General features: G+C 42.6%; 1 protein-coding gene and 3 long non-coding RNA genes across 12 annotated transcripts; all 4 read left to right on the top strand.

Annotated features, from left to right (window-relative positions):
* The first annotated feature begins 10,122 nt into the window (after positions 1-10,122).
* LOC127757085 (uncharacterized) lies at positions 10,123-15,580 on the top strand. 8 transcript variants are annotated; one of them, XR_008013354.1, is made up of 5 exons: positions 10,123-10,854; positions 10,924-11,212; positions 11,295-13,589; positions 13,746-13,819; positions 14,745-15,580. It is a non-coding gene; the product is annotated as an uncharacterized LOC127757085 (long non-coding RNA). The 8 variants fall into 8 exon arrangements; XR_008013350.1 differs by having other exon boundaries at positions 11,295-14,916; positions 15,022-15,580; XR_008013349.1 differs by having other exon boundaries at positions 11,295-13,819.
* Positions 15,581-25,074: 9,494 nt separating this feature from the next.
* Positions 25,075-26,086, top strand: LOC127757203 (uncharacterized). Its single transcript, XR_008013387.1, has 3 exons — positions 25,075-25,307; positions 25,860-25,958; positions 26,044-26,086. It is a non-coding gene; the product is annotated as an uncharacterized LOC127757203 (long non-coding RNA).
* Positions 26,087-26,814: 728 nt separating this feature from the next.
* On the top strand, positions 26,815-31,629 carry LOC127757202 (uncharacterized). 2 transcript variants are annotated; one of them, XR_008013385.1, is made up of 4 exons: positions 26,815-27,564; positions 27,669-28,394; positions 29,619-29,691; positions 31,241-31,629. It is a non-coding gene; the product is annotated as an uncharacterized LOC127757202 (long non-coding RNA). The 2 variants fall into 2 exon arrangements; XR_008013386.1 differs by having other exon boundaries at positions 27,696-28,394.
* A 12,723-nt stretch (positions 31,630-44,352) lies between these two features.
* LOC127757981 (uncharacterized) lies at positions 44,353-46,109 on the top strand. The gene is made up of 4 exons (XM_052283578.1): positions 44,353-44,482; positions 44,667-44,861; positions 45,212-45,388; positions 45,565-46,109. The coding sequence occupies exons 1-4, from the start codon at positions 44,477-44,479 to the stop codon at positions 45,619-45,621; spliced, it is 435 nt and encodes a 144-aa protein (XP_052139538.1). The 5' UTR covers positions 44,353-44,476; the 3' UTR covers positions 45,622-46,109.
* Positions 46,110-72,089: the final 25,980 nt, after the last annotated feature.

The raw sequence follows: 72,089 nt of genomic DNA on the forward strand, positions 1-72,089 counted from the left end.
AGACCCAATCTTGTCCGAGTAGACCCCTTCCATCTGTGGATTTTGCTTCTATCTCGTGATAGATTTCCTTAACGTATATAGGGACTATCCGTATACGTGCGGGTATACCATATCAGTATACAACGTATATCCAAGGATAAAGGGTATACCTAATCCGTAACCCTGACACTATTTTATAGCATTAAAATAGAAACTCAAAGGTTTGTTAAGACTGTAGCCACTGTCAACATAAGCAAAATATTGGCAAGCCAAAATTTTGGTAGTGTGGGATGTGCGATTTGATTCCAAAATTTGGCAAAGATTGATATAATTCTATTTTTAGCCAATTTATGTACAAGCCAATGAATCATATGAGTACTTTGTCATTATAATATTTTTTTTTGGTATGGATTAGTTATTGGAATAAGTTCACTTTGACTATCTTAACTGGTGGTCGAACCTGATTTATATTCCTAAACCACAATACCAGATATCTCGACCCTCAAACTATTAAAACCCGGTGCAATTTGACACTTTCAGCGGTTTCACTGACGTGGTGACTATGTGGAGGTATTGATATAGTCTTCGTCCTACGTGGCGCTTCTATGGCATTAGAATTAAAAAAAATGTGTGGGACACATTTGTGTTGAACACGTGGCATGTAGGGAAGCAAAGTCTTTTGAATCTAGGAATGACTTAAGTCCTGTGCAATTTACTTCCGAGAGGGGGAGGAGGAAGAACTAAAGGAGAAAATAAGGACTGACATGAGGGTCCTACAAATATTTCTTCTGTGAATGACAAATGAACCTCACATATATTTTTTTAATTCAAATACCAAATAAGCGTCACATCAATTGTAGGATCGAAACACCAGAACTAAGCCCACCAGAGGGAGGGGTGAATGGTTGGTATGCCCAAAAAGCCAAACTTTTGCGGAATTAAAAGTTACTCTCAAATTCGATGGATCACGATCTGACCGAAGTAGATGTGCCGGTCTGACCGCCTAAGAAACGTCGGTCTGACCGGAGTTGATCGCCCGGTCCAACCGCCTAAAGATTGGCTCTGCCTCCCGTTGCCGTCGCCGGTCTGACCGTAGATCTACCGCCAGTCTAACCGCCGCCTTGCCGCCGGTCTGACCGCCGGTATGTCGCCGAACTCGATGAAACACAAATCGAAGAACTCTCAAAGTAGATGACAACTTTATTGCTTCTCTGTGTTTACAAAGTGCAACAACAGCACTCCTTACAGAAATCTCGATTTAACTCGAAACCCTAACTAAACTATTAACTCAATACTCTCAAAAGCGATACCAGGAAGCCTCACGCTCCCTCTCTATTTATACATGAGGTAGGCAGCCTAAAGCCACAAACCAAGCTCATACTAGAAGTCCTAATCCATCTAGGAAACCTTCTCATACAAGAAACAAACTTTACATAACCAATCATACCAAATTTGGACTCCTTCCAAATTCGACTCTGCATCCCATACGCACACAATACCTCCGTCGTATGCCATGTGGAATCTTCACCAACCACGTGCATTAAACTCTAGCCTAAGTATCCCGCATGATATCTGACCATCACGGACATCGCCTTATCCCCAAGTCGACGCCCGATCCATCACTAACAATACTCTTCCGAGGCATCAAGTCACCTACACATGAATCAAATAAAGAAACCATATTTCGAGACCAAGCTATCTCCAACTTGACTCATTGTTAGCAAACAACAGTATTACATACCTATAGTATCCATCTAGAAGTCAAAAACATGAAACAATCACGGATATCCAATGAAACAACCCGAAACCAAAACCAACACAGAGTCGGCCGGTCAGACCGCGGGCTGGCCGGTCTGACCGCACGCATATCGCCGGTTTGACCGGCAACCACTGCCCGGTCTGACCGAACCCGAATCACAACAATACATGTAGATCACCTATAAAAACCAATCATCTCCAAAACCACTTTGCCAATAATCTCCAAATAACAAAACCGATAATCACCGATGCCAATTGTTCATCACAAAATAAGGAATCAAAAACACTTTGATTTTACAATCTCCCCCTTGATGAACACATTGGCAAACCCATCAAAAATGTTTTGGTGTTTGGAAAAATAAAAACAAAAGTGGTAAAAAGCACACTTTGTACAAATGTACACATCGTGCTCAAAATCCAAAAGAAAACTTCTCTCACTTCTGAAAAGAAAGAAATTCCCCCTTGAACCAAAAACATGCTCTCTTCTCTTTTCAAAACTTCTCAAAAAAAAACTCTTCTCTCGTCTCCCCCTTTTGACAATGATTTCATCAAGCATAGGAATTATGTTCATTAATATTCAAGAGCTTAGCATACATATAGCACATCAAGTCATGTGTTGCAATAAAAAGAAGATGAACCCATCTATAATATAGCAAGCATGCATTAAAGTATAATCATGAACCAAAGATATTACACTTAAGTTCAAATCAACAATCAAATTTCATGATTTCATACGATTTATAATGCAACATCTTTACAAGTACATAGGTTGAAAAATAAACACTATACATATATACCTATTGCAACTATCACTCTTTCTCAAGTAAGCTTTAGCACAAAACAACCAAGAGAATTTTTTAACTTTTATTTGAGCCATTTTGCTTATATTTTTCTCTCAATTAATTCGGGTACATCCTTGTCGTCAAGACTGTTTCCAAGACTCTTGCACAATGAGCAATTACAAAGTTATTTGAGGAATAACAATTCAATAAAGCAAATATATAAAGCATTTCTAAATCAAACCATATGCTAGCATCAATATTGCATATTTCCTTAATTCAAGTATAGAATTTAAGTGTCATGCATCATTTCACTTAAAAGTAATATCTAAGTCTCATAAGAAGAATAAAATACATACAAGCTATGCTAGAGACAACTAAACCTTATTAGTATTGCTAGCATGCACAAGAAAATACCACATGTATGGAACAAAGCTCTCTTTTTCAATTTCTCTTATTGTCAAAATTTTGCTTGATAAAACCATGAGGTACAAAAACTCCCCCTCAAACCATGCCAAAAGGATGAATAATACCCAATTCTCCACGAATAAAAGCAAAGCGATTAGAATCCAATGGTTTGGTGAAAATATCAACAAGTTGCAACTTTGTATCCAAAAACGTCAATTCAACATCTCCCTTCTCAACATGATCCCTTGAAAAGTGAAAACGAATATCAATGTGCTTTGTGCGTGAGTATTGAACAGGATTCTTAGCAATATTTATAGCACTAGTATTATCACAAAAGAGAGGTACTTTCTCAAAAGTAAGACCATACTCTTTCAAAGTGGATATAAGCTAAAGAATCTGTGAACAACAACTAGCAGCAGCAACATATTTAGATTCAGCACTTGATTGAGCAACACTAGACTGTTTCTTATAAGACCATGCAATCAATGATGTACCAAGAAAATGACATGTTCCACTAGTACTTTTCCTATCAATTTTACAACCAGCAAAATCAGCATCGGAATATCCACTCAAGCATATAGAAGATGAAGTAGAATACCAAATTCCAAACTCAAGTGTATGATTCAAATACCTCATTATTCACTTGACTGCTTGACGATGTGAAGCACGAGGAGAAGCTTGAAAGCGTGCACACAAACACACAGCAAATTGTATGTCTGGCCTAGAAACAGTTAGATACAACAAAGATCCAATCATACTTCTATACTCCTTTTGATCAATAGTTTCACCCTCTTCATCAAGATCCAACACCTGTAGAACCAATTGGTGTTGAAATTGGCTTGCAATTCTCTATCTTGAACCGCCTCAAAAGATCCTTCGTGTACTTCGTTTGATGCACAAATGTACCTTGAGGTGTTTGCTTAATTTGCAATCCCAAAAAGTACGATAACTCACCCATCATGCTCATCTCAAATTCCATACGCATAGTCTCAGCAAACTCTACAACCAAAGCGTGAGTTAAACAACCAAAGATGATATCATCCACATAAATCTGAACGAACAGTTGATTATTACCATGCTTAAGAACAAAAAGTGTTTTGTCAATCTTTCCCATTGTAAAACCTTTCGCAAGCAAAAAGTTCTTAAGCCTATCATACCATGCTCTAGGTGCTTGTTTCAAGCCATACAAAGCTTTATACAATTTAAAAACATGGTTGGGAAAATCAGGATTTTCAAAACCTGGTGGTTGTTTGACATAAACTTCCTCCTGTATAAAACCATTTAGAAAAGCATTTTTCTCATCCATTTGATACAATTTAAAACCTTTTGAAGCAGCAAAAGTCAACAAAAGTCTAATTGCCTCAATTCTAGCAACAGGAGCAAAAGTTTCATCAAAATTCAAACCCTCCACCTGGGTAAAACCTTGAGCAACAAGTCTAGCTTTATTTCTCACAATCAAACCATCCTCATTTTGTTTATTTTTGAAAACCCACTTGGTTCCAATAATATTATGTCCAGAAGGTGGTTCAACTAAAGTCTAAACTTTGTTTCTCTCAAAATTTTCAAGTTCTTCATGCATGGCATTAATCCACGATTCATCAATTAATGCATGAGTAACATATTTGGGTTCAAAAGTAGCAACAAATGCATAATTTGAACAAACATCATGACTCGTTACCTTAGACCTTGTAGTCCGCTCACCTAAATTACCAATGATTTGTTCCGGCGGATGTCATCGTTGATTGTGTAAAGGAGCAGCGGTTTTTGAAGTTGTTTCACGTTCTGTACCCTCACTGGTCAAAGTTGTAACCTCTGGAGGACCATCACGATTAGCATCAACAGAACCAGAAGCCGACGAACCTAGCCGGTCTGACCGCACCTCCTGTGTAGGTCTGACCGCCAGTGGCGGTCTGACCGACCTGGCGCCTAGTCTGACCGCCGAGCCGACCTCGTCGTCGTCGTCATCGCTCTCGTCTTCAAAAATACAACCATCCTCCCCCTGAACCTGTGACAATGTACCTGCAATTTCTAGTCTAGTACCTGGACTAGCCTCCTCAAAAGTAACTTCGCAAGTTTCAACAATTTTGTTAGTTTCCAAAACAAGTACACGATAGCCATGAGGGTGTGCGGGGTAACTAAAAAACATTCCATCGGTAGAGCGTGCCTCAAACTTATCCAAATTTCCATATTTCAAGACAAAGCATTTGCAACCAAAAACACGCAAATGTGAAACTTTGGGTTGATGTCCAAATCGAAGCTCATAAGAAGTTTTTCCAATTTTTGACCTCAAGAAAACCCGATTTGAAATATAACATGCAGTGTTAACCGCCTCAGCCCAAAATTTTCTTGGAGCGTGATACTCATCCAACATCGTTCTAGCCATCTCAACCAAAGACCGATTCTTCCTTTCAACAACACCGTATTATTGGGGAACACGAGGAGAAGAAAATTCATGTTCAAGACCTTTTTCGTTGCAAAATTGTTCAAATGAAGCATTTTTAAACTCACCACCATTATCACTTCGATTTCTTTTCAAAGAACCAGGAAATTCAAGATTCAATCGAAGATACAAACTACGAAAGTGTTGAAAAGCCTCATCCTTATCTGCCATAAAGAAAACCCAAGAATATCGAGAAAAATTGTCAACAATAACCAACACATACCACTTTCCTCCAACAGATTGCACTCTAGCTGGACTAACAGTGTTCATGTGTAATAGTTGTCCCGGTGCATCTGTCATCATAGAAACAATAGGAGCATGTGAAGAAGCAACCATCTTAGCATGACGACACGGTGTACAAACCAAATCAAGATCTTTCTTAAGTTTAGGCAAACCACGAACAAGATCCAATCCACTTAACCTCATGAGATGATCAAAACCAACATGTCTAAGTCTACGATGCCAAAACATCACATCCTTATCAAACTTAGCAACCAAACATGTTATCGCAGGTGAAACAGGATTTTCAAAATCAGCTTTAAACACTCTTCCATAGCGAGAAATATTCAACACAGAATCACCACAAGAATCAAATACTTTACTTCCAGTTTTCTTAAAGTGAACCTCAAAATTTTCATCAACAATTTGTGAAACTAAAAGCAAATTATACTTTAAATCCTCCACCAAAGTTACGTTTTTCAATTCAAATTTGTCATTTACCTTGACCAAACCTGTAGCGAGAACAACACTAGTAGAAGCATCACCAAAGATAATCAATTCAGTCTTGGATGCTTGTTTGAGGGAGGAGAACCAATTTTTATCACCGATCATGTGCCGCGAACAACCGGAATCCACGATCCACACGTTCTCCTTCATCGCGACCAAAGCCTCATTGTCTTCACACTCTGAATCCGATTCACCACGTGCCATGAAGCAAACACCGAAGATGTTCTTTCCCTTATCTTCATCTTCACTTTCTCCATCTACATCGCTTAGAGGCTCAAAAGCAGCATAGACTTGATCAAATGCCTTCTTGAGAGTCTCCTTGATCTTCTTCCCCTTGAATGTGCTCTTTGGCTTGTTCTCCTTGGTCTTCTCATCGCCATTATCTTCCTTTTTGCCTTTCCCAAGCTTAGGACAATGCGAACGAAGGTGATCAAGAGCACCACATTCAAAGCAACGATTTGGTCCACTTCTTTTCCTGTACCTAACATTATTTATAGCTTGAGAAAGCTTGTCAGTCAGCAAAACCAAGTCCTCCTCCTCAAACTGTTCGAGTTGCTCATCGGACATGGCATTAAACAATGCAAGAATAGAAGACTTCGATGAAGAAGCACCACCATCCAAAGAAGTCGAAGAAGAAACCAAAGCACTAGACTTAAAATCAACTTTACGAGCAAGAATATTCATCTCATGAGTTTTAAGTTTTGTGTAAAGCGAATCCAAAGTTAAAGTAGACATATCAACATACTCCTGAATCGATGTAACTTTCATCTCCCAAATAGACATGTCAAGACCATTCAAAAAGTGACGAGAAACCTTTGATTGTATGTAATTAACATCATAAGAAGAATCAACAAATCTAATATCACTCAAAATTTTGTTAAACCTAGAAAGATAGTCATCCAAAGCTTCTCTAGGTTTCATATCAAATTTTATGTACTCCTTTTTGAAAAGATCCCAACGAAGTTCTTTAATGTTATTAGTTCCTTGATGAAAATTTCTCAAAGCAATCCAAATCACATGGGCAGTTTTAAGATGAGAAACACGATAAAAATCCGAACGAGAAATTCCACTCAAAAGAATATTGCGAGCTTTGCAATTATTTTCAAATTCAGTTTTTAAAACAGCGGTATTGATTTCATCAGGAATCACATAAGGATTAGAAACTTACCTCCAAATATCAAGATCCTCAGCCTGGATATAAGATTACATCTTACTACACCAATAAGGAAAATTCGTTCCATTGAAAACATGGGGATTAGTTGTAAACTTATTAGCCATGGCAAAAACTCTAGATCGGTTAAAATCCAAAGAAGAAAACAAGGCTCTGATACCACTTGTAGGATCGAAACACCAGAACTAAGCCAACCAGAGTGGGGTGAATGGTCGGTATGCCCAAAAACCCAAATTTTTGCGGAATTAAAAATTACTCTCAAATTCGACGGATCACGGTCTGACCGAAGAAGATGTGTCGGTCTGACCGCCTGAGAAACGTCGGTCTGACCAGAGTTGATCGCCCAGTCCAACCGCCTAAAGATCGGCTCTGCCTCCTGTTGCCGTCGCCGGTCTGACCGCCGCCTTGCCGCCGGTCTGACCGCCGGTATGTTGCCGGTTAGACCGCCAAACCCGATGAAACCCAAATCAAAGAACTCTCAAAGTGGATGACAACTTTATTGCTTCTCTCTGTGTTTACAAAGTGCAACAACAGCACTCCTTACAAAAATCTCGACTAAACTCGAAACCCTAACTAAACTATCAACTCAATACTCTCAAAAGCGATACCGGGAAGCCTCACGCCCAATCTCTATTTATACATGAGGTAGACAGCCTAAAGCCACAAACCAAACTCATACTAGAAGTCCTAATCCATCTAGGAAACCTTCTCGTACAAGAAACAAACTTTACATAACCAATCATATCAAATTTGGACTCCTTCCAAATTCGACTCCGCATCTTATACGCACACAATACCTCTATAGTATGCCATATGGAATCTTCACTAACCACGTGCATTGAACTCTAGCCTAAGTATCCCGCATGATATCTGACCTTTATTCTTCAGATCCTTTAACCATGATCCATGTTTTTTTTCATTATCTCAGTGAGAGCCCATAGATGTTTTATTTGAACCAATTAAAATGTGTGGGAAATAGTATTAGATATTGTTCTATAATTGCATAACAACTGATGCATATAGAAATTAAATGTTACAAAAAAAATTACTTTTTGACCATGTAAAAGTTACTTTCAAGTGACATGAAAGTTACTCTAGGAAATTGATAAAATTATTTCTAAAGCTAGAAACTTTGCATTTTGTGATTGGTTTTCATTAGTTTTCATTCATTCCTTCTACAGTGAAAACAAAGCAAAAAAATTTTTTGATAATGCATGAAAAAAATGAAAAAGGAATAAAAAATCAGTACTTGAAATAGTCTTACAGAAAGTTACTTTTTGACCATGTAAAAGTTATACTTTCTTGTAACATGTAAGTTACTTTTGAAATATGTTAAAATTACCTCTCAAGTCTAGAAAAAAAATCATCTTATACTTGATTGTCCCCATGAAGAAGAGAAACGCTTGTCCCTATGAAAAGTAAATTGAAAAAAAAAATTGTAGTTTTCTGGAAAACAAATGCTTGTCCCCATGAAAAAGACTAATGTATGTGCTAACAAGTGGAGACCACGAAAAAGAATAGCTGACGCCACCATGGTCATTTCCCTGGTTTTCATGCAGGTTCGATGGCAATGTCCATCTTTGACGTGGCAGTTAACACATGACCATGACCAGTTCATCAGTTAATCTGATCAAACAAAATGGATTTAATTACTATTCTACAAACATCACTTCAGTTAAATGAAAAACCAAAATTTATCAACTTCATACCAGACTTCACCGGAACAAGTGGGAGAGGTTCAGACCCACATCGATCACTGCATATGCAAAGTCAGCAAACTCAGGCATAAACTGGGGCCTGTAAGCCTTTATATATTGGACCCTGACGGCCTGACCCAGTCCCTACTTGTTGATTGAATTCGAACTTGACCCAATAAACCAACGAGATGCTAATATAGGAGCAGCCTAATAAATGTTAGTCTATATCATGTACAACAATCTGTTACTCCTGCTTAGTTTAGAAGAAGCCATTTGATCCATAAAGCTACATGTTCAGCTAGGTGTGTCTATCAGCATGACAAAAACTTCGGAAGTTGGAACCTTGCTTGAACTACAAAAATAGTTCTGAAAAAAGATCATGTGTGATGGGTAATGCTACCCATTTTTTATGAAATCTCACAACCTGCAACGAAACAAATCCTTACTATTTACACCCAAAAGTTAACTACCACTTAAACCTAAATTTACTTCTACAGTAAGCAAAATTATGTGGTTAAGTACATCCATTCCATTCCGCCTACAAATTAAACATCCACTCTAAAACCAGTGACCTATAAGCAAATCCACATTTTAACCACTGACCTATAATCACATCCGTTCCCCCCTAACCCAAACAAACCTTCAGTCCATGGTGCTTGTATAAAACAACTACAAGCAATAAAATCATTTTGGACACTAAAATCAGAAAAATTCATGGACCAAAATTTGACCATGGAGTTCCTCAAACTAATTCTGTGCATGCAGGAAGAAAACACATTAGAAACTATCAAGTGTGGCGCATGGGGTGAGTTCTGGGCGTATCCACGTAGGATTACTACAGTGTTTTTTTGGCGTGTTTTTATTAACAGCCGCAGAAGGGGCGCCCTCTCGCGTGGTCCACGTAGGCTAGCAATAGTGCGGGGCGGTGGAATTTTTCAAAAAAAAACCCTCCAGTTTGTGCGTAATTCGGTCTATGTCCCTCACCAACAGTACCTATGAGACAATATTTTATGTTTAAGACCTTATAAAAGGTGGATATTCTATGATAAGGAGGGAAAAATCGCGCTCTAGGACTACGTTCTAAAATGTGGAAGAATAAGGGCTTTTTCGAATAAATACGCGCACTCATCCACTCCCAGTCCCCCACTCTCCCCCCAACCCTAGCCGCCACTACCCGCGTGCCCTCCCCGCTCCCGTCTCGCCCTCCCCTCCCTCTCCCTCTCCCGCCGCCGCCGCCGAGCGCCACCTCCGCCTCCCCCTCGCGCCGCCGCCTCCACCTCCGTTGCCGTCGCGTCGCCGCCGTCTCCGCCTCTACCTCCCCCTCGCGCCGCCAGCTCCGCCTCTGCCTCCTCTTCCTTCCCCTCTGCCTCGCGTGGCCGTCGCCGAGTGCGCCACCTCTGGCTCACGCCGCCGCTGCCGTCGTCGCTGTAGAGGAGGCGGATCCGACCTCCATGTGTTTGGGGGACGCGGATCTGACTGACGCAACGTCGTCATCCGCTGTCGTCGCCATCGCCGAGCGTCACCGCTGCATCCTCCGCCACACCTCCGTCCTTCACCGCCAAAGACCGCTATGAGCGGTCGACCTGGGGTGGAGGCGTGGAGCCGGCCGCCATCGCCGCAACTTCATGGCATAGGGGACGGTTGTCCGTCGATTTGAGGAGTGAGAGGCGGCAACAGCAATAAAGAGGGGAGAGGCCTGCAGGCGGCTGTATGGTGGAGAAGCGCCGCCGCAGCCCGCATCCCCTCCTCTCGCCCCTCCCTCTCCCACCCGGGCGATTCGCAAGCCGCCGCTGCCACCGCTCTCGACCGCCATCGCTGCCGTCTCATGGGCTCCAGGAACCGCCGGCGGGGGTGATCTTGACCTCGACCTCAGCCTTGGCTGCTTCAATGGTTGCAGTGAGCTTTCTTCTCATCCCCTTATGTGTGCTTCTTCTTTTGCAATATCTCTCATTCGTGATCCAACAGTGGGGATAAGTGGAGCTCCGTCCTGGAAGGGTGGAGGCGGGAGATGCTCTGACCATCGGCGGCTGGCATCAGCATCAGATCCAGGCTGCGGTGGCGCAGATCGAACGTAGAGGCGTGATCTGATGACGGTGGTGGAGTTGCAACCAAGGTCGATGGGGATGTCGAGGGCGTTGCTGATGAAGAAGCACCCCAGTTAATGATATGGCTTGCTTCTCTGGCTCGAGGGCGTTGCGGATGAAGAAGCCCCATGCTCTGGCTCAGGCTCCGCTACGGGGTTACCATACCGTAGGTACATGAGCTCCTACAGTTTGTGGTTCTCCTCCTTCCATTATTTTCTTTGCCATTTGCTACAACAGTTTCCGGTTCCACAGATTATATTGTCAAGATGCACAGGACATAATGAATAAGTTCAGCACGCCGCAGACACGTCGTGGTCAATTCCTCATCGGAAGTATTGCTTGGTGCTTGTGTATTTTTTCCGCATAGAAATAAGATGGGATGGATTTTTTTTCTCCACAGATTATTTTATATGTTTCTAAGAATAGGAATATGAAGTGGAAAATATGGCATGTGTTCTGTATGCTAATAATCTAATAGAGTGGATCAGGTTGGTTCGAGTTTGTTTGCAAGGCAAACCAACATTACCTATATAGATGGCACCGTGATAATCATGGAATTGTTTCTTCTCCTTTTTACATGATCCTGTAAATGAAAGGAAGGTACTACTGATTTATTGGATGATCTTTCGTGACTTGCGGCTAAAATGATGGTGTAGTTTTAATCTCTGTATTCCTGTTTCATATCATAGAAAAAAAGAACTAATGTGGTTAAAAGGTGAGATATTGTATTTTTGTTGAATGTTTATAATCTCTAATAGGTCTATTTTTCTGGTTTTGAGGCTTGTGGGCCTAATATACCTTGAGACAGTGGCCCATGGCTGATAACCGGAAATGAGTCATGACTTACTGCTGGGACTTATCGAAGATCCTGTTTTGAGCTAAATATGATTTCATTTCAGGTGGAAGTTCTGTGATTCTAAAGGAATCAGCATCTGCCTTCTAGAGGTGAAAAATGTATAGTCCTAATTACTAAGGCATTGTTTGATGTCTGCCCTTCTAGAGGTGGAATGTACAATCCTGGTTGCTAGGGCATAGGATGATGTTTCTTTTATTTGGCTTGTCCTGTGTTTATCTGGTTAAATGTCAAGAAATGTGCCATGTGCTATTGTCTCCCATGAAACATTGAAAGAAGAAGGGTTTATAAGGCGGCCCTATACATTAGGTCTTTAGATGTAGTATCCTTTCTTTGACAAGCTCTGATGGCCTACAAAAACCGGCTCTCACACCATTAGGTAATGTTATGTTTCCATTAATTTTACTGGGATATTGCATTACTTGGGATAATCACATGCATTTCCATGGCAATTTAAGGTCTAGCAAGAAAGTAGTTTACTAAACGGACCAAGATAGAATTTCAAGTCTTACGAGTAAAAGTTGGGATGATCTGGTTTAATGCTATAATTTGTATGTACCAAATAATTCCGTAGACATCCTGAATACCTAAGTACTTTAAACATTTTCGTATGAAGAGTTGTTAGGTCTGCTAGCAGCAGTACGCTATTACTTCAAGTTAATCACTGCATGAATTTCCGTTTATGGGAATCTTGAGATTTACAATACATTTGAATGCTTACACTATATGTAGCTAAATAAACCCAACTAATGGAGGGTCAGTTCATTTATTTATCATGCAAGATTGTTAGTTTAACTATTTCAGATTTGCATAGGGTTCAGGGTTTAGGGACCTCATTAATAACCTCTACCACCATCTGAACCTAAAGATTTTGCATGCTCCGGTTGCAGCTTCAACCATTCCTTGGGTTTGCTTCTTATAATTGATGTATAATTTATTTTTGATTTGGTATTATTTTCTATAGTGACAACCTGTACTAATTACAGATCTAATATTGTGCCTCAACCTCACATGTTGAATATGTTGGCTTACGTCAGTTAGACCTCTACGTAGAAAGCATCAATGGTTGTGAGGCCTACTGATTTCTCTCTCACTCTAAGTCCGAGAAAAATATTGTCGTGTTGATGCTACTTCCAAATTTGAGCATACTAAGATGCACTGATGAACATGGTACTGTTACATTACTCTAAGATGTGATTTCAGGCTCATGGTTCTTCCTATGGTATAAGTTGCAGGTATTGAAGTGCTGGGCTGGAAATTCTCACAAATGCTAGGTATGTGGGCACTCCAGAACATGGGTTTTAGCATAGCGTCCGGATAACATTTTTCCAATGTTTATTTGCCTAAAAGTGATCTTTAATTACTTGTATAGTTTTTACCGCCCCTTGTATATTGTGTGGGTTATGATTACATCTTTTCAATTCGCATGTGTTACATGTGATCCCTTAGAATGGTTTTTAATTTCTTGTAGTTTCTGCAGGGCTAAATCACATGTGTGCCCCTGGAAAGCATTTTCAGCTGTTTGAATCTTGCTTTTTCTCATCTTAATGAACGTCTGCATTTAATTTTTTTTTAGGCATTCATGCTTCCATACAACGGTTGTGCATTTTCCCTGACTTATTTGATTGCAGGACACCCAGCAGCACTGCCACAACAAGTCAGCAATCAAAGTCTCCATGCGCATGTGCATGCTGGTAACCTCTACCACTATGTGCATACATAATAAATTAAATTTACTTTTGCCACTTGAAACCTATAAACACAGGCAACTGTTTTTTTTTTCTTTTTCATTTCCAAAGGTTTGTTTCAGTGTTAACCTTGGTATTTTTTTTCCTATCAAACTATCCAAGCTGAATGAGTGCAAGGATATTTTTGAGGCTTTGTACAAATTATTTATGATCTACGCACCTACTTGAAGCCACATGTAAGAATCTTGAACTTTTTTAAACCACTCATTTAATTTTTATTTTTGGCTATAACATTGATATAACCTTTTGTTGTATAGATTGCCATTCTTGATAGTGTGACCATGAGTGGTATAGCCGAGATGTTTCCACTCCTATAACATTTTACATTGCCACTAAAAACAATGTGATTGGTCAGTTAATAGGTGCAACCTTGGATGAGAAAAATACTTTTTGGATTTTCTCCTGATCTGTTTTGTCATAATTGTCATGTTAACCTTTGAAATCTAATCTTGGGATGGAGAGTTAATGGCTTGTATGGTAGGATGTGTTGCTGCTCGTGTGCACACTACACAGTAGGTGGGGGGTGTGAAGGGGTCATATATTTTTGTCTGGTAGCTTTGCTCGTGGGCCACAAAACACCTCTTGTCATTGCTTCTGTTGATGCATATGCTACTGCAAACAGCTATGATTATGTTCAGGCTGTGATTTGTTAGTGGACAGTTGCCCCTGTCCAAACGGGTCCTCTGAATGTCCAAAATTTCTTTTACTGTTTCGTTGAGCTTTTTTATTTGTGGGATGGGATTTATATCTAGGTAATATTAACTACCACAATGTATTGGTTGCTAGCTGTTGGGGAGTATTTTTCATCTGTCAGTCAGTGGAACTCAGGTCTGCAGTAAGTTTGTTCATGATTGAGAGCATATAGCTTATATCTCACCCAGCTGCTGACTTCAGGCAGATAGAAACAATTACACTTTTTTTGTGGTATCTGTGTAACATACTGCTATCCCCTCTCTGTTTTTGTCTGGTAGCTTTGCTGCCCATTTTTAGATCTATCTTGCTTGTCATGTTTTCTCTACTTTATTTTTTAACAACACTTTGCAATGCGTTCCGTTTTGGCAATTATATGATATATATTTTTCTGCTTATTAATCTTAACAGGTTGAAATTAATATATTGATGTTGTATCATCACAGAGGCGGTCTTTCTTAGTCTTCAATATTTTCTTAGAGCTGAACGGTTATATTTTTTTTGGTGTCTACTTAGCAACAATGCCATCTCTTCAGTTATTGCAACTGACAGAGCATGGACACAACCTTTTGTCTTTGAGAAGGTGTGCTGTTTTAACATTATATTTCTAAATTTTAGTAAGCCGATCATTTAGTTCTTATCTCATGTTCCTTATTCTTTACAAATATCAACATGAGAGCTCTTGCAGTTGTTTCTGGTGTATTACTTGCGGGTGGAACTTTAGCGTATGCTCAGTCAGCTCGGCGCCAAAAATGTCAGGAAGAATATTCTCATAGTGATGCAAATACATAGACCACGAGTAGTCAGATCATTTGTCAAAATGGTGTTGATGGTAAATTGGTAAAATCAAGGAAAAAGAAAGATGGCTCCTCCCATTGAATTCAAGTGTTGAAATATGTGATTCAAGTATTCTGATTGAATACTTAAATTCAAGTATTCAAAGGTCTTACCAACATGTTTTCTGAAAGAGCATTGAATCTAAACCATAGAACTTTATCATTTGAAGGTTGTTCAAGTTACTATGAGACCTGCCAAGCAATCTGCGCTGGTGCTACAAGATTGCATATCCACATGTTTATGTAGTTCACATTTGTTTCCCAAGTGGTGAAGATATTCAAATCTATATGTCGTTACTACACAGAATTGTTCAAGTCAGTAGTGTAAAACTAGCTAATTATATTCAACCAGCTTCAATTTTCTTACCATGATCCTGGTGAAATGTTCTTAATATAACCATTGGTTCTCTATATTTTGTTATATGTGATTTTCTTTTATTAAAAGACTAGAAAAAATGCCCGTGTGTTGCAACGGTTGAAGTCTATTTTAATCTTATTATTATTGTTATATGGTTTAGTTAAGATGAAAATCACAGTGGGAGTTCGCTTTATATATTTTTAGAAAATCATGAGCTGCAGTCAGGAGTCCGGTTGTCTCAAGTTAGCATGCGAGTTTTTTTAAACAAATTTCTTATATGATTCCTTATGTTTTACCAAAAGAGAACGATTTCTAAAAGCAAACGAAGTTAAAAACCGACTTATATATGGATGATGTATCAAATATTGGCAAAAACATTTTTGATTTTTATAGTAGTAGAGATAATGCCCGAGAAGTGTAGATAGCCAATTGTGATTTTACTAGCGAAAGATAAATGTTAGTATAGCAGATAAGCCATATTTATACTAAGATTTGTTACTAAATGCACAACAGGTAGGTCCAAAGACAATTAACGTAACAAAAGGTTTAAATAACGTAACAAAAGGTTTAAAGAGTGAATTACAGAAAAATCTTATGCAGGCGGCGCGCCATTGGCGCGCCCCAGCCTCTAGTACTAATTTAACACGAACAATGCAGATCACATAGGTACTCCCTACTCATGCTATAGCAAAGTACTAATTTAGGCCAAAGTCCAACATCATAACATCCACATCCTAATTTTTGCACTAGAGAATCTCTCGACTGCTAGCTAACTGTCAACAGTCAATTTTTTAGCCGTTGATTCCGCGCTAAGATTTGTACTTGAGATATTTTACTATCGGATCTAAACTCTTTTTTCACAAGCTAGTCACATCATCGCATGTTTATGGTAGATTTGTTCAAGTTACATCTAAGTTACGTTCTAGTTACATGCTATTTATATTATAGTTACACTACACTATAACTACATTCTTATTTCTATATAAATTAGATATAAAGTTGCATATATTATTTTAATACATATATATACAAGTTGTTATTATTATTATTATTATTATTATTATTATTATTATTATTATTATTATAGTATAGTTATAGTGGAATTATATACTATGGTTAGATTTGAAAGTTTTAAAAAAAACTCGATAGCTTTTAGCTAATCCCTTTGCATTTAAAAAAAACAGAAAAATCGCACCTCCGGTTCTCTCGGGCGTCCGCCGGACCGCCGCTCGCTCTGCACGCGACACGTGACCGCCGAATAGCATTTTCGGCTCCTGGAATAAGTTCATCTAAGGTCCCTTAACTTGTCAACGAATCCGATTTTCGTCCTTCAACACCAAAACCAGATACAACAGGTCCCTCAACTATCAAAACCGGTGCAGATTAGGTCACTCGGTGGTTTCGATGGCGGTTTTGGCTGACGTGGCACCTACGTGGCTAATTTGACTCGGTCTCAATCTGACATGGCATTGAAGTGGCGCTTACGTGACAATTATATCTCGAAAAATAATAAAAACCACGGGCCCACATGTCAGCTAAAAAAATGGTGGGGCCCACGTGGGCCCCACATGTCATTCCCTCTCCCCTCTCGGCTCTCCCTCTTCTTCCTCACTCCCGCCGCCTCCGAGCTCCGACGACAACGGCGGCCGAAGCATGCCGGAGCACGGGCGCACGTACAAGGACGCCGCCGAGAAGGCTCGCCGCTTCCGCGTGTTGAAGGCGCCATTTTCCTTTCCTATTGATCACAGTAAGTGGTCACGGGAAAACTGTGAGAAAAATTCCTTTTTGATGTCGATTCCAGGGGAAGACAATCAAGCAACAAAGAGAAAGACAAGAACGGGGGTTGGATGAAGAAGAAGCAAAACGAGCCTTCTTTCCACACAAGCTCTGTTGAAAATATAGTCATGAATCGGCATATTTTAATCCAAAATATTAAAGCAATAATCATGGCATAAGCAGTGTAGGGTGATCTTAACATAACCAGTAGCATACTATGCGCATCATGAATGTCAGGAACAGGAACATTACAGTAACTCAATAACATGCTTGAGGCATCATGAAGGTCAGGAACAGGAACATAGCGCACATGACAGTAAAGCGATAGCGCTAACAAAGGGAACAGAAGAAGGATATATCCCGAGAATGGCCCTCCGCTGGATTGTGAGGCAGAATTGCCTCCGCTGATGTTGTTGTTCGCGGCACCGGCTCCTGGCGCACCACCTCCGGCTCCAGCTCCTGGCGGCGCACCACCTGTGCCATCTCCTCCAGCAGCGGCGGGGGGAACTCCAGACATGGCGAGCAGTCGTGCGAGAGGCACTCCCCAAAAACCTGATCACTCGCCTACCCGGTGCAGATCTTAGGCGAATGTGGTTTCGGAGGCACTGCTCCTTCCAATCTCTCGCGCGCAAGAGATCAGAAGCGAGGAAGCGAGAAACAGCACTGGCACGGAGGAGGAGGAACTAACACCGGGAAAGAAGCAAGTGTCCCACACAGATCGGACTTGCGGCCTCCTTATCGCTCAGGAGAGAGAGGCAGTCGTTGGAACGTGGACGCGCTGTTGCGGAGAGAGTCGTGGGAACGTGGTTAGTGGACGCGCTGTTGCGGAGAGAGTCGTGGGAACGTGGTTAGTGGCTGCAAAAGAATAGCGATGTGACGCACGCACGCTGCCGCCAGCCACGCCACGCCCACACCCTCGGCCCGGCGCACACGCGCGCGTGTGGCATTCCGACCCTCACCTCAACCAGTCAACAGGGGGCCTCCAATAACTCCCTATTTAGGTTGAGATATTCCTCGCTTAAATCCTGAGGTGGTATTATTATCCTTAACACTTATTATGGGCCTTTGAGATTTAATAGGATAAGTTGGGCCTAGCCCAATTATTCTAACAATCCCCACCAAATTTCAAGGCTCATAAGAAATGTTCTCAATGTTGTGCCTGTTTGATATACCAGGGTTTTGGTGGAGACTGTTAAGTTGAACTTCCACCTAGGAAATGAGCTACATCAGACCACAACTGAACAATGGACTATGCCTTGAATTGTCAGTTTTGTGTGATCAGGTTTCACTCAGAACCTTGACTGGTACTGGACTGCCGTTCGCATCCCCTCTGTTTGGAGCATATAAGTCAAACTCCAAGCCTTTCATGAGTATCTAGAGATCGCCCAAACCTCATAGACTGTGACTAGCAGTCGAACTCATATAGGTGTGTTCCTTCTGAGATGTTCTGCAGGTCAACATCTCTGCTTGGAGAAGCCACTCGGATCACATTAAGGCATGAGCCATCCTACCATGCAGGAAAGAAGAGAAGCACACCATGGAAATGAGCCCTTTTCAAGGGTCTCTTCTCTCAGTCACACAATAGTTTGTTTCGCCATCCAAATTCACGGGATCTCCGATCACAGTGGACAGGTTTCCACTATTGTGCAACCTTAGGTGGGTATCAAGCCCATTTCCCTCGAAACACTGTCTATCACATTACGTGGTAGCCCCTTGGTAAACTGATCTGCCAGATTTCTAGCCGTTTGGACATAGTCCAATGCTATCATTCCGGAGTTTTTCTGCTTTCTGACATATTTCAGTCTTCTCTTGATGTGCCTAGATGACTTCATGTTGTCCTTTGAACTGTTCACTTTAATAATCACTGTTTGATTATCACAGTTCATTAGGATAGCTGGCACTGGTTTTTCAACCACCAGCAAATCCATTAGGAGTTCACGAAACCACTCGGCCTCAACTGTCGCAGTATCCAGTGCTGCAAGTTCTGCTTCCATTGATGACCTCGTTAAGATGGTCTGCTTGCAAGACTTTCAGGAAACAGCGCCACCTCCAAGTGTGAACACATATCCACTTGTGGCTTTTATCTCATCAGCATCAGATATCCAGTTTGAGTCACTATACCCTTCTAGTACTTTTGGATACCCGGTATAGTGAATTCCATAGCTCATAGTGCCCTTTAGATAGCGCATTACTCTTTCCAGAGCCTGCCAATGATCATCTCCCGGATTTGAGACAAACCGGCTCAGCTTGCTTACAGCAAATGAGATGTCAGGCCTCGTTGCACTAGCCAAGTACATCAATGAACCAATGATTTGAGAGTATCTCAGTTGATCCCTTGCTATTCTTCGGTTTTTCCTTAATAGCACACTGGGATCATAAGGAGTAGGAGCTGGCCTGCAGTCACTATACCCAAAGCGACTCAAAACCTTGTCCACATAGTGGGATTGCACAAGTGTAATCCCACCCTCATCTCCTCTTTGTAGTTTGATGTTAAGAATAACATCAGCCTCTCCCAAATCCTTCATTTCAAAACTCTTAGACAGATAGTCCTTGACCTCCTCAATCACATTAAGGCTGGTCCCAAAGATCAATATGTCATCGACATATAGGCACAAGATCACTCCTTCTCCCCCACCATAGCGATAGTACACACATTTGTCAGCTTCGTTCACAACAAAGTCTGCAGATGTAAGCGTGGTGTCAAACTTCTCATGCCATTGCTTAGGTGCTTGCTTGAGGCCATACAAGGATTTCAACAACTTATACACCATTCCCTCCTGACCTTCTAGTACATACCCGTCTAGTTGATCCATATAGATCTTCTCCTCCATCTCTCCGTTTAGGAAAGCTGTCTTAACGTCCATCTGATGGACGAGAAGACCATGAGAGGCTGCCAGAGCAAGTAGTACTCGAATCGTGGTCAAGCGAGCAACTGGTGAGTATGTGTCGAAGAAGTCCTCGCCTTCCTTTTGGGTATAACCCTTGGCCACAAGCCTTGCCTTGTACTTTTCAATTGTACCATCAGGCCTAAGCTTTTTCTTGAAAACCCATTTGCATCCTACGGGCTTACACCCATATGGACGCTCAACGACTTCCCAAGTACCATTAGACATAATCGAGTCCATTTCACTGCGTACTGCTTCCTTCCAGTAGTCAGCGTCAGGAGATGAATATGCCTCTTCTATGGTTCTTGGGGTGTCATCCACGAGGTATACAATGTAGTCATCTCCAAAGGATTTTGCAGCCCTTTGTCTCTTACTCTTGCGAGTATCTACAATGTTGTCCTCCTCAGGATTTTCCTCAGGCGTTTGATCATTGTGTTCTATCGGTGCAAAGTGCTCATGGGGCATGACAGTTTCTTTACTAGAAGTGCTAGGTGTATGTTTCATGGGAAATTCATTCTCAAAGAATGTAGCATCTCTGGACTCAAGAGTTGTTCCAACATGCATGTCGGGTACACCAGAGTTTACTATTAAGAATCTATAACCAACACTGTGAATAGCATAACCAAGGAACACACAATCAACAGTATTTGGTCCAAGTTTCCGCTTTTTGCCTATAGGTACATTTACCTTGGCCAAACAGCCCCATGTTCGTAGGTATGAGAGATTTAATTTCTTCCTTTCCCATTCCTCGAATGGTGTTACTTCCTTATGCTTCATTGGAATTTTATTCAGGACATGACAGGCGGTCAAAACTGCCTCACCCCACCATTCCTTGGAAAGCCCCGCAATGTCTAACATGGCATTCACCATCTCAGTTAGAGTACGGTTCTTTCTTTCGTCCACCCCATTTGATTGGGGTGAATAGGGAGGCGTCCTCTCATGAATAATTCCAAACTTTTCGCAAAAGGATGCAAACTCATTGGAAAAATACTCCCCACCTCTATCAGACCTCAACCGTTTGATTTTCCTTTCAAGTTGGTTTTCTACCTCAGCTTTATAGATTTTAAAGTAATGCAATGCCTCATCCTTTGTTTTCAATAGATATACATAGCAAAATCTAGTGCAATCATCTATCAGTGTCATGAAATATTTCTTTCCCCCTTTAGTCAATACGCCGTTCATTTCGCACAAATCGGAATGAACAAGTTCTAGAGGTGCCAAATTCTTCACCTCAGATGCCTTGTGAGGCTTGCGAGGTTGTTTCGATTGAACGCAAGTATGGCACTTGGAACCTTTGACCAAAGTGAATTTTGGAATTAAACTCATGTTAGCTAAGCGCGTCATACAACCGAAATTCACATGACAGAGTCGCGAATGCCACACATTAGACTCATCATTCTCGCTAATATGGTTCACAGCATTATGATTATTACACATGTCATTCAAAGAAAAGCGGAACAAGCCTCCGCTGTCATAACCTTTTCCAACAAAAGTCCCATATTTAGATACGACACATTTATTGGACTCAAACACAAGTCTAAAACCTTCTCTACACAATAGAGAGCCGCTAACTAAATTCTTCTTTATTGAAGGGACATGCTGCACGTTCTTCAGCTGCACGGTCTTTCCCAAAGTAAACTTCAAATCGACCGTACCAACACCATGAACAGCCGCAAGCGACCCGTTTCCCATCAACAAGGAGGAACCTCTCCCGACCTGATAAGAAGAAAACAGAGAAATGTCAGCACATACATGAATATTAGCACCAGTGTCCACCCACCAATCAGGTGAGTGAAAAACAGAGAGAACTGTAGGTAATATTTTACCATACCCCGATGTTCCTCCGCCCTCGCTAATGACCATGTTGGCAGACTTCCTGTCTTTGTGCTCAGGACAGTCCTTGGCCCAATGCCCAGACTTGCCACACACAAAGCAGTCTCCCTTTGCCTTTCCCTTGCCTTTCTTCTTAAAGTTGGTTGCAGCCTTAGGTTTGACATCAGGCTTGACTTTCTTGTTGTTGTGGGATGCATGAGGGTTCTTCTTCTGTACCATATTGGCACTAGAACCTCCCTCAACCTTTTTGCCCCGGACGTCCTTTGCCCTCGCCTTCTCCTCAACACCCAAAGAGCCAATGAGATTAGAAACACTGAACTCTTATCTCTTGTGCTTTAGAGAAGTGGCAAAGTCCGACCAAGAAGGTGGCAATTTGGCAATAATGCCACCCGCCACAAACTTGTCCGGCAACTCACAGTTGTTGTTCTCAAGTTCCTTAGCCAGCATCTGAATCTCATGAGCTTGTTCTACTACAGAACGGTCATTGACCATCTTGTAGTCATAGAACTGCTCCATGACATACAGCTCACTGCCGGCGTCAGAAACTCCGAACTTGGCCTCAAGCGCATCCCACATGTCCTTCCCGGAAGGCATGTGCATGTACACGTCCACTATGTTGTCAGCGAGTACACTGATCAATGCTCCACGGAACAGGCAATCCGAAGCCTCGAACTTAGCCTCTTCCTCAGGAGAAAGAGGTGGTTCACTTCGTTTGCCCCGTGAAACATAGAAGCACTGCATCGCTGTCAACCACAATAGTGCACGTGCTTTCCATCTCTTATAGTTAGAACCATCAAAAGCATGTGGTTTCAGTGCAGCAGCAAAGCCAACTACCGAAAATGACCTATCAGGTTTTTGGATTGTTGAAAATATAGTCATGAATCGGCATATTTTAATCCAAAATGTTAAAGCAATAATCATGGCATAAGCGTGTAGGGTGATCTTAACATAACCAGTAGCATACTATGCGCATCATGAATGTTAGGAATAGGAACATTACAGTAACTCAATAACATGCTTGAGGCATCATGAAGGTCAGGAACAGGAACATAGCGCACATGACAGTAAAGCGATAGCGCTAACAAAGGGAACAGAAGAAGGATATACCCCGAGAATGGCCCTCCGCTGGATTGTGAGGCAGAATTGCCTCCGTTGATGTTGTTGTTCGTGGCACCGGCTCCTGGCGCACCACCTCCGGCTCCAGCTCCTGGCGGCGCACCACCTGTGCCATCTCCTCCAGCAGCGGCGGGGGGAACTCCAGACATGGCGAGCAGTCGTGCGAGAGGCACTCCCCAAAAACCTGATCACCCGCCTACCCGGTGCAGATCTCAGGCGAATGTGGTTTCGGAGGCACTGCTCCTTCCAATCTCTCGTGCACGCAAGAGATCAGAAGCGAGGAAGCGAGAAACAGCACTGGCACGGAGGAGGAGGAACTAACACCGGGAAAGAAGCAAGTGTCCCACACAGATCGGACTTGCGGCCTCCTTATCGCTCAGGAGAGAGAGGCAGTCGTTGGAACTTGGATGCGCTGTTGCGGAGAGAGTCGTGGGAACGTGGTTAGTGGCTGCAAAAGAATAGCGACGTGACGCACGCCGCCGCCAGCCACGCCACGCCTCGCCCACGCCCTCAGCCTCGGCCCGGCGTGCGCGCGCGCGCGTGTGGCATTCTGACCCTCACCTCAACCAGTCAACAGGGGGCCTCCAATAACTCCCTATTTAGGTTGAGATATTCCTCGCTTAAATGCTGAGGTGGTATTATTATCCTTAACACTTATTATGGGCCTTTGAGATTTAATAGGATAAGTTGGGCCTAGCCCAATTATTCTAACAAGCTCGTGGTGGCTGGCCGCCGTTCTCTCCAGCTCGCTCCACCACCATCCAGCCAAGCGCGCTCGTCCACCATCCGCGGAGGGCCGGAGCTCATCAGTGGGTTGCCGCCGCCACTGTTTCAACTAATTTTGCATGCCTTTTGAGATTAGGAAATTAGTTCAGCTGTAAAGAAATAAAGGGGAAAACAGATGGGATAAACACGGTACACGTAGATGATAAGTAGATAAGTACGGTACAGAGGAGGGCCGCCTCTCCTCGCCCGGCCGCTGCGCGCCGTGGAGGAGGGCTCCCTGACAACAACCGCGCGGGACTCCTCCTCATTGCCCCCTTCCTCCTCCTCCTCCTCCTCCTCCACCTCCCACTGTGACACGGCCGACGTTGCAGGCTCCCGGCGGAAGGGGTCGGGCACCTCGAGGGAGAACGCGAGGCGTTCGGCACGGATGGGTGGCTCCGGCTACGTCGGCGGGAGAAGCGACAACGTCGACGGCGGCAGCGAGGCATCGGGCATCGAGCATCGGGCGCTCGGAAGCCATGGGGGATGGGAGCGAGCAGGGCTAGTGGGTCACCACCGGAGGCATGGCGGCGGATTGGGCGAGAGGTCGCCGGTGACGGCGAGGTCAATGGAGGAGGCGGTGGCATGAGCACCGACGCCCAACTCCTCTCCACCGGCCGCCGCAGTCGCCAGAGCCATGCCTCAGAGGAGAGGGGAGAGAGAGTTGATGAGAGGGGATGGGGATTGAGGAAGAAGGGGGTTGAGAATGACATGTGGGGCCCGCGTGGGCCCCACCATTTTAATTTCTGTGTGAAACTGACATGTGGGTCCCACAAGGTTTATTATTATTTTTGATTGAATTGCCACGTCGGTACCACGTCAGATCGAGACCGAGTCAAATTAGCCACATAGGCGCCACATCAGGCAAAACCGCCGTCTAAACCACCGAGGGACCTAATCTGCACCGGTTTTGATAGTTGAGGGACCTGTAATATCTGGTTTTGCGGTTGAAGGACGAAAATCGGATTCGTTGACAAGTTAAGGAACCGATGAACTTATTCCTCGGCTCTTCTGGCGCCAACCCTGACCTCTCACAAGGCCCAACTAATCGGCCCATCTCCACGCCACAGAGCTAAGCCTGGCCCGGCCCACCCAAGGGTCCGGAATCCTCTTCCCCTCCTCACTCCTATACTCACCTCATCCCTATCGTCTTGCCTCCACCCCCCCACCCCCCACCCCCCCATCCCATTCTCGCCGCCGCCCTCATCTCGCTCCGGTAATCCTACCTGCCGGATCCGACCGATCCTCTCCAACTACAGCATCTCCATCCCCCTGTTCTTTTCTTCTGTTGATCACAGCACGCGCTGTTTTTGTTTTCCCCGCTCTCTCTGATCGCCGCAGTTTTTTCTGCCGTTGGAATCCGGATCTTCGTCGTGGTCGCGTCGCCGGTGGCCGTCGCGAGCATGTGAGTCATCTGATCCGTCCCCGTGTGGCATCATCCATTTATCTCCGCGTTACTTGGTAGTCGATCGATCGGTCTCCTCTTTGGTTGGAACGGATCGCGCGTGCTGCATGCTGTGCGACCATGCGCCTGTGTGTCGTTGGGGATTGGTTTTGGAACGATTCGGGCGCCATGATCGGCGCCGGCGGAGGACTCACTCCGTCGCGGTTGCTCCGACCAATTTTCATTGCCGTATTTCTGTCGGTGGACGTTGTGTGTCATAGGGTGTTGCATCGAATAGATGCGATATAGCCACGCGTGATTCTTGCGAGGTCGCATGGCAGAGTGCTGGATCTAGTGGTAAAGAAGTAAGAATTCTTGTGGTTCTATTCCTATCAAATTTTCTCGCCCTCCATCTATGTTTTTGTTTATGCTATGCTAATTCTGGCTGCCCCGCACTTGTCTCCCGTTCCCATGTCATTCATGAAGCCCAGCGTTGTCTGTAATTGCTATTAATTTCCGTCTACATCTGCATTATGATGCTAACGCTTAAACTTCCTCTGGTACATACTTTAGCGAAGCACACCTGCAAAAACTCTCATGTGATGATACCTTCAGTACAAAGCTGATTCTGAAGGCTGAAAACATCAAATTCTGGCACTTAAAGTTCTTCTGGTACATACTTTAGCGAACCACACCTGCGAAAAGTCTTACGTGATGATACCAAAGGCTGAAAACATTGAATCCTGGCACCCGGCAGGCGGGCAACTTGAAGTGGCGCTGCTCCAGATCATGCAACGCCACCACCACGAATCCCTCCGTCAGCGCAAGCAAACTGGTAACCCCTTCGACCCCCTACTATTGATTTTGCCAAAAACCAATTTTTTTTAATGAAATTTCCACCTTTGATTTCTCAAATGACCTTTTGTTCCACGTCAACGCATACAGAGAGAGCAAAGATGGATGCTGTGAGGAGTGTGGCGCGGGTTGCAGATCTTCTCGTGGCCACGGTTGACGGCGGAGTGCAGGAGCTCTACATCAACGAGAAGCGCATAGAGCTTGAAGCCCGCGCGCTTCTTGCTACAATCGCGTGGTACAGGAAGCAGACTGACCAGTGGCTTGCTGCCACCAATGCAATCAACTGTCTTGAAGGTTCACTTACCTTCTCTTCATCTCCTTTTTAGATGCTTTTCTCCAGTTCGTAGATACTGAAGTCACAAGACCACGAAATGCATATCCTGTTATCACCAATTCTTGGAAAATGAGACGACATTGGATAGATTGCAGTTATTTAGGTGTAGTTCATTTTCCCCAAAAGTATCCATGTGTAGCACTGCTAATAAATTCAATAGTGCTAGACAATTTTTACAGCTTCCTTAGTTGATCATATGCCATTTCTTGTTGCTGAAACATCTGTTGTTTAATTATGTTATAGGAAATTGGAGATTTTGAGAACTGGATGAATATCATGGATTTTGACTGTAAAAGTATAAATGCGGCTATCCGTAACATTCACCAATCCTAACTGTGCCGGTGACTATGGTGTTAGGAAGATTTTATCCTGTTCCTACTCAGTTTAGCACTGTTTTTTTTTCTTTTGAGTTGTCAACTCTGTTGTATAGGACTGGTTTGGTCTACAAAATTGAAAAATTCCCAAGCTTTTTACTGGGAAGCCTCCTCGTAGGCAACAATATATTCTGTTGCAAATATTTGATCTACCTCAGAAAATAAATATTGGTTCTAAGGAGAAATCTTCATCTACTATATGCCAAACTGTATACTCTGACTATATTGTCAACTTTTTCACTTTGGTAATGAATATGATGATATATTCATGATATGATATATTACTAGCTTTTCCTCATTGCTGATATAGGCTCTTGCATATCTGCATATCAAGCACATACAGTAGGAAAATATCTAATGCCAAATAAGCATGATTGCCGCATTATTTAATTGTTATTTTAATCATCTTTTGATCATAGACCTGAACCCTAGACAATTAATATGAAATTTGTTGATTTGCATATACTATGATTATGAGTTGTACTAGTATTTAAGGAGCTATAGTCAATGAACTGAATGTTGGCATTAAGCCAAGTAATGATCAATGCCAGCATGATAGGTCATTCTGAACAGCAGTTCTTAAACATTGTTATTACAAGTTTTTCTTTTACAGTCTCTTTAGAAGGTTGAAAGCATTTGGAGAACTTCAAATTGAAGGGAAAATTTCCATGCCTTGAGGAATTAACATTCCCGAGAACAGCAAACCATAAGCAAGGTTGGATCTGTCATGTACATCAATAAAATATCTTGATCTTAGTGCTGTTGAGGTGCCAAAACTGAAGCGTGTCTTTCTTTCTTTATTTTTTTTTTACCTGAAAGCGTGTCTTTCTGATGGGCTGCAAGCAGATGCGTTCCGTACTATGGTGGGCAACTAACAAGAAACTGTAGGTGCTACGTACGCATTGGCACCAATGGAGTTTGTGATTCTTCCTCCTGCAGCCACCAGCATTATGACAGGAGGAGCAAGTACGATGCAATTGTTGTGACAGGAGATGCGAGGTTCACTAGGTGAGCACCTTCCGAGCTGATCATTCTCAGGAGCTTCTATTTAGATTTGTACATGCTGCTGCAGTTTCATGTCGCACAGTTAAAGGATCAGGAAGCAGCAGCAGGAAGAAGATGGAGACTGCAGATGATCATGAGTACTGCTACTATTACTATGAAGAACAAGCATCATCTGTTGCTGTTGGGGCCTTAACGATGGCGAACACTGGTACTAATAGTTGTATTGGTACACTATTATTGATGATGATGATTGACGGGGCTCTGTGCTGCTCATGAGGCGAGGAAACAATGCCGGCCCATGCGAAATTGTGCGTTCGGTTAAGCCCTAGCGTGGATTTTAGCCCAGCCCACCACGGGGTTTCCCTGTTCTGTAGGCCCAGGAAAAAATCACCTACTCGAGAGGAGCGGAAAAATTCCTCGAGAGGAGCGGCGGCGCAATGAACACACAAACGCGACGGTAGGGGTGGCGTGCGGCGCGACCTGGAGGCGACGGCAACGGCGACGGCATGGTTCTCTCCTCCGGCCGCCACCTTCTCTCCGGTGAGCATGCTTCCTTTTCCCCTCTCCCCTTCTCTTTCAAATTTAGGGTTAGGGTTTCCTTCTCTTCTCCCTTTCCCGTCGTCGACGCACCGTGCCGTAGGGGCCGGCCGTCTGGTCGTGCTCTGGCGCCGACGCCGACGCTGACCACGTGCTCATCTCCGGCTCCGGCTTGGGCTTGGGCTTGGGCTTGGGTAGCTTCGGCTTCGGCAGCGCCTTGTCCTTGTCCTGCTCCGGCGGTGGCATGGCCGGGACACAGGAGGGTTCTTGGATGCCGGAAAGGAGAGGAGAGGAGAGGAGGAGGAGAGGGTTCTTGGTTCTTGGCCCGTAGCCTTCAAAGTGTCGGCACCCTCCATGTCGGCTTCAGCAGCCAGTGCAGCCCCTCGTCGCTGATCTTGTTCCACGCTAGGTACTGCTCCCTCAGCACCGTGCGCCCCGACAACCCTGCGAAATAAGGTTCAGAAAGTCAGCGCCATGATCATCGCATCTCTGCAAGACTCGTCAAAAGCCTGATGAAATCCAGATTCCAGAGTCATGTAGATGTAGTTGCAGTTCCAGGTTTGCGAAATCTGAAGGAATTCAGAGTCATGTAGTTGCAGGTGCAGTACAGAGGAGTTCCTTCTTTCTTTTACTTTCCAAAGTTGCAGGGTTCGAACTTGATTCTTCTCAAGATTGCAAAATCTGAAGAAATTCAGAGTCATGTAGATATAGTTGCAGAGTTGCAGTGCAGAGATTTTCTTTTTTATTTGCTGGTAATAAGGTGTCAAGAAAGACAGGAAGCTTAATAGCATCAAAGTGAAACTAGCATACATATATCCGTCCAGGGGCTGATCAGAAGGAGCACTGAAGTGCTAATAAGAGTTGTTTTTATTAGTCATTAGTTTATTGTGATATATATTTGATTAATCAATCAGATTTGTACTGGATTAGGATCCTCTGTGTTTATCTATAGCTAGCTCTTGCTCAAACTTCAGAATGTCACGGTGTTTAGTTGATACAAGGAACAATGATGATACTTTAGTGGTGAACCTTACATATGTGAAAATTTTTTTGCATTTCTTGCTTGTACATTATTGATTGCACTAGGATCTGGATTACCTTTCGTTGGTGGATATATTAAGTAGAGATATATTCCTCTCTTTATCAGTACCCAAATTTTTGGATATATAATCTTGGATGCTGAATTTGAATTGTCAGTGATGTGTGTAAATTGTGCTTGTTTTGTAGATTGCACGTGCACCAATTAGAGTTGGAGAAGACCAACCTCCTCCTTCCTGGGACCCTGTACCCTCTCCAAGAGGTACTAGATCTATTTATTCCCTTTGCTTTAAGTTGTTTTTCTATATTTTGTGATGTAAATATAAAAAATAAAAGAAGTGGTGTAATGTAGACCAAAATTTCTGGATCTTCTTTCTCACCATAGATGTCATCCTGTGAGGCTGCTTTTTCATACATTGTTTTGAAGTATGTAGTGGTCTTACTGTATAAAAAGGATGTAGTGGTTTTTCATACTTTTTTTTCTTTTAAAGAAGTGTTCCTGCCAAACAAAATAAAAAGGATATTGTGATCAGGACGATATGATTGCATACAAATATGGGTAGCAAACTACTAGGTTCAGAAAACTGTCACTGGTTCAGAGTTAATTCTGAACTGTTAAATATGTTGAAAACTAGGTGCTATGACTCAAACTAAAAATAGGTGCTATGCATGCACAGTTATAGCCAAATTTGTGGGCACAAATTTTAATTGCTACATCAAGGAAATTTGAATTTGCAACTATAGCAAATTTGCGAGCACAGCTAGAAATAAGACAAAATACAACACGGAGATGCGTTCAATTTTTCTGATTGATGCTATGCAAGCACATGTTCAGAAACATCCGGAAAGTAGATTTTGTACATTAAATCTACTTTTCTGAACTAGTTACTATTTTGCTTTCAACATACGGTTAAATTTGTATAAAAAAGCATGGAGAACATACAAGTTCTCAGATTTCTGAATTCTGAACATGCACAGAACTGAACATGCTCCGTGCTAACTAATAAAAGATCATCTTTAACTAAATTTGACAACTAAATTTGGTAAGTGCTACCGCCATGTAATGAATTGGATGCTATGAAGGGGTTTAGTCCTGTTGCACTGTGCACTCTTTAAGAAAAAGGAATCGGATCCTCTGGCTTCGGCCTTCCCTGACGTTACTCTGCAGTCACCCTGATCTGCCATCCAGCAGCAATCCAACGACTCGCTCCCAGATGCCTCGCGTGGTGCTCCTGCCTCCTTGCTCGGCGCTGGCTCGGCTTGCTCATGTTTTTTTGACAGAAGTCGCTCACGGCTCCTGGGTGACGGCTCGCTTCCCCTTCCCCTGTCCTCTTCTCCTGCTTACTGCTTGCTGCGTCCGCGACGGCGGAGGCGGCAGTGGCGGGCACACGGATCCGATTCCTTCATGGCGGCGGGCGAGCTCCCGTGGGTGAGCAGGGATCGGGCAGTGGCTGGAACGAGGGAGGGCGGAGCGGCGCGCAGTAGGTCAGGGGCTGAAGGCGAGGCCAGGCGGCGGCTCCATCGGCGGCGGGCGGGCTCCCGCGGGCGAGTGGGCTATGGCGGCTGCTGGAGCGAGGGAGGGAGGAGGCGGCGGCGCAGCTGCGCAGGCTCAGGTGCCTCGTGGCCGCGGTGGCCGACGCGCTCGCCAAGCTCAGGACGCTGACCTTTTGCCCTGTTTGCAGCAATGTACTGCTTACTGAATCATTTCAGATTGACTGCCTACGTTTTTTTGCTTCTACTTGTGACCTGTAGTTTTCTCTGCATCAAACTGTATGACTGCACTCATATTTTTGTGACTTTCTCAATCACAGGAAATGTACCGCACTCATATTTTTTTGACTTCCACCGAAGAAATGTTGCAAGAATCCTAAATTGATCAGAAGATTCAGAACTATCCCGACTTTGCAAAATTCGTCGACCGAGTAGTAAACAAGGGACAGATTTTTGTTATAGATGATTCTGGACAAGATGGTGTCATGGATCAGCATCTTTAAGTAGGAGGGGCAGCTGACTTCAGACATCGTAGAATTCTAGTTCTGCTTTGGTAGCTGTTCACGTTTTATGTTATGACTACACCATGATTGTAACACTAGCGTTTCCAGCTTCGTTTCATTTTTCTTTTTCGTTTGAACCTGTATACAGATTGACATTCTGTTGTAAATTTTCTTGGGATTGAATAAAAATATACAGATTGACATTCTGTTGTAAATTTTCTTGGGATTGAATAAAAAGTAATGCTGATTGTTGCAAGTTCAGAGATGCACAAAATGATCTGTTATTTAGAGATGCAATTCCCAGTGTCGGGCGCAGCTCTCGCCGTTCATGCGTCCTGCTCTCCCCAAAACAGCGAGCAAGTCGAGCCTTCGGCAGGAGAGCCGAGCCAGCGCCGGGCAGGGTGCACCACGCGAGGCATCTGGAAGCGAGTCGTTGGATTGCTGCTGGACGGCAGATCAGGGTGACTGCAGAGTAACGTCAGGGAAGGCCGAAGTCAGAGGATGAGTGACGTCAGGGAAGGCCGAAGTCAGAGGATCCGATTCTAAGAAAAAAAAAGATCCTTATTGTTCCTCTCATTTTGCCATCAATCTTTAAATATGATTCATAACTTGAATCTTCTTAAGATTAATTTCTATAGTTTAGTGATTCTTTTGTGCTTATCTTTCTAGATCTTTTATCTGTTTGTGAGATAGGAAAGCTGATGTTTACTCATTGTGCTTTGTAGGTTCCTTGAAATCGACTGGTAGGGAAATTCCAGATAATTTATTTAATGGTAGCAATTTTCTGAAGTTCCTGAAGATTTATTGCTTCAGATAGCATGATGGGCATTATAATAGTGTCTCATGCTGCTCACCTCATTCCACTCATAAACCTGTTTAGTTTATGATGTATCTGAGTTATAAAGAATGTGTTTAAACTGAGTGCTCCCACACAGTGAAATGTGTGATATTTGATACTGTGGACATCATTTTTTTTCTTTTCCTGTGCTTCTAATCTGCAACACTGTCCCGGCAAGCTTTGAAGCGTTGCTGCTTAGATTAGATGCTCGTTACAGCCATTGCAAATGAAAGCTTTGACGTAATTCAGGCCTGATTACAGCCGGTTGATAGAACAAAAGCATGTCTGCTCGGAGGAGCAGTCACGGGATTTATCATATTTTGATAGCTAAAATCCCTGGCTAAAATGAACATGGGGTTTAAGAGAGGGAATAGGAGAGAGCAAGGGATTCCAACTCACATAGGGATTGAGTGACATGGGAGGGATTCACTCAATCCCTCCCTAGATATATTCCACTTGGGGATTAAATCCCAAGGAACTGAACAAGGCCTTAACGGACCGTACTGATTCCTTCCATGTGCATAATAACTCTTCCATGACGACCTTTGTGATTAATCCCATATTTCCTGAGTCATCAGCTAGCATGATACGTTTGTGGAAATTAAAATGGTTCCGCATGGAGAGATTTCCTAAGTTGGAAGCAGTCTTTGCCTCTTTCAGTAGCGGGTGTTCCCAGATTTTTCAGAGGCTAGAGACCATTCCGGCGGCTCATCTCCTCACACTCATAGCCACCTTCATTTGGAGCGAAGGAATCATTTATGAGAACGATCTGAACAACTTCAGAACGCTATGGCGCATAGACATGCTTCTGCCCAAGGCTCAAGGTTATGCTCCCCCTATCAAAATACAATGAAATGCCAAGACAGTAGATCCTGCATGTCGTCTCCTGCGGTGATCTCAAGCGCATCTTCCCTTTGGACGACTTGCCGGAATGGAAACGGCAAGATTTACTAGGCGAGGTCAAGTTTTTTTTCCATCATTGAAGAGGATCTACCTGCACTGCTGCATGACTTCCCCCGCACTGGCTCTCCAGACCATCACCATGAGAAGTTGTTGGAGCCTCCGCCGCCTCCCGGCTATCGACCAAGGAGAAGACTCCCATCGCTACCCCATCGTGGACTGTGAGAAGAATGTGTGGGAGTGGGAGAGGCTGGAGCGGGACGGCCTCCACGCCGAATATGCACCACCCAGCCCTCTTTCGGACGTATCACCCGGCCTACTACACCAACAACAAGATGCCCAGGGACTCCATTCTCTGTTAGCTCCATGCAGCCAAGTTATATATGTAGAGTTTTTACTATCCTTGAGAGATGGAGGTTCCAAATTACAGCCGTCAATCTCGCAATATCGAACGGATGAGAAGGTTTGGTATCAGCGGGTACCGTACCTCTGCTCACAGAATGCCTCCACATCGTTTTTAAGACTTAGGGCAGAGTAGTAATTCCACATTCCGCATCTATCCCATAGGAGGAATCCCGAGCAGAGGTCGTCGAAGCGAGCAGCTCACATCCTCTGACGATGGCCCCCACGTTCTTGTTCCCTTCTCTTAGCCCCACTACATATCGCCAGCAGCTGCTACCACCGAAGGCAAGATGGAGGTAGCGGATTCGGCCGCCCCAAGCGATGGCGGTGACTTCCTCGGCGCAGCTCTGCAGCTCCATCGGTGACAACCCAGCTCTGCTTGACCACTTGTTCAGACTGGCTAGCTTCCTTGGTGTAAAGCGGCATTCCCAGTCATGCAAATCCTCCATGCCGAAGCAGCTTAGCGTATATAATTCCTCCGACAGACGTGCGCTAGTCCACCGACTACCGACGTTTGGCAGCGACATACATGTCTCACCTGTTCAGACTAGCTGGCTTCCTTGGTGTACAGTGGCATGTAGATCCTCCATGCCGAAGCGGCAAAGCGTATGCAAATTCTTGACAGATGCACGCCAATCCACCTGCTACCGACATTCGACGGTAGCACCTTATCTTTTTTTTTTTTGAACGGAGGGAGTAATTGTGTGTAATCTAAAGTAATGAAAGAAATAATCTTTCTCGGCCTCTTATTGGGCCACGTCATCATAAAAACGAGGACTAGCCGATATAGCATTATGGTGAACGAGGGATGTCGGATCAGATGAGAGTTTTATAAAAGTCCTTTCAAGAATATTACTCGATGGTGGGGGTCTAATTCGAGGGCATGGCTCGATCCCACTGCACGCCGTGTCCACAGAACGTTACTTGCGGACCACCACCGCCGCCTCGTCATCTGCATCTCCACATGAGAGCCTCAGCCTCCTATTCACCTTGACCTCCTCTGCAGCGCCTCAATCCCCTTCCCCTTCTCATCCTTCTCATCCTCCTCCGGTGAAGATTGGGAAAGACGAAAGGTCCCAAAAACTGCACCATTGGAGAAGTCAACATCCATAGCAGTGGTGACTGGTGAGTAGTACTATAACTTTTCGCTCCTGACAGTGTTCGTGTTGGTGAGACGCTCCTGTATGTGTGCATGTACAAGGTCTTCAGCTAATTAACTCTAAGAAGTTGAGCGCATGCATGTCCTAGCTACTAAACTGGAATTACAGTATATACCTATTTATTTTTGTAATGACGTAATTATTATGCCTAAAAAACTAAAAGACCTCTGGAGTGGTAAGTTTGGACCAAGTTCTATAATGACGTGTTTAAAGCCACTTATGTAGTATTTGCAACTTTTTAGTTTGCATATTTCATTTAAGAGCACTGTGAAAAGATCGTGTCCTACAAACATATAAAGACTTTAAGCAATAAATATTCCAGTTATACAACAGAAAAAAGGATAAACAGTGTGTGCAATTGAATTTCATCTATCATGTTATACTCATTTTCAAAATGCCGATGATAACGAATGGGTTTCAAAATAGCAGCAAAATGGTTCATGAGTGGGATTGAGATTGTATTTTCATTACTTTTGCACACAAACATATAAATTCAGTTCCCCAAATAAATTCTGCTATGAACATAATTCCATGAGTATTTGATTTTTTTATAGTTGCTTAAAAAAATTAGTTGTGACAAGTTGGCTTTTCAAAAACTTTTAGTTGTGGCAAGTTGTGTGATAAGAAAAATATAGAATTATATGCAAGTTGGCTTCTTCAGAAGGTATTGTATTATATGCTGTAGATAAGACTCATGGAAATTTATGCATTTCTTTTTAATTTGTTGGTATTGTGTTTCACTTCTGGGTGTTGAACCATGCTAATTAATATTGCCAAATTTGGCTCCTCAATTACATCTCTATGCACTCGAATTAAATGGAATCCCTTATCAACCATTAGTCAGTAAGTGTGCTTCATTCCATTTCATACTATTGCCTCAAGTGTAAACAATCTACTGAAATTTGTGTTTAATTATTACCTTTTGAGGTCATAGTAACAGTAGCCGTGGTAATATCAAGCTTCGAACTGTCTGTCATATCCTAAACTAAGAAGGCAAGTGACTGGGATACTGTGTGTTTACATTTTCTATAGTATGTTATTTATTAATGTGATTGCAGATACCTAATCTTATTTGGATTTCTATTTTAGACTGCACACATGCTTTTGTGCTACTTACGATATATTTCATACTTTTGTTGCTATATAACTTTCAAAGTTATTTTAAAACATTTTCTCTTAATGTAGACGTATGTATGATGTGATACTCTTTAAATATAAAAAGGCAGAGAATGATTGCAAAAAGCATAATCACATTGAAAAGCATAGCGAAGCTATTGATCGATTATATATTATGACCACCATTCTTTTCTTTTTTATTAACCGTTGTCAGCATTAATCTAAAAATTAAAAGCTTGAGAAGCTGTAATATGAGAGAGAAATATTTGTCCTACATTATCTCAGACTGTTATATCTGTTTTCCTATTACTTCCTTTGCAAATGTGATGCACGGAGGTATTGAGAGTAACGCGCGACTTAGGTGGCTAGTAATTTTTGACATGACATGTCTGGTAACACAGACTAAACGATTTTGTGACAACGCAATCCAAAATTTCATATGGTTTGATGTGTATGATATGTTTCAAATTCGATTCTGTACAATATGTTTCACTTCACACATGGGGCGCTAATTAATTAAATTACAGACCACGTTCGTTAAAGAGCAGTCCCGCTCACGTACGGCTAGTAGTTGAAAAACAAAATACGTGTCAGGCAGACGTACGTTAATTGATTTATCCAATTCAGGTCTACTCATAAGAATACAACTTGTTCGTGTTACCCAACCAAAACGCATCTGATTCACTGGCTACCTAGCTCAATCTCAAGCATCCTAATCTCTCGCTCGATAAATAAAACTGCATGACCCGAGGCCATTTTGACTTGGGCAGGTATGGAAGCTCGTGTTGGCCAAACCAAGGAGGAAACGCGACAATTACGACCATCCTCACCCTGACCCAGTTGCTAGGCTGCGAGCCTTTTCTTTTCCCAAGCTCTATCGGCCGACACAAAAAGAAATCGGTGGAAGCTGTACTACGTCCAAAGCTGGTGGTGTAGAGTCCACTCGCCCGGGCACGTGGAGCTAATGGGCTGGGCTTGGGCTAGTACTCAGTACTCCGTTTAAAAGTAAACCTAAGTAAAGGACGTGATATAAAATCTAAATATGTGCCATAGAATTCGGGGGTGTTTGGTTGCTAGCCATATTTTACTGTGATTTGTCACAAGTAAAGTTAGACAAATTTGATCCCAATATGATTTATTTATTGTAGCTATAGTTGTGACAAGATTCCTTTAACAAATTAGGTCAACACATCACTAACTTAAAATGGTATGCAAAATTTCCTTATACTTGCTAAGGCATAAAAAAGATTTAATTGTCTTAACTTAAGTAAGGTTAGGAACCAAAGACACCCTAAGATTCGAAGGGAGGACAAACCAGAAACCGTGAACGCAAGGCGGGGTGAGAAGGGGAGGGGGTGTCCATGTGTCGTGATGCGGATAAATTCAACGCTACGCCATCTGGGGCTTGTGGGGTGCGTGTGGCACATACGACTAGGACGGACATGTTCCGCGCGTCGGGCGGCGTGGGTCGCTCCCCCATGCATTGGCGCGCGGATCCGGTCGGCGTTGCGACAACGCCACGCCACAGCCACGGCCCACACCAAATTAACCGCAGGCACTGACTAGCTGAGGAGGTGTGGGTCAAATGGGAGTAGCAAACAAATACTAGCAGCACGATTCTTTTGACCAAATAAATTGCACAGCTACGAGTACAGACGACAGAGTGCTTTCATGGCTGGGTTTAGTTCCCAACCATTTTTTTTAAACTTTCAACTTTTTCATCATATCAAAATTTTCTACACACGTAAACTTCCAACTTTTTTTTTCAGACTTTTAATTTTAGTCAAACTTCCAATTTTGACGTAGAACTAAACACACCCGCATGTTAGGAAATGGTACCGTGCAGAGTTTATAACTTTATAAGCAGTTTATAACTTTATAAGCAGTACTTACACACTTGATCCGTTCGAATAGCTATTATATCTATCTATCTATCTATTAATCTAAACCCGGCTGTTATGCCGGCTTTTGATTGGGCCACGTGGCACCCATGGCTTATCGAATAAATCCTGGATTTCGTCAAACAAAAAAATTATAGAAGATCAAGAAAAATATAAAACGGCACAATGTTGTGTGATAATTCTATAAGTAGTACCTTAATAGTTCTTTTTTTTAAAAAATAGTACCTTAACAACACAATTTTCAGAACATTCCGATTAGATGGGATCAAAAGGATGTACCCCATGTATATATGATGGTCCACTTAAAACTTGTGTATATAGGTATTTACTTAAAGACCCTAATCTTTTTTATTTGGAAGAGTGATCCAATTGTAAAATTCACTTAGGATTTGTTGCCAATTTATAACATATATTATTGAGAATTATACATTTCCATATTGTTTTTTCAAATTGGAATATAAGAAATATTCCATTTCATAAATCTTTTAGAATTAATGAATAAAATAAAACTAATGTTGTAGATAACCCCATACATTTCATCTCCCTAGCTCTTAAGTATATGAATTTCACATGCATTGGTCTATCTATGTGAAGTATTGACTTATCTTATACCACTTACTCTAACTTGAGTTTGTGGAATATGTCTGATTAAATGATTTCCAGTGGTTACTGTCTCACCCTGAAGTTCTTTCCGAAGCCTAAATTGAAATTATAAATGGTCTCAAGAAAATACCGGTGTAAAGCAAGAGTAAACCCTAATAAATAAATGCAAATAATAATCGGAATTGGCATGTAGAATTTTTCTTGAGTTCTACATGTCGAAATACGTTAACAAGATTTTTAGTGGAATTTTCAGAGCTCTAGAAATAATTTTAACCAAATAAAATTGAGCACAAGCAATATTTAATCCCAGGGAAATTCATTTCCTTCCTTTTCTTTTTCTTTTTTTCTTCTTTTTCCCTTTTTCTCTTTCGAATGGGCCACCGGCCCATTCTCTCTTCTCTCCCCCTCCCCGCTGGGCCAGCCGAAGGCCACGACCCAGCCAGCCGCCCGAGCCCCCTCATCTCTCCCCGGGTCGCCGACAGGTGGGGCCCACTGTCGGGCCCGTCTCCCACCTCCAGCCGGCGCCACCGCGCCCCGCAACCGCCGCCGTGCCTGCTGCCGCGTCTCCCGGGCCACGTCGCCCACGTCGCCCTCGCGCCCAGTTCCCTCTCTTTCCCGCTCGCGCCCGCGCTCGAGACGGCCGGGATTCAATTTTTGAATCCCGCCTCTCTCTCCTCTCCCACTCCCCCACGTCGGCCGGCGATTTCCGCCTCTCCCGGCCACGTCCGGACCCCTCCTCCCCTATTTAAGCACCACCGCCATCCCTCTCTCTTTTTCCCCATCTCTCCGAGTCCTCCCGTGCTCTCCACCGCCCTAGCGCCGTCGCCTTCCTCTCCGCCACCGCCGCCGTCGCTCCGGTCACCGCTAGCCGCCGTGCCGAGCCGCGCCGTCGACATCGTCACGTTCGCCGTCGTGTGGGCCGTCCCGTCCACCCCTCCTCCGTAGCAATCAGCCGCCGGAACCCCATCCGCGCCGCGTGCCGGTGAGCTCCGCCATGGCCGCCGTCTTCAGCCGGCGCCCTCGCTCTCTAGCATTTTCATCTCCCCCTCTAACCCCTCTCCTCTTGTTCGTTAGGTGGTTCCGGAGCTCGTTCCGCCGTTGCCATCGCCCTCCGTCGCTCGCCGTCGTCAATCGTTGTCGGTGAGGCCTCTCTTCCTCTCTCTCTCTCCCTCTCTCCCGCGCCGCTTAGCCGCCGCGCCGCCGCCTAGCCGCTTAGCCGCCGCTATCGCCATCCGCGTCGCCGCGATGCCGCCGCCCTCCACCGCCGGCCGGTCGCCGCCGGTCGCCGCCTTGCGCCGCCGCTGCGTCGAGCCGCGCTGCCGTGCGCCATGGCCGTCGGGCCGGCTTGAGCCGCCCGTGCGCGCTGGCCGCGTGCTGCCCCCTCCACCGTCCGATCCACCCCGAGTGGATCGGGGCCGTCCGTTTGGCCGCCCGCGTGGCTGCCGCGTGGCCGCCGCGTCGGCGCCACATCAGCGCCACGTGGTGCGCCGCCCCTTTCCCGGTCCGTGGACCCGGTCCACCGCGGACCGCCACCCGCAGCCACTGCCAGGTGGGGCCCGCATGTCGGCGCCGCCCCTCTCTCTCCCGGGATTTATCTATTGCGCAATAAATCAATTAAGGATTTTTCTGTTTATAGTAAAAACACAGTGAATCTTCTAAAATTCATATCTAATTCATCTTAGCTCCGTTTAAGCCCATTCAAGTCTCAGTAAATCAAGAAAAATGTGTAGAATCCATTAAAAATGGTTTTGCTCTCTGTTTTTGTAGTCTTATAGCCTGTTTGTATTGTTTGCTTTGTATGTCGCTTAGATTCCAGCCCTCCCGATGCTCCGGTGTACTTTGAAATAGTCGCCGAGGTTCCTCCAGCAGCAGAGCAAGGCAAGTCATGCTTGTCACTTGAACATGTTGATCCTATATTGCAAATGCTCCATTGTTTTCCTTCAAATATTGCATTGTTTTATAATATTACCATGGGATGTTTACCTACTGTTATAGCCATGCTATTTTGTACCATGTTCCTTTGTTAGCTTGGGATATAACATGACTAGATATTGCACTAGGGATTGCTTAGGCATGCTTAGTTTAACTAGCACACAATGGGGAAAATTATATTAATGTCTAGACTTCAGGTTCTAGTGTTGACATTGGATTAGAGCCACCGTCCTGGCGTCGCTTCATTAAAATATGTTAAATGGTGGGCTGTGGGTGCATGGTTTTGCTAGTCGTGCCCATGGCACTTAAGGACCGGTTCACGGGAAACCCTGGAAGAATTCCTCGTACTTACCACAAGCCAGCGTGGGCAACGGCTAGGCTTGTAGTGTAGCTTTCCTCTAGCTGACGCATCCAGGCAAGGGTGGGCGTGATGGAGTTTGGATGGGCCCTGTGACGGCTTATGCGGCTTCCGGATTCACCTAGGCACGAGAGGGGACTGCCCGCTGCCTTGTGAGGAGTGGGGGTGAAACCTGAGGTGTGGTGTGCTTGGTTAGAGGGGGTTATGAGAAGGGTCCTGTCACGGCCTCTATCCGGTATGTCGTGGTGACATGTCGGCGCATGGAAACGTGTCGTAAGGCTGTGTCTTGTGGGTACAGTTGTACACCTCTGATCAGAGTAAAACTATTCGAATAGCCGTGCCCGCGGTTATGGGCGGTCAACCGGATTCACCGTGATTAGTTTCACCCTAGTCTAGTCTTATGGAATTGAATAGTATAGGTGGATGGTTGGGCCTGTTGCAACGTGGTATAGCATTGGACAGTGGATGATTAATATTGATTAATTATTACAAATATTTTACTGCTTCCAACTACTGTTTATAAATGCTCGTTTTATGCAAACGAACCTCTATAGCTATCCCTTGATAATTCCCTGCATCATACCCCTATTCCGATATGACTTGCTGAGTACAGTGGGTAGTACCCAGTCTTGCTCTATTTTCCCCAAACCCCAGAGTTTGAGTATGCGTCAGATGTGGCTTCTCCGAGGAGTAGGCTTCGTCCGTGCCGTCGAGGATGCCTGTGGAGTGGTGATCCCGCTGCGGTCCAAGTCAAGGCTTAGCTCCAGTTATCTTTTAATTTTCCGCTGCATTTATGTAAGACTTTATGATGTTTGTAAGACGTGGATCTGTATGTCAACTTTGTCGTTTGTGTACCCCGGCCGGTCCTGGACGGGGGTTTTAATGCACATTCTGCTTAGAATACTATTCGGGAATTTCTGGGCGTGACAGTTACTATCCATGTGTTCCGAAGGTGAATTTCATTTCAATGTTTTAATTTTTTTTAATCAGCCTCTTTGCTTCTCTTTGTATAGAGTAAAGTCTTCAAATCTCTCAAGAAAGAAAATAAAAATGGTCAAGTTATGTATCTCGAACAGGACCAACAATACCACCACACGCTATATTAATCGGTGCGCCAACCGGCACACCTATTTTCTAGTATTCTCTATGTCTTGCTACGTATCATTTGAAACGTCAACACTATATCTGTGTACCTTCTTTTATCAACCATTTATTCATTTGGCGTGTCATGTTAGCGCCACATAGGCTCCCGGAGGGGTTGTGGCAATTTGGAACCAAAATGATACACTTTTACAGCTTTAGGGACCTAAGAAAATATTTTGAGAGTTCGAGCACCTAAATGACACAAGCAAACAAGTTTAAAGAAATAGGTCTAGGGACCATGCGCTTTACTTTTTTTTTAATAATGAAAGCGATAATAACTCTGCCTAGGTACCAGTTAGGGTTGCACACGATCATTATACTACCAAAACTTAAAAAAAAAGAAAAGGAAATTGAAAAACTAAATTAGGTAACATATAGGTACAATATTGAAATGATATGATATATCGCCACCTATTTTTAATCAGTGACGCTATTGACTTTTTAATATATACATTCGATCATTTTTCTCATTCGATAATAAGTTTTATGCAAAGATGTATCTTGTACTCAAAAATACCTTTAATGATAAAATAAATCATATAAAAAAGTAAATGATAATAATTGTATAGGTTGACAATTGTCAAATATATGCCAAATGTCAGCGTGCGCGCGTTCATAGGGGTGAGTGTGCGTGCGTTGTGAGTGTCTGCGTTGTACTGTGTAATTCTAAAACAAAAAACTGAGGGGTGTCGCAGTACTTCCTCTGTTCCTAGAAGAGTAGAAGAGTATACACTACTAAAAAACAATTTTTCATGGCGTTACCCTATAATTTTCGCTAGCGGCCATACACGAAAACCACCAGTAAAAATATAACGGGTGGGGGACCACAGACCGCCAGCGAAAACCGATTTTCACTGGCGGCCACGCTAAGAGGTCTGCCATAAAAAACTCTATTTTTTGAGGCGGACCTCTTAAGTGTCCGCCAATGAAAATCACGTTTTCGTTGGCGGTAGGTAATGAGGACCGGTGAAAAAAAATTGAGGTGAATAAATATCCATCGCGCGCAACTCACCGCCCTTATCCCTCGGTCTCTCCGCCTCTCTCCCTTCTCGATCTCTCCACCTCTCCTCCAATCCCTCGCGTCTCTCCTCCCTCCCTTCTCCACCATCGCCGGTTGCCGTCGTCACCTCACGACCGCCGGCTGTCGTCGCCTCCACCACCGCATCGGCCAACAGGGAGGGCCTCGGGAGCGGCGGCGGGGCGTGGCCTCCTCCTCTCCGCCGCGGGCCGCTGTGACGACGGGGGAGGCCGGATCTGGCCACCGCAATGACGAGGGAGGCCGGATCCACCTCCTTGATGACGTGGGAAGCTGCCGGGCGCTAACGACGATAGGGAGAGGGTGGCAGCTCGGGGAAGGGGGCGATGGCGGCTCTCGGAAGCAATGGTGCGGGACAAGAGATGGCGAGGAGCAGATCCGGCGCCTCCTCCCTCCCCACCGACGTCGGCGATGGCAAAGGGGAGGATGGTGGCGGTGAGGTGATGGCGGTGCTTGGGAGGACGGAGGAGGATCCAGCGGGAGAGTGGATCTGGCGGCGCTTGGGAGCAACGAATCCATCCCCACCGGCGGCGCTCGGCGGCAGCAGCGCGTGGGAGGGGCGGCGGGGAGCAGATCCGCCGATGGCCATCCACACCCACCCTCCATCCTCATCTCTTACTGTGTGATGTGTGATGTGTGATGTTAAATTTTTGTGCTCGATGTGGAATTTGTGCTCTGTGATGTGAATGTGGAATATTTTTGTGCTCTATGATGATGATCAAACCATTTTTGTCAAATTTTGCTTGTTGTTGTAGATTTGGGATTTGGTGATATGGATTTGGAATGTAGGGCAGCAGCTTGTGGGCATATTCATTTTTGCTTTTCAAATTTTATTTTCAAATTTCATCTTCGCTGGTGGCTAGGGCAGTTGCATGGGGTTTTTTTTTTTGTCCAAAAATAGATTTTCGCTAGCAGCCGATTTAACACAGCCGCCAGCGAAAATGAATTATCACTGGCGGTCGGAAGATACGTCTTTGCTGGCGGCTGGTTTAAGATGGCCGCCAGTGTAGATCTTAATCTTCACTGGCTTTTACTTTGTGGCGACGCCAAATGCCGCTAGCGAAGACCCAAAATGGCCATCATTTCGTAGTAGTGATAGTTTTAGCTAGTCAAACAAAGATTAAGCAGTAGGTTAAAATACTACTACGCCGTATGATGAGATTAAGAGAGAGTCCTACTGGTTCAATAGGTGAAATAGAATTAAGGAGGTCTATTGCCCCCTACTCTGAAAATACACTCGTTTAGAGACAACTTTTTAATCAAAACTTTACTCTTTTATTCATTATGATCACAGTTATTAGGGGTAGTACTATTTTTTCTCGTATTCATTATTTTGTGCATTATTTTGGATTTGTGTTGCGCAGTAGGGGTGTAAATAAACATATCATTATTTAAGCCAACTATTTTTTTAGGACATACTCGGGAAAATTTAAAAATTGCCATGTTGCAATTAATGGATGCGTGATTCCTCGGTCCTGATGCAAGCAAACAATAGCAAAACAGAGTGCCAGTATCCCATCCGTTAAAAGGGCACCAAAAGGGCCTTTCGGCTCATGTTTTTTCCATCTGATTATCAGAAGCATCTTCTTCCTCGCCCACATCCTCATACACCCTTTTCGGTTACTGACCATCAAATCTCAATCTAGCTCATCTACAGGTCAAAAATGGAGGTAAAGAAACCCGCAGCCACGAATCGCCTGTCATCTCTTCATTTATTCCTTTTGAAATGGAATTTTACATTCCCGCTTGTTTAGAAATATGTAGTAGTTTTCATCATCATCTCTGTTTGCATGTATAGTAGTAGTAATGACTAGTAGTTAATTGATCCTTGGATTAATTTATCTTGTGATGCAGAAGGGGAGGAGGCGGCACATCCCGGCATTCGGTGAGTGGAACCAGCAATGCGAGGAGCTGCCAATCACGCAGTACTTCGATTCGGCGATGGAACACGGCCTCGTCGTCACGGCCGGACACTACTACCACGCCACTGCCGGCGAGTTGCTCTTCAAGGTCGCCGGCTCACCGCCTCCCCAGAAGCCACCCAAGAAAGCAAGTATACTATGGCCTGTGCTCCATAACATTTTTAGTGCTTGCACACTACCTTGGAAAAAAACACTAAAGAAATTCTAGTGCTTATTACTCATTGCCTAAACATTTTAGTGATCATAGTGGTAAAATATAGATATGTCCGTTGTCTAAAAGAACTTCGATCTATTGTTGATCACTTTAAAGTGAAGGTGTCTTTAGTATATCTAATTAATTCAAATTTGAAGTATGCATGGAAGATTTGTGGATATTTTATCAGAACACACATGGCATATATATCTTGATAAATTGCAAGCACTACCTCTATCTTGATTTGTTCTTTGTCAAGACGGTTTTATGATTGCATTTGTCAGGTGAGGAGCACAAAGAATGGGATGGAGAACCAGGCGGCGAGGAGGAGGGATGGGCCATCTGTTGTTGTTGATGGTGGGGTAGTTGTCCATGGATCGAGGAGGCCTAGGGTTGTTAGGGCAGTAGACGAGGACTTGTACAAAGTCCCCTCTGAACTCCTCCGCAAGAAGGCAAAAGGGGTACTACTACTGCACCCAATTTAACCTCCATTTATCTTTAATTATCTTGAGGATACTAATTAGTTTTCGAAGGATGAAACAAATCGCTAATAAACCATGTCAGTGTACAGATCAAGTTGACTCCTAGTAATTCTTGTTATTCACTAAATGTCCACGTGCTGATCTTTTTTTATCAGAGGAAGCATGTGAGAAGCTTGTGGATGGGCTGTGTAGGACTCAATTGCGTCGCCTGAATCATAAAGAAGATGCAATCTACAAGGCTACGCATGGCAACATTGTTCAACTATACCGAGAAAGCCTCACAATATATATGTGGACCGATTGGCCTTTATTTTGTGGTTGAAGACGTTTGTCCAGACTGCAGTCTGGGGTGCAAGCAACTGTTGCTTGCACCTAGTGAAAATTTGTTACTGCCATATATGTAAATTATCTAGGAAAACGAATGGTAGATGATCTGAAGCTAGCTAGCTAATCTAATTTGCAGAGCCTTGCTGCTTGCCGTGGCTCTTCATCAGCCGTGGTAGAACGCTCTCGAGCTTTGTGCGACACTAGCTAGTGCCCCTTCATCGTTCTACGTGGGGAGCTTTTGTTTTTTTACTTGGTCCGTCTTGGCAATTTGGCATGCATGTAGGACGGACACTGTGATGCCGTCTAGACCTCTTGGAGGGGGGGACAAGTTGTCAGAGATGCGACTTCACTTACATAATAAGATCATAGTGGAGAGAACTTTCTCAACTTTTTTATAAGTTAGTTGTGTTTTCTTATATAAATTGAGAGTAAATTTAAGAAAATCTCATGTATTGATGAAAGTTTAGGAAAACCATAGGTTTTATAACATATGACACATAACCACGGGTACCATCGTTAAAATCTTGATAAATTTCAGCATTTCTTACATTTTTTAGAATCCTAAAAAATTAAAGTATCAAGAGTAAATTTCACAAAACTACAGATGTAAGGTGATGTATCACAAAAAATACAGATTTAACAATAAATTTATCACAAAACTACAGTTTCAAGGCTAAGTACTGCAAAACCACATTTTTTATTATAAAATTATCACAAAACTATAGACATTGGGGTTGAAATATTTAGCATTAATGTTATGTTTGAGTTATAATGTCCAAGCTTTGCGATTAAATTGATATAAAACATGTAGTTTTACGATAACTTTATTACTAAATCTATAGTTTTGCGATAGTCCACCTTATACTTGTACTTCTGTGATTTAGTGTTAAATCTGTAGTCTTGTGATACATCATATTAAATATATAGTTTTGTGATAATTTGACTAAAGTACTTATAGTTTTGTGAAATTTACTCAAGTATCGATGCCAACAACTTACTAATTATTTTTTTGTAGACACTGAAATGTTTTCAAATTTTAAATTAATTCGTGCTCAAAATGCATAAAGGTAGGGTTTTGTGAAACATTAAAACCATAATACCTACAGTTGGGTGTCACATGTCATAATACATGTCTGCAACTTTAACTATAAAACTAGGAAAATGGCCTGCACGATGCGCAGGCATTTATTTTGTTGAAAGATAAGATTATAGTTTATTTAGAAATTCTCATAGGTAAAAAACTTAGGATCAAACAATATCCTTTTAAAATGATTCAGGTGTTCTATTTTCTTAACGTATCTCAAAAAACAAACATCGACTCTTGAATAGAAGATGGATTAAGTTAATACAACTTTTGCATCAAGTAAATATTACACTACCGCTAGCTTAATTATCAAGCATATCACTTGTATACATACCATGCAAATATGGCTAGAAGCGAAAATTGTGAGATCAAGGAACTCAAAATGATCAATGGTCTTACGAAGGCATATGACAAACAAATTAAGGGTACATTAAAAGTTGGATTACCCCCCCTCTATTAAGGGTACTTTAAAAGGTTTTGGTGCATACAAATTACTTACACCATCGCTTTGCTTGGTATTGCAAAATATCAACATTGTTTGAAGTTAATTTCTCTAGTTTTGGCAAGTTTAATTATTTTCTTGAAACAATATTTGTCTAAAATAAGACCATAATTATACAAATTTAATTAGTATGGGTAGTTTACTTATAAATTTTGAAGTGTTTTGTAGTAAAGTTTTTCTATCATGTAGTCTGGTTATATCAATAATATAGTTTTGTTCAATAAATTGAATCTTATTTACTGCACCAGAATTAATAAAAATTTATGAAACCATCCATGACTACTTAAAAATTTTTGGTTTGTCTAATTTTTTTATTTTAAATTCAAATAATCACATATTCTCCTTCTAACCGGTGTGTTTGTCATTATTCATAATAAAAAACTCCTTGTACAATTGACACATCGATATTGTCATTCAATCATATATAAATGTAAAATATTTGTCATTATTCTCAGACCGCTCATTCCTCGGTGGTATTCTCCATTCATCCATCATCTTAAGATAGTTGTATACACCATATTTTATCTAATTATTTAATTTTTGTCCTAGCTTCGCCATGCTTATATACCATAGAAAGAGATTAATTATATTCTACCCGCAGTGCTTGATTCTTCTTCTTTCTACATTGCATCTTCATGATTTATTTTCATGTTATTAAAAAAAACCAATCTTTGTCCATTATTGACTTGATACGTCTTCACTTTATCAATGCAGTAGCGCTACAACATCATGATCACCTTAGCTACCTTAGGTATATATATGATGCTTCGTCATACATGTAGAAGGTAAAGATGTCACATGTGTTGTATAGAGAGACAGAGGACTTCCGAGGCTTTGTTTTTTTTTTAACAAAAGATAGATCTCATGGTCTAAATAATATGTCCACCGGTTTAACTAAAAATCAACAAACAAATATTTTTATTAGGAAATAGTCTAAAATAATTGGTACATAATATCATATAATGGTGTAAACTGTATTTTTAAATATTGTAGATCTAATTTATTAACATCTGATTGTAAAGAGTTATATGCTGATTCAATGTTTGTAAAGCAACTATTATTTATAGTTTATTATCATGAATAATAATAATTATTAGTGTCTCAACTAAATACATGGAAAAAAAGAAAGGGAAAAAGAGGAAGGTTACATACCTCCTGGGTGGTAGAAAAGGTGTGTACATAGGGGGAGGAGAGGTGGAAATGTAATTTAATCTAACGGCTTATAATATTGGATCCACCAATTTAAGTGGAAATAAAGGGATAGATGTTTTGTTTTTTTCTCAAATTTTATAGGATTTGGCAACTTGAGAGAGTTTTGAGGAAGTTTAATCGACATACGTCCTATGATTTGTTTGAGACACTTATATAAGGATAATATTAACTGGAGAACACTTATATAAGGCATGTATTGAGTTGCCCCGAAGAAAATAGTATTTACATAATAGAACAATATATTAAATGATATGTTTGCGACAATCATACCTCTGCAAATTAAGATAAACTCATTATATTTTTAAAAATTTCAAAGTTATGGAACATGATAAGTACTGTGTACTGAAAAATAGCCTCAAAATCTTTTTTTTATCACGATACAATAATGAAATAGGTCAAAGGAAAAAAAGGAAATGTTTCTCGGACTACTACTTTGAGTTTACAGATAGGAAAACATTACGAGGTAGAAAGAACGAAGATCAGCAGTTATCTGGTATGTGTTTAATATTGCTTCTTTTAATCATTGTTATTAGAACTAAACGTACTTTTTACTATTTAGATGTAATTAGCACCAATGTTTAATTCATCAGTTCTGAAGAAAAATACAAAACTGACAGGTTACTCCATCTCACTGATAGCTGCTGAATTTTAACGTACAAATATTAAAATCCAAAAAACAATTAATCCACCGTTAAAAAAATCTCAATTCTTGGATTCCTTTGCCGCATCTCGAACTGCACCAATCATATTAGACTATATAAACCAATGCATTTAGTGGATTTTCATGTCCACGCAATTCATCCATTAATAGAAAACAATTACCTATATCTCTATCTCTATCTCTATCTCGATCTCTACTACTTAAAAAATAAGAGGTGCTTCCATCGTCCGTCAAAAAACCGTGGGAGAAAAAAACCGTGCGAAAAAACCGGGCAAAAAAAAAACTATGTCCGATAAAAAAAAAGGACGAAACAAGCGAAAAAAATTAGCGGGCGAAAAAAAACGTGTGAAAAAAAACCAAACATGAACGATCAAAAAGAGCGAAAGAAGGGAAAAAAACCGGCAAAAAAAAGAAAAAAATAAGTCCGATCCAAAATAGTAGGGGCGAAAAAAAGAAAAAAAAGAAACGAATCTGACTCGGTCTACACGGTAAAAAAGGGCGAAAAAAGAAAAAAAATCTAAACGAATCCGACTCTATGGATGCGGTAAAGAAAATAGCCAAAAAGAAAAAAAAGTATCTATCCGATTCCAAAGAAAATCGAATCCTATTATATGTGACACGGCATGGTAAAAAAACAAATCGAATCCGATTCTATCAACGCGGTAAAAAACAAGCGTAAAATTTATTTTCTGTCCGATTACAAAAAAAAAGTTGCGAAAAAAGTTTTCCGTTTCTCTTTCTCTATCTCTATCTCTATCTGTATCTCTATCTCTATCTCTACTACTTAAAAATTAAAAAGTGTTTCCGTCGTCCATCTGTGAATAAAAGAGTGAAAAAGAAATCGGATGAAAAAATCGAATCTGATTACATGTGATGCGGTAAAAAAAATTAAAGACGTTTCTGACATCCGTAGTAACCAAAAAAGGGCGAAAAAATGAAAAAAAGGAGAGTCCGATTCAATATCTATATATACCTAATTAAAAAAAATTATATGGCTTATGGGTTATAGTTTTCGTCCTTAAAAAAAGATTCCATCGCACATGCGATCGATCCCGCTTTAATCCCTCTCCGATGGTAAAAAATAAAAAAATAAAAAAAAAATGAGAGACCACATCAAATTTGGACCTAAATTTTAAAGAAAACACTACAAAAAGAATACAAGATCAGATTCGAGAACACTAAGAAAACACCGACGCCGGAAGGGGAGGGTGTCGCCGTCGCTGCTAAACCGCCATCGCCGTCGCAGGGATGTCGGTATGTCGGCCCGCCGCCACACTGTTTTGAGAGAGAAGGTGGAGGGGAAATGATTTTAAGGTTAGGGTTTGGGCTGTTGAACTTTTATATAGGTCGGGGTGACCGTCTATCAGATCAGACGGCTCTGGCCTCTCCCGCGTTAGGCCGAACACCATTCCTAGGCCGCCCACACGGAATAAGTTCACTTTAGGTCGATTAAGTTGTTCCTCCCCGATTCTATTCCCAGGTCGCCCACACTATTGAGCCGCCTCATGGACCACGTGTACGCTCCGTATGGAACAAGTTCACTTTAGGTCACTTCAGCTGAACTTTTTTATTTCATTATAAATATATTTTCTTAAAGAACTCGTATCATGTAAAACTATACCTTAATCATATAATATTTTTATATTTGTTATAATTTTAATTACCTATCGCAACGCACGGGCATTTTTTCTATGTAAAAAAAAAAGACCACGACATATGAGTAAGAGATATATACCACACATACCCACAGGCTCATGTTTAACTAAATTGGCAACAGATTTTCAATTACAAGTCTAATTGTTTTATTTAGGTGATTAAATTTGTTTTCATTTATATAATTAGTTTGCTCTATTTAAGCTTTTTGAAAATTGCTAAAATTTGAGAATAACTTTTCCTACTTCGTATTATATTATTTTTAGTTAATAGAATTAATGGAAAATTAATTATATATTTTTATCTTTTTGACCAAAGGTCACTGCAATTTTATTTCATTAATATTATTATTATGATTATGATTCCTTTATATTTTTTTCCATCAGTATACATGATTAAAATTACCTTTACCCGTTGCAACGCACGAGCATCATTGCTAGTCCAATTAAAAAAGTCCTAATTTTACTTTAACACTTAATTTAGTAGACATGTTTTATTAAAGAAAATATGCCTACCATTCTTTACAGTTGATGATAACAGTATAAATAATTGCTACTCAGCAGATTAGCAAATTTTAAATCGATGAGGCAGGCAAGATTAGTTACTCCTAAGTACAAGAGAATCTCAGTTTATTTATGATCTCCTTGAGGAACACCACGACCAGATGGTATTTTAATCTCTACAATACACGGCTCTGGTGACTCATCTTGGCATAAGAGGTGTAGTGCGACACCTCTGTGACATTAGTCAATTTAGGCTGGTCATCTTTAGCAAAAGAAGGTAATCGTGCACCTACAAAAGAACACAATAATGCTATCATGTATATGTAGAGATAATCTGAGATTACGTTGACTTAGGGTAACTAATCTTGCCCGCTTTATTGATTCAAAGTAGGAAACAAATCTTGAGATAAATACGCTCCATGTTACCACGTGGCATGTTTAGAGCATTTTGAGGAAGCCACGTGGCAGTTAGAGAGAGTTTGTAGGAAGGTTAATGGATTTTTAGTATATAATAGATAGATAGATAGATAGATAGATAGGTAATAGATAGATAGATAGATATGGTGTTTTCTAAAATTTACTCATAGCTTAATTAATCTATCCAAGTTTATAATTAGTAATTAGCCAATCGGAATTAGGAGCTGTTTCTTTTTATTATGAAGGTAAAGTGTTCTTTCAAATCAAACTTATGGGTGAGGTTAGTTCTTTGCAAGCTACAAATGTCATATATGTGACTGAATATTCTAGAATTTAGATGATATTGCTGGCTTGAGTGAGTTAATTTAAATAGCCAAATGGTTCAAAATAGAGAAGAGTCGAGGGACGACACAGAAGGGGACGCAGGCACCAGGTGGAGGACCGTCCATCAGAGATGCAATCGATGATGGTGAGTCAAAGAAGATGAAGGAATAGAATATTTCAAATCCAGTCGCAATCGTTCGCCTCGCTCCCGTTACGACTAAGGGGGAATGTTAGAAGTATAGATATGTCGGTTAGAGATAAGAGTCAAATACAAATTACGGAGATAAGATATAATCCTAGAGACAAGATAAAGTCCTAGAGATAAATCTACTCTTACTTATATTATACTCTAAGTCTCTATCCCCTATGTACTCCTATATATACCCCATGAGAGGATCGATGTAATAGATTAGAAAATATCAGAATACAATAATTAGATTTTTCTACATAGTATCAGAGCCTTGGAGACCAACGTCATTCGATCCACGCGTCGCCCTGGGGAGATGAGATCAATCCTATAATCTCCCTAGGGCGCCGCATCTATTAGCTACCACAAATAATCCATATATTGGATTTTACTAGTATTAGATTAGATCAATTCCTTCATTAGCCACATAGAACCTACCAATCCTCCCGATCAGATCAGCAACCTCATCAGCAACACAACCGTCTTCACCGATCCTACATCACCAGTGGTCTTCATCAACTTGCCGCCACCGATTTGTCCACATAGATGTACACCTTGCGTCCTCTGACAGATTAATCTGTAAGAGGCTTCATCGACGACATCGACCGCGCTCTCTACGACGGCAACAACCACGTCACCGACGATGGCATCGATCACGTCATCTACGACGACAACGACTGCATCAACTCGGCATCACTATTGTGATGACTGCTTCATGGTGCAGAAGGACCAACCAAAGTGGTGGCCTCATCGCCAATGACATCCTCTGATATATGCAAGATGTCCCCAATGACATCCTCTAACATCTACAAAGGTGCAAGATGCTAACAATCGCAGTTTTCGTCTTCACACTGTGGCGTAAATTTTTTTTCGCCTTCAGCTATATACGGCTACACCTACAACCACGACTACTTCATGATCGGCTACATCGATGAACGTCTACAACAAAAATCATTGACGGAAACTCCAGTCAAAGTGTTCGTGTCATCGCTATCGTCCATGACATTCCCACTATGACTGTGGGAGGGAATAGAGGAGAGTCAAGGGACGACACAGAAGGGGACGCAGGCACCAAGTGGAGGACCATCCATCATAGATGCAATCGATGATGGTGAGTCAAAGAAGATGAAAGAATAGAATATTTCAAATCCAGTTGCAATCGTTCGCTTCGCTCCCATTATGACTGAGGGGAAATTTTAGAAGTATAGATACGTCGGTTAGAGATAAGAGTCAAATACAAATTATAGAGATAAGGTATAATCCTAGAGATAGAATCCTACAGATAAGATAGAGTCCTATGTTGCAATAAATGGGCTAGGCCCAATTTAATTCAATTAAAATCTCAAGAGCCCACAAGTAATGTTAGAGAGAATAATACTGCCTTGAAAATTTAGGTGGAAGAACCTCAACGTAAATAGGGTAATATTAGAGATTCCCTGTTGACCGGTTGAGGTAATGGTTGGACTGCCACACGCATGCGCGCATGCTGAGATTCATTGTGTTGTAACCTCCACAACAAATGAGAAATTCGTTGTGTTGTAACATCCACAAAAAATGAGAGATTTATTTGTTGTAATCTTCACAACAAATGAAAGATTCATTATGTGGTAACCTTCACAACAAATGAGATTTATTTTGTGGTAACCTTCACAACAAATGAGATTTATTTGTGTGCTAATGAGCTCTCTCTCTCTCTACATATAACGCAAGGCAGAGGCTCTCAAAGTGTGTGTCTTCCTCCTACTATTGTTCCTTGGCGATACTCTCCTTCTGTTCCTGCGCTGTCTCTCTGTTTCCCCGGTTCTGTTCATCCCGCGCGCACGGGTGATCGAAACGAGCAGGTGCCTCCGAAACTCCGTCCGCTTGAGAACCTGCACGGGTAGGTGGGCGATCAAGTTTTTGGGTAGCGCTTCAAGCGCGACTGCTCTGCATCATCTTCACCAACATGTCGACAACCGGTGACAACAACAACACTGGAGACAAGGAGAAGGAGCCTCTCGTCAACACCAACGGAGGCAATACTGCCTCAAACTCCAGCAGAGGGCTATTCTCGGGGTATAACGTTTCACTATTACCGTCCGTTCTTCGTTTCTTACAACTGTCTGTCGCAATATTATTGCGTTCTCTTATCTATGTTGATGCTTATTCTATATTAAGCATGCTCATGTTGTACACATCTAGCACTGTCACTAGATCTACTCAAATTACCAATGTCATGTTTATTGTCTTAATATTTTGGATTAAAATATGTCGAATTATGACCAAATTTCCAACACTCCAAAAACTTGATTGGTCTTTTTCGGTAGTTGGATTTGCTGCATCACTAAAACCACATGCTTTCGATGGTTCAAATTATAAAAGATGGAAAGCACGTGCACTTTTGTGGTTGACGGTGATGCATTGTTTCTTTGTCTCACGGGACAAACCGAGTGAACCGCCTCTCTCTCCTGATGAGGAGGCTAAGTTTGAGGCTACGGATTGCTTGTTCCGTGGAGCATTGATCAGTGTGCTCGCCGATAATATTGTGGATGTGTATATGCACATACCTTCAGGGAAGGACATGTGGGATGCTCTTGAGGCCAAGTTCGGGGTTTCCGATGCCGGCAGCGAGCTGTATGTCATGGAGCAGTTCTATGACTACAAGATGGTCGATGACCGTTCTGTAGTGGAACAGGCTCATGAGATTCAGATGCTGGTAAAGGAACTTGAGAACAACAACTGCGATTTGCCGGACAAGTTTGTGGCTGGAGGCATTATTGCCAATATGCCACCTTCTTGGTCGGACTTTGCTACTTCTGTAAAACACAAGAGGCAAGCGTTCAGTGTTACTGATCTCATTGGTTCTTTGGGTATTGAGGAGAAGGCGAGGGCAAAGGACAACCGGGGCAAAAATATCGAGGAAGGTTTTAGTGCCAATTTGGTGCAGAAGAAGAACCCTCACGCATCGCACAACAACAACAACAAAGTCAAACCTGACGTCAAACCCAAGGCTACAACCAATTTTAAGAAGAAAGGCAAGGGAAAGGCAAAAGGAGATTGCTTTGTGTGTGGCAAGCCTGGGCATTGGGCCAAGGATTGTCCTGAGCGCAAGGACAAGAAGTCTGCAAACATGGTTATTAGTGAGGGCGGAGGAACATTGGGGTATGGTAAATTTTTACCCACAGTTCTCTCTGTCTGTCACTCACCTGATTGGTGGGTTGATACTGGTGCTAATATTCACGTGTGTGCGGACATTTCCCTGTTTTCTTCTTATCAAGTCGGGAGAGGTTCCTCCTTGTTGATGGGAAATGGATCGCTTGCGGCTGTTCATGGTGTTGGTACAGTCAATCTGAAGTTTATTTCGGGAAAGATCGTGCAGCTGAAGAACGTGCAGCATGTCCCTTCAATAAAGAAGAATCTAGTTAGCGGCTCTCTACTATGTAGAGATGGTTTTAGACTTGTGTTTGAATCCAATAAATGTGTCGTTTTTAAATATGGAACGTTTATTGGAAAAGGTTATGACAGCGGAGGTTTGTTTCGCTTTTCCTTGGATGATATATGTAATAAAGTTGTGAACCATGTAAGCGATGATGATGATGAGTCCAATGTGTGGCATTCGTGACTTTGTCATGTGAATTTTGGTTGTATGACACGCTTAGCCAACATGAGTTTAATTCCAAAATTCACTTTAGTCAAAGGCTCTAAGTGTCATACTTGTGTTCAATCGAAACAACCTCGCAAGCCTCACAAGGCATCTGTGGCGAGGAATTTGGCACCACTAGAACTTGTTCATTCCGATCTGTGCGAAATGAATGGCGTGTTGACTAAAGGGGGAAAGAAATATTTCATGACACTGATAGATGATTGCACTAGATTCTGCTATGTGTACCTATTGAAAACAAAGGATGAAGCATTATATTACTTTAAGATCTATAAGGCTGAGGTAGAAAACCAACTGGAAAGGAAAATCAAACGGTTAAGGTCTGATAGGGGTGGAGAGTATTTTTCCAATGAGTTTACTTCTTTCTGCGAAGAGTATGGAATTATTCATGAGAGGACGCCTCCCTATTCACCCCAGTCAAACGGGGTAGCCGAAAGAAAGAACCGCACTCTAACTGAGATGGTGAATGCTATGTTAGACACTGCAGGACTTTCCAAGAAATGGTTGGGTGAGGCAATATTGACTGCGTGTTATGTCCTGAATAGAATTCCTACTAAGCAAAAGGAAGTAACACCATTCGAGGAGTGGGAAAGGAAGAAATTAAATCTCTCACCTGCGCACATGGGGCTGTTTGGCCAAGGTAAATGTACCTATAGCCAAAAAGCGTAAACTTGGACCAAAGACTGTAGATTGTGTGTTCCTTGGTAATGCTATCCACAGTGTAGGATATAGGTTCTTAATAGTAAATTCTTGACTACCCGACATGCGTGTTGGTACAATTACTGAGTCCAGAGATGCCACATTTTTTGAGAATGAATTTCCTATGAAAAATGCACCTAGCACTTCTAGTCAAGAACTTATTTTATCCCCTGAGCACTTTGTGCCGATAGAACACATTGATCAAACGCTTGAGGAAAATCCTGAGGAGGATAACATTGTAGCAACTTGAAAAAGTAAGAGACAAAGGACTGCAATGCCTTTTGGAGATGACTACATTGTATATCTTGTGGATGATACTCCAAGAACCATTGAAGAGGCATATTTCATCTCCTAACGCTGACTATTGGAAGGAAGCGGTACGCAGTGAGATGGACTCAATTATGTCTAATGGTACTTGGGAAGTCGTCGAGCGTCTATATGGGTGCAAGCCTGTAGGATGCAAATGGGTTTTCAAGAAAAAGCTTAGGCTTGATGGTACAATTGAAAAGTACAAGGCAAGGCTTGTGGCCAAGGGTTGTACCCAAAAAGAAGGCGTGGATTTTTTCGACACTTATTCACTGGTTGCTCTCTTAACCACGATTCGAGTACTACTCACTCTGGCAGCCTCTCATGGTCTACTCGTCCATCAGATGGATGTTAAGACAACTTTCCTCAATGGAGAGTTGGAGGAGGAGATTTATATGGATCAACCAGATGGGTATGTACTAGAAGGTCGGGAGGGAATGGTGTGCAAGCTGTTGAAGTCCTTGTATGGTCTCAAACAAGCGCCTAAGCAATGGCATGAGAAGTTTGACAATACACTTACATCTGCTGGCTTTGTTGTGAACGAAGCTGACAAATGTGTGTACTATCGCTATGGTGGGGGAGAGGGAGTGATCTTGTGTTTATATGTCGATGACATATTGATCTTTGGGACCAGCCTCAATGTGATTGAGGAGGTCAAGGACTTTCTGCCCAAAAGCTTTGAAATGATGAATTTGTGAGTGGCTGATGTTTTTCTTAACATTAAACTACTGAGAGGAGATGAGGGTGGGATTACACTTGTGCAATCTCACTATGTGGACAAGGTCTTGTGTCGCTTTGGTTATAGTGACTGCAAGGCAGCTCCTACTCCTTATGATCCTAGTGTGCTATTAAGGAAAAACCGAAGAATAGCAAGGGATCAATTGAGATACTCCCAGATCATTGGTTCATTGATGTACTTAGCTAGTGCAACGAGGCCTGACATCTCATTTGCTATGAGCAAGTTGAGCCGGTTTGTTTCAAATCCAGGAGATGATCATTGGCATGCTCTTGAAAGAGTAATGCGCTATCTAAAAGGGACAATGAGCTATGGAATTCACTACTCCGGGTCCCAAAAGTGCTGGAGGGCTATAGTGATTCAAACTGGATATCTGATGCTGATGAGATAAAGGCCACAAGTGGGTATGTGTTCACACTTGAAGGTGGCGCTGTTTCCTGGAAGTCTTGCAAGCAGACCATCTTAACAAGGTCAACAATGGAAGCAGAGCTCACAGCTTTAGATACTGCCGCAGTTGAGGCCGAATGGCTTCGTGAGCTCCTGATGGAGTTGTCGGTGGTTGAAAAACCAGTACCAGCAATCCTGATGAACTGTGATAATCAAACAGTGATTATTAAAGTGAACAGTCGAAGGACAACATGAAGTCATCCAGGCATGTTAAAAGAAGACTGAAGTCTGTCAGAAAGCAGAAAAACTCCGGAGTGATAGCATTGGACTATGTCCAGACGGCTAAAAATCTGGCAGATCAGTTTACCAAGGGGCTACCACGTAATGTGATAGACTGTGCATCGAGGGAGATGGGCTTGAGACCCTCTTAGAGTTGCACAATAGTGGAAACCTGTCCATTGTGATCAGAGATCCCGTGAATTTGGATGGCGAAACAAACTATTGTGTAGTTGAGAGAAGAGACCCTAAAATGAGCCTATCTTCCTGATGCACTCCCCTTCTAATCTGTATGGTAGGATGGTATACACCTTAATGTGATCCGAGTGGCTTTTCATAAAGCAGAGATGTTGGCCTACAGAACATCTTAGAAGGAACACACCTATATGAGTCCGATTGCTAGTCACAGTCTATGAGATCTGGGTGATCTCTAGATACTCATGAAAAGGCCAGGAGTATGACTTATACGCTCCAAACAGAGGGGATGCAAACGACAGCCCAGTACCAGTTAAGGGTTTGAGTGAAACCTGAATCGCACAAGACTGACAATTCAAGGCATAGTCCATATGTTTAGTTGTAATCTGGTGTAGCTCTTTTCCTAGGTGGAAGTTCAACTTAACAGTCTCCATCGAAACACTGGTATAACTAACAGGTTCAGTTTTGAGAACATTTCTTGTGAGCCATGAAATTTGGTGGGGATTGTTGGAATAAATGGGCTAGGCCCAATTTAATTCAATTAAAATCTCAAGAGCCCACAAGTAATGTAAGAGAGAATAATACTGCCTTGAAAATTTAGGTGGAAGAACCTCAACTTAAATAGGGTGATATTAGAGATTCCCTGTTGACCGGTTGAGGTGATGGTTGGACTGCCACACGCATGCGCGCATGCCAAGTCGGCCTCGGCCGTGGGCGTAGCGAGGAGAGGCGGCCGACCAAGCCGAGCCTGCCTGCTGCTCTTCCATTTTGTAACAGACGAGAATAAAGTCACCATTAACAAATGAAATTCACTGTGTTGTAACCTCCACAACAAATGAGAGATTCATTGTGTTGTAACCTCCGCAACAAATGAGAAATTCATTGTGTTGTAACATCCACAACAAATGAGAGATTTATTTGTTGTAACCTTCACAACAAATGAAAGATTCATTATGTGGTAACCTTCACAACAAATGAGATTTATTTTGTGGTAATCTTCACAACAAATGAGATTTATTTGTGTGCTAATGAGCTCTCTCTCTCTCTCTACATATAACGCAAGGCAGAGGCTCTCAAAGTGTGTGTCTTCCTCCTACTATTGTTCCTTGGCGATACTCTCCTTCTGTTCCTGCGCTGTCTCTCTGTTTCCCCGGTTCTGTTTATCCCGCGCGCACGGGTGATCGGAACGAGCAGGTGCCTCCGAAACTCCGTCCGCTTGAGAACCTGCACGGGTAGGTGGGCGATCAAGTTTTTGGGTAGTGCTTCAAGCGCGACTGCTCTCCATCATCTTCACCAACATGTCGACAACCGGTGACAACAACAACACTGGAGATAAGGAGAAGGAGCCTCTCGTCAACACCAACGGAGGCAATACTGCCTCAAACTCCAGCGGAGGGCCATTCTCGGGGTATAACGTTTCACTATTACCGTCCGTTCTTCGTTTACTACAACTGTCTGTCGCAATATTATTGCGTTCTCTTATCTATGTTGATGCTTATTCTATATTAAGCATGCTCATGTTGTACACATCTAGCACTGTCACTAGATCTACTCAAATTACAAATGTCATGTTTATTGTCTTAATATTTTGGATTAAAATATGCCGAATTATGACCAAATTTCCAACATCCTAGAGATAGAATCCTAGAGATAAATCTACTCTTACTTGTATTGTACTCCAAGCTTCTATCCCCTATGTACTCCTATATATACCACATGAGAGGGTCGATTTAATATATTAGAAAATATCGTAATACAACAATTAGATTTTTCCACACATGCCTCTGTCTGAACAAACTTATAAATTATATAGTTCTTTTTTTCCTTGCCAAGCAATGCAAATCAACAAGGACTTTAGTGCCTTATATATTTATGATGATCATTTTCTACTTATTTAATGCCCCTCTTATATTTTGATTATGCTGCTGATTTCCAGCAGACAAGCCTCATGCTCTATCACTAACGGTGAAGACAGATGTTTGTTCCATAATGCTTGAGGTAATCATAACATATCTTTGTGCTTTTTTTATTCTTTTAACTGTCATTCTGAAGCCAGCTCTATAATTATGTGAATCATATTGTAGCACCTAGAACTGTCTAACACCAGTAATTTCAAATTAAGGTACATCTAACCAAAAAATACTATGTTTTGCTCTATTTTCATGTTGTTTTTAACTAAGTCAGTTCAAGTCCTGTGCAATAATCTATTATTCTTTATTCTATCACCATTTTCTTCATCTGCTCCTAATCTTTAGTGGCACAATTGATTCTGGAGCTTAGTTTTCTTTCCAGGGTGTTTCAATGCTAAACACATCCAGGTCACCCCAAAGGATCAATGCATGTATTACCCGTAGGTACTTCTACCCCTAACAAATAGCATCCTTAACATCAATAGTATATATAATTACAGTCTCAGTTCCGCTGCACTATGACTCAGTTAAATGTCTTCATGATATGATGATATCCTATCTTCATTGCATAGGATGCCCAATTCGGTTGTTTGATTTTCTCATGCCTCTTTTATTTATGCACATGCCTATGCGGCAATAATATAAGTTATGCCTTTTAGAACTATACACTCATGTTCCTTTTTTATCCCATTCAATTTGGTCAACAACATCGTAGGAGCAAAATCCTTTTGGGTAATTTTGCTTAACTCTATATCTGACCTATGTCTGCTAACATTTGATGTTGGATATTTCTGGATTATGAGTTATTTAATCTATTGATGTTCCATTTAAGAAGTTAAATGAATTGGATATGTGTATTTGATGTTCTTTCATCTGAAAATATTCCTTTCAGGTTGGGGATTCTGTTGATCTTCATTAAGGTCACATTTAGACATTCTAATTTTTTGGGATACTGATCCTGGTTCTGCAATTTTGTTGTTTCTTCACTGCTTCAGTCTACTGCAACCAATGGAAGTTAAGAAAAAAAAGAGGAACAAAGCAAGTTTCAGATTTTAGTGAACTAGAAATTTTATCTGGTATGAAAATGTTTTTTTTTTCGATAAAGAGTAAACCATGTTTCACAATGCATTCCACATATTTACTACAACACTCATAAAGTCATAAGCTCTCCTTATAAAATTTTTAGTAGCTGTTCTTTTTCTTGGTTTTGTTGACATGAATTCAGTGTTGCTGTTGCACATATAGTTTCTTCTTGGTCTTTCCAAAAGCAGCACAGTAAATTTTTTTTTTTTTGCAGTTGAAGGATCCTTGAGGAGGGAAAGTCCTTTTTTTTTCTCTTTTATCTATAATCACTACTACAAAAACACCTATAAGGACCGGCCTTATAGGTGCCGGTTCATTTAAAACCGGCACCTATAGTCATTTTCCCACCTTTGTACCATAAAAAAAATATAGAACCGTCACCTTTAAATATTATAGGTGTCGGTTCTGTTAAAAAACCAGTAATTATTCTATAGGTATCGGTTTTTTAATAGAACCGACACCTATACTTATATTATAGGTATTGGTTCTACAGAAAAAACCGGCACATATATATAGGTGCCGGTTTTTTCTCTAGAACCGACACCTATAATATAAGTATATAAGTATAGGTGTCGGTTCTATTAAAAAACCGACACCTATTTTAAAAAACCGGGCCAGCTTTTTGTTTTTTTACCACCCACAGCACCGAGCCGCTGACCTTATCTATCCATCCACCCCACACAGCGCTCCCCATCCATCTCTCTCCCTCTCTCTCGCCCCTCCTCTTCCTTTGCGCGGCGACGGCGACTGAGTAGCGGCGGCGGTGGCGACGGATGGCGCGGCGGTCCTCTCTTGGCCTGGGGGCCCTCCCCCTTCTCTCCTCCTCCAGGGCGGCGCGGCGGTGGAGAAGGCCAGCCGGCGTGGGTGCGGCGGCTGACAGCGGGCGCGGCGCAGCAACCGGCGTGGGTGCGGCGGCTGACAGCGGGCGCGGCGCGGCGGCCGGCGTGGGTGCGGCGGCTGACAGCGGGCGCGGTGCGGCGGTACCCCCCCCCCCCCCTCCCCACCCCTACCTTCCCTTCTCCTCTAGCATGCGTAAGGTGGCGGTGGTGGTGGAGGATGGCTGGATCTCGCCATCCCCTCTCTCCCAGGGGACCTCCCCCCTCCAGCGCGGAGTTGGGTGGCGGCTGCCGGCGCGGAGGTCAGCGCGGTGAGGCGACGGCACAGAGGCGGGCACGGCTAGGCGGCGGAGTGGAGGCCGGGTGAGGTGGTGGAGAAGACCGGCGGTACTGGAGGTGCCTTTTTTTATTTTAATATTGAGACAAAGGTGCCGACCAATAGGTGCCGATTGGGAAACCGGCACCCTATAGGGTTTCTGTACTAGTGAATATTAAGTTTGTAGTTGCCTTCAAGATTGAAGATCTACCACAGTATATTTTGGCATGCCATATGCAATTATTTGAAATTTCTGCCTCATGTTCAATCTTTTTCATGGAATATGACATATGCTTCACGTGATGCATTTGATGGTTTAGGAATCTGTTAGGGACCCATCCATATTCATATTAAGTTTCCACGTGATTGACTTCTTAGTACTACTCTCTCATTCCAAAAGTAAAAGTTTAAGACCTATTTCATTCTTTGGGTTTTCCAAAAATCTGTCCTATTTAATAGTCATTATGTGCTAAATTAAATTGTTAATGGGAACCAAGAAGCCATTTTAGTGCTTATTGGTTACATGTTCATTGGTTTTGTCTCACATGGTGAATGAGTTAATGGCTTCTTGGTCTTGGTGCAAAAAGAAATAGGACTTAGGGTGTGTTTGGTTGGGCTTTTCAATCTGCATTTACTTTTGCAAAAGCCAAATGCTAACCAAAGGGCCCAAAAGCCACAGCTGCTTTTGCCCAAAGCCTGCTTTTGATGTAGTACAAATCAAAAGCACCTCTACCCTCGGCTTTCATCTGCTTTTGGGGGAAAAATTTACCCACCTCTGCCATTATAGAAAAAAACGGTTCGCTAATCTATTCGTCGTCTCCTCTCGCGTGAATCGCAGCAGTGGGGATTCGCTTCATCGCGTGAATCGCCGCCGACTCCTGTCCGACCAGCCGGCCACTGTCCGTCCAGCCCCGCTCGCCGCCGCCCCTACTGGGCCCCGCTCAACGCCGCAGCCGCTCGACCCCGCCCAGCGCCGCCCCACCTGACTCCGCCGCTGCCCGACGCCGACGCTGTAGACCCCTGCTCGTCCCGGCCGTCGTTGACCCCTGCTTGTCCCCAGCCGACACCGCCGCCGCTCAACGCCGACCGATGTCGCTGCCGCCGACCCCTGCTCGTCCCCAGCCGACTCCGCCGCCAACCCCTACTCGCCCGGCCGTCGCCGACGCCTGCACATCCCCCGCTGACGCCACCGCCGCCCAACGCCAACCCCTGCTCGCCCGGCCGTCGCCGACCCCTGCTCGTCCCCAGCCGACGCCGCCGACGCTACCGCCGCCGACCCCTTCTCATCCCCAGCAGACGCCGCCACCGCCCGATGCCGACCCCTGCTCGCCCGGCTGTCGCCAATCCCTGCTTGTCCCCAGCTGACGCGGCCGCCCGACACCGACCGAAGCCGACGCCGCCACCGCCGACCCCTGCTCATCCCCAGCCGACGCCGCTGCTGCCTGACACCGACCCGTACTCGCTCAGCCATCACCGATCCCTGCTTGTCCCCAGTCGATGCGGCCGCCCGACGCAGACCGACGCCGCCGCCGCCGACCCCTGCTCTTCCCCAGCCGACGCCGCCGCTGCCCGACACCGACCCCTGCTCGCCCGGCCATCGCCGATCCCTGCTCGTCCCTAGCCGACGCGGCCACCCGACGCTGACTGACGCCGCTGCCACCGACCCCTGCTCGTCCCCAGCCGACGCCACCGCCGGCGCCCGACGCCAACCCCTACTCGTCCCGGCCGACGCCATCGGCCTCCCTTTTTTTTTCAACTTGTATGACATGTGGGACCCGTTTGTCAGCGGTCCTAGGTATTTCAAAAGCCACATCTGTTGAACCAAACAAGCTTTTTCAAAAGTCACAGCTCATATTCTACAGCTATTTTTCAAAAAGCCACAGCCCACAGCTACTTTTTCAAAAGCCACACCTTAACCAAACACACCTTTAGACTTTTGACGGAGAGAATATTTCATTAAGCTGTTTGGATTGTCAGCGCAATGTTTTATTATTCCTATCTTAGAAGACAGATACTGAACGAATTTATTTTTTACATAGTGTAGTGTACCTCAGTATTCGGTGCCATACTGGGATCTACTCCCTCCGTCATCTTATTAAAAAAATTTAGTGCAACTGTTTGACCATTCATCTTATTAAAAAAATTTAGAATTATTATTTATTTTATTTGTGACTTACTTTATTATCCAAAGTACTTTAAGCATAACTTTTTATTTTTTATATTTGCACAAATTTTTTGACTAAGACGAGTGGTCAAACAGTGCGAGCAAAAAACCAAAATCCCTTATATTATAAGACGGAGAGAGGACTAAATTGTTCTAAATACATGTGCCTGCTTTATGGAGCTATAACACGATATCTTCAATGCGGTACTATATGAAAATATTCCAATAATGGCCCTGTTTGGAGAAGTAGCCAATAGTTATTTTGAGAGCTATTTTTTAGCACAAGGAAATAGTCATTTAATAAAATAGCCCTAAGTTATTTGGATCCAAGGGTTATTTTGAGAGCTATTTAGCCTTTAATGTACTTTCCTATGGAGAGAGAGGGAGAGAAAAGACATTTTTTCAATGGGCCCCACCCGAAATAGCCCCAATTAGCATCTCTTGAGGGGATAGTTTTTTTGGTGGGTTATTTTCAAATAGTCTTTAGAACTTTTAGTCTATTTTGGGCTATTTAAGGAAGGGCTAAAAAATAACCATCAATCCAAACAGGGCCAATGAGCTAACGAAGAGGAGTTGAGGAAAGATGCTGCAGTTCTTTTAATGTCTTTTAGCACAGATTGTACATATATTTGTATTAGATAGGTCAATTGGAACAATTAACCAGTTCTTTTACTGTCTTTTAGTGATTGCCGATTGCCGCAGATTGTATAGGTCAATCGGAACAGTCCACATCTTTTTGGTTAAAATCAACATTTGTACATCTATATTGTATAGGTCTTCATGGTACTAATAATTATACTCCCATAATTATATGTATACTAGCAAAAATACCCGTGCGTTGCAACGGGTGAAAAAAATTCTAATGATAATATACTTTTTCATGCATAATCATTGTCAATTACAATGTTTGTATTTTAATGAGCGGCTTGTCTTTTTTTATAAACGGTGTTTTTTTTCTTGCGCGATTTTCTGAAACAATTTTTTACAAATAGCGCATTTCTTTCTAACAGTTTTTTCCTAGCATGTTTTTTTCCCTTTTTTTACCGATGACGAAAACCATATTTTTCTCCCCCTTTTTTGTTTTGCTTTTCTAGCATGTTTTTTGCATATTTTTTCTGACAATTACTTTCTCGCGTGGCTTTTTTTGCATGTTTTTTCTGAATGTTATTTTTTGCTTTTTTCCAATACATGAGAATATATGACGAAATAAAAGCCGTGTAGTAGATGGTAAAAAATCGATGGATCCTATCCGACTCAAACGTCCATCAATTTAGCTTTTTTCTGACAGTTTTTTCAGAGCGATTTTTTTATATAGATAGTGTTTTTTTCTTGCGTGGTTTTTTCAAACCATTTTTTTAGAAATGGCGTATTTTTTCTGACAGTATTTTCCTCGCATGATTTTTTAAAATGTTTCTACCGGCAATGGAAATAATTTTTCTCACGCGTTTTTTTATTTTTTTTAAGAAGATGGAAAAACCTTTTGAGCGTGTTTTTTTTTGCTTTTTTTTGACTTTTTTCTCACACGTTTTTTTTGACCGTTTTTATTTTCTCGTGTATTTTTATTTTTAAATAGTTAGATTAGATTAGAGTAGAGAAGAGATTTATACTGATTAGAAATTAGACTTTGTTTCGCTCTTTCCATTTTTTTCTCGCGTGCATTTTTTATTTTATATGAACCAGCTTTTTATTTTTGACAAACCATTTTTTTGCCACTTTCTTAGGGAATCGGACGAACCTTTTTAGATGTTTTTTCGGATTTTTTTCGCCTTTATAGGAATCAGACTTTTTTTTCTGTTTGTAAAGAAATCGGATCTAGCGTTTTTTTTCACCACTTTTTTTTGCCTTTTATAGGAATCGGATTTTTTTTTCCGTTTGCATGTACATTTTTTTCGCCACTTAGGGGAAATAGACTTTTGTTGTTGTTGTTTTTTGTTTATTTTCCTTTTTGTGTGGCTTTTCTTTTTCTTTTTATACACCTTTCTGCCTTTGTTCTATCCCTTTTATTTATTGTTTTTCTTAAAAAAAAGACCAAAAGCACCTTATTGCAAGATTATAGGGACTCAAATGTAAATATAAAAATTACAGGGACTCAAATATAAATGTACAAACCTAAAAATTAAAATCATGTAAAAATGGAATGCTCTCGACATATTGGTTCCGTTTTTACAAACAAATCTTCATCCAGCACATCAATTTATTTTCATCAAGATGTATGAAATATCACGGTATAGATTGAAACTGGTGCATGTTATCTTGGACTCAAACCGAGAGGAGTGGGATCCAGATCTAGAGTCGGACTTTTTTCTTTTTTTTGTTTTTGACAGGGAATCGCAACGAGGAGTCGGACTTTTTTTTTATCGCTATTCTTTTAGGACCGAGTCGGACTTTTATTTATAGCTATTTTGTTTTTTCTTTTCTTTTTTTCGCACGTTTTTGTTCGCTCGGTTTTTTTATCGGACAATTTTGGTTTTTTTTCGTCCGGCTTTTTTTTTTTGCCCTTTTCTGGATCGATATATTTGGTTTTTTTTCACACTTTTTCGCCCGGTTTTTTTATCGGACAAACTTGTTTTTTTTCACCCGGTTTTTTTGACAGACGATGGAAGCACCTCTTATATTTTAAATTTTAAGTAGTAGAGATGTCTTCCATATCAGTTGCACCTTCGAACATTTGTACCGCCTCTAGTAAAACCAAAAAAGGCTCAGAACAAGTAGCCTGTGCTGTCTCCGACTCTCCGTAGCATCGCACCACGCCCAGCCTCAGCCAGCACCGTGTCCGTCGCGTTGCACACCACGCCCAGCCCTCGGCCATGGCTCAGTGCGCACGCACGTGACATTCCATCCACCAGTTCAACCGTTCGACAAGTGCACTTAATTTACGGTCTATTTAATTTGAGATATTTTCTCAATGATTTTTCATGTGATACTCCCTCCATCCCAAATTATAAGGCATATACTACCTCCATCTCTTAATATAAGGGATTTTGACATTTTATTTGTACTTTTTGACCACTCGTCTTATTCTAAAAATTTGTGTAAATATGAAAAGCGAAAAGTTATGCTCAAAATACTTTGGATAATAAAGTAAGTCACATATAAAATAAATAATAATTCCAAAAATTTTTGAATAAGACGAATGGTCAAACAGTGCAAGCAAAATATCAAAATCCCTTATATTAGGGGACGGAGGGAGTATTTTATTTACACGGTCTTTAATAACATACTTTGATCATTAATTTATCCTATATTATGTTTTCAACAAATATGATATTAGCATCAAATGAAAGTAATATAAAATATGAATATAGTGATATAACATACATAATATTTAGCATAAATATGATTAGTATTATTATTACTAAAAAGTTAGCAAGTTGATTTTCCTTAAAAAGAGGGCACCCTATAATTTGCGACGGAGGGAGTATTAATCTCTAATTTGGGCCTATAGTTGTAGGCCCATGAAATTTACTAAAATTAATTTGAGCCTGGCCCAATTAATTTTAACAGTAGCAGTAGACGTCAGTATTTGTTCGGTGGGCTATTTGCGGGCCTTATTGAAGCAGATAAAACTCTCAGCATGCTCCCATGAATTGGAAATTGGAATAAGTTCACCGGAGGTCCCTCAACTTAATAGCGAGATTTTTGTGAGGTCCCTTAACCACAAAACCAGAAATGTGTACCTCTAAACTTACACAAACTGTGAACACAAGGTCCTATGGTAGTTATATATGGGTGGTTTTGCTGACGTAGCATCCTAGTTAGCAAAAAAAATTTAAAAAATGCATAGGGCCCACATGTCAGCTGCACATTTTTTTTCTTCTCTTTTCTTCTCCTTCTCTTCTCTTTTCTCTCTTCTCTCTCCCCTTCTTTGGGCCGGCAGCAGGCGGAATCGGTGAGCGCGGACACGGGCAGCGGGCGAGCGCGGCGATGGGCTACCTTTTAATCTCATAATCTCATATCCTTCTTAGAATTTACATGGAGGTTACCTTTTAATTTACGTGGAGGTTACCTAATCTTATGTGACACTTAGGCCATTCACAGTGCGTCCTACACTCTCAAGGAGCCTCGGAGCGTCATGTAGGCTAAGGCTATGGGTACAAAATCTAATTCTCCACGGTGTAAGTGGTTTTAGGAGTGGCTTTAATTTTATAGTTCAGCCCTTACTTTTTATTTCAGTTCTTATCTTTCCTCAATTTGTGTAGAGGTCCAAAATTTACACACAACACCCTAAAATCCATAAAAGAAAAATTTAGCCTTTTCCCTATCTCCCTTATCCGCCTCTCCCTCACACTCTGTCGCACCAGCCGTTCCCCTTCCACAGCCGGCGAGGCGGCGACCACGGCTCCCTCTCATCCTTCCACAGCCGGCGACCCTGGCTCCCCTCTTCTCCACTGCCGACCGGCACTATGACCATAACTCCTTCCCCGACCGCCAGATCTGGCGGCTGGTCGGCGGCTACTCGAAGGCAGGCCTTGACAGCGACGTGGCGGACGACCTCGGAGGCGGGCGCGGTGGCTGAGGACCTCGGACGCGGAGGACCCTGAAAGCGGGCTCTGCGGTGGACGACCCCGAGGCGGGCTGCGATGACCCCGAGGAGGGCTCGGCGGCGGACGACCCCGAGGCGGGAGCAGCGGCGGAAGACCCCAGAGGTCTGTGGCAGCAGATTACGCCCCATCGGCAGCGACGTGCTCGGCCAACCGCGACAGCGTTGGCGGCCACCCTCGCTCGGCGCTTCCAGCGAGCTAGCGAGGGCCTCTCCTTCGCTTTTTGCCTTTTAGTCCCAGCGCTGGGCTCCACAGTATGGCGCCATCTATCTCCCCCGTGCCGCATGACCTCGGTACACCTGAAGAACGCGTGACCAGTTTGGGCTCCGCGTTCTTCACGGGACCACGCGTGAGGATGATGTGGCAGCGAATATTTGATGTGGATGACCCAGGCTGAACGCCAACTGTATGCATTGTGAATGGCCTTAGGATCCTCAATGTATATTTCCCAAGTAGATATAAGGTGGGATCTCCAAAATCAGGTTGTAGTTACTTCTAGCTCTCACAATGTGGAGATAGTAAGCTAGGGCCCACATATAGAGTAAGGTTGGGTAGAAAAGATAGAGAGGGTGGGAGAAGAGAGTTTAATGTTTTTCTATTGCTTATTACCAGGTAGTAGTGCTATTGCTAGGTATAGTTACCAACCTCCTCTAGTACCAACTTCCACAATAGACTACCCACTCTCTATCTACATTGTGGATGCCCTTAGAGATAGCATATGAAGCATTATAGTATTTGCTCTAACCTCAGTTTTCAAGTACAACCCATCCTCCACCTTTTCTCTTTGCTGCTCTCTTGTGGCCATTCTTCGGAAGGCACGGCTGCAAGACACGGGAGATATGCTCTGGTTGTGGACAGAGGCGAATCTATAGTAGAAGGGTCCGACGACTTTTGACAAAACTTATAGCGAAACTGCTTATACATATGTTATAACACCATGATATAAGCATAATTAGTCTACTATAATACCGATAGATACGTTATGACACCAACGAATCGATTTTTTGGATCCGCGAAATGAAGCACACGGGATCTGGTGGGGTAATAGTCAAGAATGTCAAAACAAATGAAAGATGGTTATTTTATAGGAAGACTTCTTCTATGGGACCCACAAAACGTGTTCTTAATCACTAGTATCGGCTGCATGCGAACTGTACCGCTTGGAAAGTTGTGTTATCACTGAGTGTCAGATTTGTAGCATTTATCTTTCCTTAATTTTCTTTCCTTCACATCGGAAGGAACACGATGACGTGGAATTATTTAGAGCCTACTAACAGTCTAACACTACCTATATTGTAACTTCTCTTATGGTAAGAGCTAAGAGATCTGTAATTTCTTTTCGAGTCTTTTTACATCAAAAGAAGAAAAAAAAAAGAACAGAGGTTCTTAAACCAGATTCGCTGGCGTGCGTGCTACAATCTTCATCCTACAGTATCTGCATTGTATAGCAGTAGCATTACTATAGGTTAATACCATATGAGTATGCAAATTTATTCTAGATGTTCCGCGGTCGTTGATGAGCGATATGAGTATGTCTTTTGTCCCTTTCTGGTATTCAGGCAGGCTAGTCTGCTACCCCGTCACACAGTAGCACGTGGTGTACTCCACTACTGACCAGCAACGACGTATACGTGCGTCAGGTAAGTCAAACACAAAGCCCAGAGAGAGGGAGAGAAGCGAAGCGAAAAAGGTCGCTTTGCCTTTTGAGTTTTGACTACTACATCCCCTACTTTTTGACGATACAGCAGCAGCGTACAACACATTCGGTTGCTGTGATGGACTTCACATGTGGCGGTCTCTCTCTCTTGTGTATACTGGAGTACTACGTATGTTCTGATCTGCCGCTCGGCGTAAGGAGCACCAGCACCAGCAGCGACCACTGCCGCTAGCATCAGCATGCATGCAGGCCTGCGTTGGGATGGATCATGGATGGGTACGTTGGATGCGCGCGCGCGCGCACACACACACGCCGGCCGGCCACGGACGACTCGGACACGGACGGTCACGGGCGGCGGGATATCGATCGAGATGGGGACCGGTATATAGAACGATCGACCAGACCAGGGGCCGGGGTCGGTCGCTCCTGCGTCGACCTGCTCATCGAAGCAACGGTGTCATACAGTTCGTCGATCCATGCCAAAAAATTAATGGCCTCTGCATCGCATGGGGTCGCAGGATCATGCATATGCATTCATGTTGCGAGCTTCAAAAATCAGAATTACTAGCTAGTACACCGGTGTGTGCAACTTTTGGACGACGCTAGCTAGAGGTATATGAGAGCGACCTTCGAGTAGCGTACGCAGAGCACTGTGGTAGATATGTGTGGAACTGTGCATACGTGGGCCTAGACACATGCGTACGTGACTATAATTTATAGATCATGCACGGCAGTTGGGCGGTTGTTCTTGGACAGGAAACCTAGCTAGTCAGTGTGGTATCCAAACATTCTCAATCAAAACTTAAAAAAAAAACTCAGTAAAAATCACTAGTACTTGGTTGGGATAGGCCCATCTTACTCCTAACCATAGCAAATGTACGATTTACGTTATGAACATACTCCCCTCCCCCCTCAACTACAAGACAAAAAAAATACACCCTCAACTATTAAATTCAAACACATTATGCCCTCTTCCCTCTTCATTTTTAAGCAGTTTCAATCTGACCTGTCCCATATAGCATCACAACTTGGCAGATAATATAGCAATAGATTGGTAATGCCCA

The sequence above is a fragment of the Oryza glaberrima genome, chromosome 12 (assembly GCF_000147395.1).
Source record: "Oryza glaberrima chromosome 12, OglaRS2, whole genome shotgun sequence".
NCBI classification, from domain to species: Eukaryota; Viridiplantae; Streptophyta; class Magnoliopsida; order Poales; family Poaceae; genus Oryza; species Oryza glaberrima.

Excerpts from the sequence above, each read along its gene's own strand:
- LOC127757981 (XM_052283578.1), top strand. Across the intron at positions 44,862-45,211 it reads CCCAGAAGCCACCCAAGAAA|GTGAGGAGCACAAAGAATGG; the intron begins GCAAGTATACTA and ends TGCATTTGTCAG. Across the intron at positions 45,389-45,564 it reads TCCGCAAGAAGGCAAAAGGG|AGGAAGCATGTGAGAAGCTT; the intron begins GTACTACTACTG and ends TTTTTTTATCAG.